Raw genomic sequence first — 72,089 nt, 5'->3', positions numbered from 1 at the left:
AATAAAAAAATAATGATAATTTAAAAACTAAAAACAAAACAAAGCCAAATAGATTCAAAGTGACTTAAACCTTCAATATATATATACTAGAGGCCCAGTGCACAAAAATTTGGGCACTCGGTGGGGGGGTCCCTCAGCCCGGCCTGTGCCCTCTCGCAGTCTGGAACCCCTCAGGGGATGACCACTTGCTAGCTTAGGCCTGCTCCCCAGGGGATTGGGCCTAAGATGGCAATCAGACATCCCTCTGGCAGCTCGGCAGCCCTCAGGGGATGTCCCTTTGCCAGCAGGGAGCAGACCTAAGCTGCAGTCAGACATCCTTAGCACTGCTGAGGAGGCAGGAGAGGCTCCCACCACCACTGCTGCACTGGCAGCCATCAGTCTGGCTTGTGGCTTAGCAGAGCTCCCCCCATGTGGGAGCCCACTGACCACCAGAGGGAATCTCCTGCATTGAGCGTCTGCCCCGTGGTGGTCAGTGTGTGTCATAGTGACCATTCATTCCCAGTCTTTCTGCTGTTAGGGTCAGTTTTCATATTACCCTTTTACTATATAGGACAGAGGCCTGGTGCACTTGTGGGGGCTGGCTGGTTTGCTCTGAAGGGTGTCCCGGATCAGAGTAGGGGTCCCGCTTGGGCCTTTGGCCAGTCTGGGTGAAGGGATGATGGCTGTTTGCAGCTGTTTGTACCCCCTTTAGGGTGGGGGTCCCCACTGGGGTGCCTGGCCAGTCTGGGTGAGGGGCTGAGGGCCGTTTTCAGGCTGGTGGGTGACTGAAGCTCCCAACCTCTCCTTTTTTTCTTTTCTTTTCTTTTTTTTTTATTCTGGGATTTATTTACCTTTTATGGCTGTCACTGGAGCTGAGAGCTGGCTCCAGCTCTGAGGCCTCTGCTGCTGAAAGCAGGTATCTGAGGTTTGTTTAGCTTCTATAATTAAAACGCTGTTGCAGCTCCAGCTCTGAGGCCTCGCTGGCTGAAAGCAGGTATCTGGGGTTTATTTAGCTTCTATAATTGCAACATTGTTTTTTAGAGTGCAGCTCAGAGCCGGGCAGCAAGCGGGGAACCTTGGCTTCCTCCATCACCAGGGCAACCAAACCTCCTGTTCACTTTAGCTGCATGGCTGCTGGCCACCATCTTGGTTGGCAATTAATTTGCATATCACCCCGATTAGCCAATGGGAAGCATGTCAGAGGTACGGTTAATTACCCTATTTGTCTTTTATTAGATTATATATATATATATATATATATATATATATATATATATATGTATATATATACACACATACACATGTATATATTTCTTCATCTATGTGTGTTAAGTAAAGTGCAGTAATCATAATAATATGTCTTGGATCTTTAATAGATTTGAAACTAAAATCTCTGACACTAATAAAAGGCTTCTATTTAAAACTCTTGGCTCATTTTTTTCTCCCAAGTCATTTCTTGCTGAATCTAGTTTGTTTCCTTGCCCAGTGAGTTCTTGATTCAGTGCCATCTCTTCTTAATGGACCAGGTTTCTTTGTTAGGTTTATTGGAAGCCCTTATGACTCACCCAAGCTGAGCACTGATAAGTAATAGACTTTAACCTGCTAAAGCTAAGGACAGGAGTCCCGATTATGATGGCAAATTGTTAGAACAAATGACAAAACAATAAGCTATTCCTGTTTAATTAGTTTTTACTTCATGCCCTTAAAGATAAAAGTGTTAAAATTCAAGAGAGTGGAAGACAAAGTCATCTGTTGCCATTTACTATCCTGTTACTTACTGTGACTAATATTAATGAATTTTGGATGCTGCCAAGATTATAGAATGCCAAAGAGAGTTTCTAGGTATAAGCATATTTGTGTGTCTTTTATAGATGTGATCTCTCTTTTTTCTTAAATCAGACCCTTAACTACTTTATTAGCTAATATAAGTTTCAATTCTTTACATCTTGCCCCTAGTTATTTCCTTTTAAATTAATTTTCCTGTTAAAGCACTATTCATAATAATGACCATACTATTATTGAATGATATTTATCTTATTGTAATGCATAACAATATTTTAAATCCCACGAATAACTGAAAATATTTATGATACCTGATAAAAGAATAAGTTTTGTTTTTTAGATCAAAAACTGTAACTAAGTTAATTTGATTAAACACCTAAGTGACACCTCTAAAGTATGAAAATAAACTAGCTGCCTTCAGAATATTCTCCTAGGCTCTAACGCCATCCTCCTAGTGGAACTGGGCTCATGGCATTTTTAAGCTTTATTCCAATATCATATTACTATCACCCTAGGTTGATGCCACAGTTAGATTGATGTCCATGAGAAAAGAACCAAGGCAGTGGAAAGAAGGTAGAGCAGGAATGGGGACTTGATTTACTTAGATAAGTAGTTATATCAGTTTTTGAAAGTTAGAACACATATTTCTGGATTACCTCACTGATTATGCATCTTTTATTTTATTTTTAATATGTTTTATTGATTTTAGGGAGAGAGAGAAAGGAAGAGGGAGAGAGGGAGAGAGAGAAACTTCATGAGAGAAACATTGATTGGCTGACTCCTACATGCCCCATTAAGTCTGCAACCTGGGCATGTGCCCAGACTAGGAATTGAACCAGTGATTTTCCAGTCAACAAACTGCCAGGGTATGATTCTGCATTTTTTAGAAGAGACAAGGCAACCTATGCCTGACATGATCATATTGAAACAGGAATTTTTGGAGGTGAAAAAGACAGGTTTTAGGAAATTTTAGAAATGTTGGAAATTAAGGGGACCATGGAGGAAGCACAGGGCTGCAGAGCAGCAGAAGGTATTTTTCCATAGAATAGGGAAGTTGAAAAGCTGCAAAACGTACATTTCCATAGAATGAGGGAGTTGGGAACAGCAAAAGGTCTATGTTTACAAAATAAAGGGAAGGAAGCCCTTCATCCAGAAGGAGAAGAAGAATGTCCAGAGGGAATAGGAAAGCAATAAGGAAGGAGGTGAGAACCCCTTGTGAGGTTCAACCTTTGAGCCCAGGAGTTACTATAGTAACCAGTCTAAGGGGATAGTGACCAATCAGAGGGGATATCAGGGCACCAGGATCTGCAGCCTTTCTAAGCCATAGGGAAAAGGAACTCAGTGGGACCCTTTCCCCTCCACAAGTGGGAGTCCATTCTGTGGGACTCTTTCCCCTTCCCCATGTGGGAGTCTGTACTTGTTCTTCAATAAATCTCCACCTTTGCTATACTACCCTCTGTCTGTCAATTCATTCTTCGACTCCAACGGACAAAGAATCAGGATTCCAGTCCAAAAATTCCGTTTCAAAATTTATGATTTTAAATTTCTCTGTCCAATGAAGTAAGAGCCATGCTATGACATCTTGTCCTTGCTTTTCTGAGAACAGCTTGATGTATTTTATTATGAGTATCACCAGTGTACTTAACTAACAATACTTTATGAGATGGTTCTAAAACAAAGAGAACTTTTGAAAGCTTGACAGAGCTATATTTTTTTAAAAAAAATTCTAATCTACCATATTTAATATTCAGGGGAAATTGTTTACTCATAAATTGCCTTTATTACCTATCACTACTGGGATATTATTTAGATACCATTTACATGTTTTGGAAATTATTGTCATTTTTGTCTCAAAAGCAATTATTATTTGATATGCTTGAAAAACCAGGAATTTTCTTTCTTTTTCTTTTTCTCTGCATCTTTATCTAATGCAGGGGTGGGGGACATCATTTGGTCTGGCCCCACCAAGGCTTTAGGGGTGAGTTAATTAAATGTTGGACCTAATATAGCAGGTTAATTTTTAAGTTGATAGTATTGTATGACCCCTGAGCGATGTTATAAATATCCTAATGATCCTTGGCAGAAAAAAAAAGGTCCCCATCCCTGATAATGTGACTAAGCTGGATTTCAAGTGGATCTTTTAAGCTATTTATTTTTCTATAAATGCAATGAAACTCGTCTTGATTGAAGAAAAATAAAACTGTGCAGACTAATCATATGTACAGGCCTAATTTATTTTATCCCACTCATTTTGGGGACATTTGTATTGCTTGGAATTTCTTTCTTAGGATCATATGGTTCCCTTATTTATCATGGATTATTCCTATATTTATTATTGGACTCGCACAGAAAAATGTATCATCCTTAGAATCTATATCTTTCAATTATATTTTGATAGCTTTTATTTTTCACCAAGTCCTCTAACCTCCCATTTAGATAGTTACAACAATAGGCAAGTCAAGTGGGCCATGAGCAATTGGGCACAATTGTCAGGATTGTCTCTTGCCATTCCTCCTCAAGGGAACTGATTATCAGTTTATTTTGTGTATTAGATTTCACATATGAGTGCAATCATGTGAGACTTGTCTTTCTCTGGCTGGCTTATTTCACTTAGTATAATACTCTCTGGGTCTCTCCACGCTATCTCAAAGGGTAAGAGTTTTTTTGTTTGTTTGTTTTTACTGCTGCATAGTATTCCATGGTATAAATGTATCACAGCTTTGAATCCATGCATCTACTCTACTGATGGGCACTTGGGCTGTTTCCAGATTTTAGCTATTGTAAATTGCGCTGCTATGAACCTAGGGGTGCATACATTCTTTCTGATTGGTGTGTTGGGTTTCTTAGGATATATTCCTAGAAGTGGGACCACTGGGTCAAATAGAAGTTCCATATTTAATTTTTTTGAGGAAACTCCATACTGTTTTCCATAATGACTGCACCAGTCTGCTTTCCCACCAGCAGTGCAGGAGGGTTCCCTTTTCTCCACATTCTGGCCAGCACTGTCATTTGTTGATGGTAGCCATTCTGTCAGGTGTGAGGTGATACTTCATTGTCATTTTAATTTGCATCTATCGGATGATCAGTGACTTTGAACATTTTTTCATATGTTTCTTGGCCATCTGTTGGGTAGAGTCTATTTAAGTTCTTTGCCCATTTTTTAAGTTGGATTGTTTATCTTCCTTTTGTTAAGTTGTATGAGTTCCTTATATATTTTCTATATTAACCCTTTATCAGATGTGTCATTGTCAAATATGTTCTCCGATACAGTAGGCTTCCTCTTCATTTTGTTGATGGTTTCTTTGCTGTGCAGAAGCTTTTTATTTTGATGTAGTCCCATTTGTTTATTTTCTCCTTAGTTTCCTTTGCCCTAGGAGATGTATCTACAAACATATTGCTACGAGAGATGTTGAGATTTTGCTGCCTATGGTTTATTTTAGAGTGTTTATAGTTTCATGAGTTACACTGTGTCCTTTATCCATCTTGAGTTTATTTCCATTTATGGTGTAAGTTGGTGGTCTGGTTTCATTTTTTTTTTTTTTTTGCATATATCTGTCCAATTTCCCAACATCATTTATTTATTTTTAATTTTTTAATATAAAAATAAATGAATGATTTCAGAGAGGAAGGGAAAGGGAGACAGAATTAGCAACATCAATGCTGAAAGAGAATTATTGATTGGCTGCCTCCTGCATGCCTCCCTCTAGGAATCAAGCCTGAAACCTGGGCATGTGCCCTGACTGGGAATTGAACTATGACCTCCTGGTTCCTAGGTTGATGCTCAACCTGGGCCACGATGGCCGAGCACCAACACCATTTATTGAAGAGACTGTCTTGACTCCATTGTATGCTCTTACCTCCTTTGTCAATTATTAATTGAGTATAATGGCTTGGGTTGATTTCTGGGTTCTCTGTTCTGTGACATTGGTCTATATGCCTGTTCTTGTGTCAGTACCATGCAGTTTTGATTACAGTAGCTTTGTAGTATAACATGATATCTGGTACTGTGATCCCTCCTACTTTGTTTTTCTCAAGATTGTTGTGGCTGTTCATTGTCTTTTTTGGTTTCATGAATAAATGAATAAATGTTTTATATAATATTTTAGTTAACATTGTATAATTAATCAGTTAATAGGTTTTGTTGGGAGTTCTACAGATTTTCTTTAAATATATTTCCTTATGATTAGATTTTTACATCACTTTCCTGGCATAAATCACACTTCAACTGTGTATCATCAGTGATCTTCAGTTTAAATGTATTTAAAAGGAACAAAAACTTAAAAAAAAAAAACACTTGAAAGCCATATTTATGCAGAGGCATCTGGATTTTTATTATTTTCTACATCCAATTCCATATAACTTTTTTGACTCAATTCCACTCTTTCTCCAGTGCTCAACTTAATTTTCATAGAAACAGTAGCACTTTATTTTTATTATATATCATCTGTTTACACATATTTAAATTATATCATATATTTATACTGACAAGTACAACAGGACTTGCAAGCAAACTTCAGGCTCTTGGTGAATTTACACTCAACTGTGGAAGCAGAAGTGGTAATGTTATGTATATGTATGTATATACAAGGTGAAGCAAAATAGGTTTACAGTTATTCATATGGAACATAAAACCGTAATTAATAAATAATAATACAAGAATAAATGCTGTGTTTTGTGTACTCACAACTGTAAAAACTACTTTTGCCAACCCTGAATGTATATCTACATAGATATATATGTGTGTATATCATCTATATCTATATCTATGTCCATATTCATATCGATATCTATATCTATACCTAATCTATATCTATATATGATTCTCCCAAATCTTTAATCACAGGAAAAACTGAAAATATCCTAAGCACCCATCAATAAGAAACATTTAAATAATTGTTTACTTTTTATTATTTGATAATATAATAAGAAGCCAATGAAAATAATTGGAAGGTAAATACATTTACTTATTTATGAAAATTTTGTAAGTAGCTAATGTTATCTATTGTATAAGCTGCAAAAATCTATTTATGTACATGTACAAATATATGAAAACACTGAAAGCATATATAAGTTATTGAATTTTTGCATTTCATTTTATATATTTTCTTGCTTGTGGAGAACTTTTGTGTATACAAAACATTTATGCCAACACTTTTTTGTAAATAAGTAAAAAGAACTACTTTGGTAACTAGTTACGTAGTGTCTATGGTAACTGGAGTTATCATCATCAGACCTACTACTTATTGAACATATACAATGTTGCAATTCAAGTAAGTCTCCAATTTTTTTATTTTGTATATGAGAAAATTGTGAGCTACGAAAAATCTTCAAAGTACAGAGATGCTAAGATAATCACTATTAATAGTTTATTTTTCTTCCAAAAGAAATATTTAAAATTTATTTTATTTAGATAAATTTTAATGTAAATAGGGAGTATAATACCATGATTGATAAACTAAAAAAATATTAGAGAGATTAAATACACTCCATTTCTTCACATGAAGGTTTTAAAATTTTTGTTGACCTGAATATTTAGAATTGTCCATTATGAAAATGGGGGAAATTGTCATAGCAAACATAGCATGATATAAACTATGCACGTGAAGCCTGGCCAGTGTGGCTCAGTGGTTGGGCATCGACCTATGAACCAGTATGTTCCAGTTGGATTCCCTGTCAGGGCACATGCCTGGGTTGTGGACTTGATCCCCAGTATGGGTTGTGCAGGAGGCAGCTGATCAATGATTCCCTCTCACCATTGATGTTTTCATCTCTCACCCTATCCCTTCCTTTCTGAAATCTGTAAAAATATACTTAAAAAATAAAAAATAAATAAACTATACATGTGTCGATTATACTTTATTCTGGGCTATTTGAGTTAGGGTTGAATATACATATATATAAAATCATGTTTCACTGTAATAAGTTGAATAAAACTGCTATATGTGCTAAGGAAATAGGTACTATGATGGGCTTTGAAGTATAAGATATTCATTGGGGATATTACTTGTGAAAGATGAGGGAAGGGAGTGAAGATCAGTAGTAAGCAGGGAAAACTGTTAGGTAATGATACTGATCTGCTACCTGTGGAAGGGGGGTGAGAAGGAAGAGGGTTGAGGAGCAAAAGCCTCAGACTGTTGTGCATCTTGGATAAAGTCAGAGAGTGTGGCCTCGGATTGATTGCTAGAGTGTATCCTGAAGGTGCTGCAGTTGGAGGCTCTCAGCTAACTCTTCTTGTTGAGGGTCCATTTTTTTTTTTAATATTTTATTGTTTTTTTACAGAAAGGAAGGGAGAGGGATAGAGAGTTAGAAACATCGATCAGCTGCCTCCTGCACACCCCCTATTGGGGATATGCCCGCAACCAAGGTACATGCCCTTGACTGGAATTGAACCTGGGACCCTTCAGTCCACAGGCCGATGCTCTATCCACTGAGCCAAACTGGTTAAGGCAGAGGGTCCATTTTTGAAGGGAGATCTGAGTAGCACACTTCCCTGGCTGCAGCATGAAATGACACATTACTGTCTGAGAACCTTAAAATGTAGCTTAGTATTGCTCTGTAACTAGCTAATCCTCTCGTGCTATTGTCTCTATACAGTGTGCTACAGCTGAGATATGGTCTTATTTTATTTAAAGTTCATATTTAATATTATTATGAAGCAGAAATGAATTAGTAAGTATATTAAGAATTCATAAAAGCGGTTCATTCTAGTGAGTCCCTTTTCCTTTAAAGACCACAAAGGAGTCGGAAGTGGTGTCCTGAAGTTAAATCCCATTTCACATGTCTAGTAATGTCACTTGTTATTAAGATGCTCAAAGTGTCTAAATCAATGAGCCATGCAGTGTTGGAGCAAGTTGGGAGAAATTCATGATATAAATTTAATTATTTTCTTAATTAATGTTTTAGAAAAATGTGTTAGATTGCTGCTGTAATGCTATTCCATAGCCAATAAGCATATTTCTTCCTCTGCGTGGAAATGTGCTTTAGTCATCAAATTATATGCTTATTGGCTTTAGAGATGATTAATATTTTAGTGCCACCAAATATATATTTTTAAAAAATAATTTCAATAACTATGTAAATGAAGCTAAAATCTATAATTCACTAATTTTAGTCAACACTTATTCCCAAACACACTAAGTACTAGTCTAAATGTAAAAGCCAAATTTTTGCTAAATTTTGCTGATAGATTTTAGAATCTAATCTAATAAAAGAGAAACATGCAAATTGACTATACTTTTGCTATGCCCCCAAGCCACGCCCACCAGCCAATCAGAGAGACTATATGCAAATTAACACAACCAAGATGGCACCTGGCAGCCAACGGAGCTGGAGCAAGCAGGAGGCTTGGTTGCCCCAGTGATGGAGGAAGCCAAGCTTCCTGCCTGTCCTGGCCAGCTGTGGCCTCCACAAAAGGCAACAAAGTTTCAATTATAGAAGATAAATAAATCCCAGATACCTGCTTCTAGCCAGCCTCCACTGGGAGCTTGGGTGGCTGGGGGCTGTGGCCAGCCTGTAAACAGCCATCAGCCCCTCACCCAGGCTGGCCAGGCACCCCAGCAGGGACCTCCACCCTGATCTGAGACACACTTCAGGGCAAACCAGCCAGCACCCACCTATGCACCAGGCTTCTATCCTATATAGTAAAAAGGTAATATGCAAACTGACCCTAACAGCAGAAGGACTGGGAATGAGTGGTCACTATGACACACACTGACCACAAGGGGGCAGATGCTTAATGCCTGGGCGAGGGGCGGAGCTGGCAATCGGAGGGGTCTGGGGGTCCCCTGCCCAGGCCTGATGCCTGGGCCAGAGGTATCAGGCCTGGGTGGGAGGCGGAGCCGGTGATGTGGGTATATGGGCGTTCCCTGCCCAGGCCTGACACCTCTGGCCAAGGCGTCAGGCCTGGGCAAGGGGCCGATCCTGCAATCTGAGGGTGATGGGGGTCCCCTGCTCAGGCCTGACGCCTGGGCCAGAGGCATCAGGCCTGGGTGGGGGGCGGAGTCGGTGATTGGGGGGATATGGGGGTCCCCTGCCCAGGCCTGAAGCCTAGGCCAGAGGCATCAGGCCTGGATGGGGGTGGGGGGGTGGGGGTGGTGCCAAGCCAGCTACTGGTGTGAACTACAGAGGAAACACCTTTTCTGACTGCTCATTGGTTAAGCTCCCTGTATGCCACTGGTAATATTCTTAGTAACTTGGGTAATAAGAATCCAAAAAGGTGATCTAGGGTTTTTCACCACACTCCTGACGAAAAAAACGAAGGTCCGCTGCTGGAGGGCTAAGAAATGTCATATCCTGCCCTAGCCGGTTTGGCTCAGTGGATAATGCCTTGGCCTGCCGATGGCAGCGTCTGAGTTCAATTCTGACCAAGGGCATGTACATAGGTTGCAGGCTCCTCCCTGGCCGTGGCCCAGGTCAGGGCTCATGCAGGAGGCAACCAATCAAAGTGTTCCTCTCACTTTGCTGTTTCTCTCTGTCTTTCCCTTTCTTGTCCACATTCTCTAAAAATCAATGGAAACATATCCTCAGGTGAGGATAAAAAAAAATATCAAGAAATTATTATTATATGAAAGACACATCTTGAAAATGCCTAAAGAAAGTTGTCATTTTTTCATGGTGAAGAGATGGGAGTACGTATTGATGAAAACACCTTGGTGGCTGCGGTGACTGGCAGTGGCTGCAGCAGCGGGGTGATGCGGCTGGTGTCTTTCCCTGATCAGCCCGGTCACCTCCCACAAAGGGAGGCCAGACTGCGGCTTAGGCCCTATCACCAAAGGGAGCAGGGAGCGGGCCTAAGCCGTCACTAGGACATCCCCTGAGGGCTCTCAGTATGTGAGAGGGGCCAGGCTGGGCTGAGGGACACCCCCCACCAGTGCCCCTAGTCCTTTTATAAAGAGAAACGTCTTTATAAGAAGGAGTCTAAGGTAGGTCTCTCTTACATTGATAATAACTGAGATGGCATGAAAATATACATCTCTGGACTCAATACCTTTAGGCCTTTTCCATTGAAATATGTTTTCTCAAGATAAAACAAGTTTCATATTATTCTTGAACTGTGAGGTTCCACAGTCTAACTTCACTGTGATTTTTACCCCTTGTCATTGCTTTTGGACGTTGTATCCCTGGTTACAGACTCTGATAAGCCACTCTGGTTATCTGTAGGGAGGTACATGTTTTGTATTTCTAAATTTGAGTGACTGATTCAAATACTTGAAGTATATTAAAAGATGATTAAGTCCCTCTATTTTATATTAAGCAGAACTAAGCTCTGCAGAGATGTTCTGCCAAAGATTTATTTTGGTTTCTTTCCTAAAAGCCTTCTGGGAAAGCTTATCATGTTAGCAAGCAAGCCCTGGGCTGGGAGAGTTGATGTCAACTTCTGCTCTGCCATTATCCAGTTGTTTTACTTTAAGCAAATCCCATCACTTTTCCATTCCATTGGTAAAATTGGTTGATGGTATTAATTTTCTTGATCCTGGATTATAGGTTTAGGCAGAAGGGGTTTGATGTGGAGTACAAGAGCTTATTTGTATCTCTGTGCCCTTTGAAACCCAGATCTCTCCTTTATCCTTCTTAAAGGCACCATTATCTCTGGTACCTGGTACCACATTGAGATCTCCCAGAGTGCACATGGAAGCAATAAATCAAATCAGTGCTTAGTATGTCACAGAAAATGCCTGTCAACCGAAAACAATACAAGATTTCAGACATGTGGCCTACCTGCTGGTAAACTATGGGAGAAAGGAAAGCAGTTCAGAATTTACTACAGGCATGTGGCAGCCTTTAAGATCAGATCCATATTCAAAATCTGCCTTTGCCACTGTAGCTGAAGCTGTTATCAGTCAACTATCGTCATCTTTGCTATATCCCACCCAAAATAAGACAGACAAAGGCCAATGTCATATGATCTCACTTACATGTGGAATCTAATGAACAAAATAAACTGATGAATAAAATAGAATGAGAGGCATGGATGAATGGAATAGACTGACAGGGGTCAGAGGGGAGGGAGAGGTGGGGGCTGGATGAGAGAAGGTGAAGATATTAGCTAAAGAATGGATATATATAGCCCATGGACACAGACAATAGTGTGGTGACAGCCAGAGGGTGGGGTGGCTGGGTGGAAGTAGAAAACGGGGCGGGGGGGGGGGGTTGGGGAGGGGTGGAGGACATTATTATTATATGTAAAGTGCTCTGATTCTTACAATAAGTTAATCTTGGGTGTGTCTGTATTTAAAAGGAAAATGACACGTCACAGGATGGTTGAGTAATGAGGGATTTTCTGGTACAGTAGAATAATGATATTTTAGAAATAATCAACTCTCAGCTTTACCAGTTTATTTTCTGCTAAAGAGCATTTGCTAATCCCTTGTGTATCTTCATATTTAATTCATTTCTCTTACTTTTGCTTCCACAGAGGAAGGTTTGTTTTTAACACAGGAATTTTGATGATATTCTGTTGCTTTTGGAATGATCATGTCTTCAAGGTTTAGTATTCTGGTAAACTTAAAAATCATTTGAAGTCAAAGTTTGAAATGTCCACTAAGCATTTATTTATGAATTTCCATTAAAGAACAAACAAACAAACAAACAAAAAACAGCAACAAACCTTAATGCTCAGATACTAGGATAATCTTCTACTTAAGCCAAGAGAACAAGATCTTTAAAAACTTTCAGCACATTTTTCCTACTTTATTGATAAGCTAATGATGGTGCCTTAACTGTCAATAACTGTATAAGCTTATGTTTTTTAAAATGCTGCAAGTTTTCTTTTCCTGAATCTTTTTTTTCTTCTATTCATACTGGCAGAAGCCCTTGCAGCTCCTACCAAAGGAGTCATTTTATTGGAGAATGCAAATCTGAGTAAAGAGGAATCAGTGTGTTATGACAACAGGGTGCCAGTAAACTCTATATAAAAAGCTCTTGTGAGAACTCTGTCTTTTTGGTTGTCACCATGATCATTTGCTTACCTTCAAAGCCACTGTTGGCCAGTGAAATGGAGAGAGAAAGGTGACTAATCTCAAAAACCAGTATCTTCTGTTAGTTTGTAATGCTATCCTGACATTTCTCCACAATAGTCTGCTCATATCCTAATCAATTCATAGATCCCACCATTGTTTTCTCTTAATTATTTTTAATTTTCCCTCTACTCTCATTATAATTGTAGTTTCCCTTTTCCTATGCTGAGCCATCTATTAGCCAGGAGGCATAATCAGGGTTAAGAGATACATTTATTCTGATCTTAAGCTTCTAATCCATAGCATTCTTGAGTCAGGTGACACAAGGATCTGGACAAACATTCCCTGAGATCCCTATGAAATAGACACCATGCCAATTTCATAAAAAAAATTGAGCCTCAGCAGTTAAATAAGCTGCTCAAGCTCACAGTGAGGTTAGAGGGTTTTTGACTCTGAAGCCTGTGATCTTCACAATTATAATGTTCATTTGTGTGTGGTGGTGCTGCAGGTGTGGAGGAGGGAGAGGTGATGACTTAATCCTCTTTACCTGGATGGAGAAAACTGCAGATCTTTGGGACTGAAGGCCAGGCTTTACTCCTCAGCATTTGTAAAGCTGCTTTACCTTTTTAAAAAATATATATTTTATTGATTTTTTAAAGAGAGGAAGGGAGAAAGATAGAGAGAAACATCGACGAGAGAGAAACATGGATCAGCTGCCTCCTGCGCACCTCCTACTGGGGATGTGCCTGCAACCAAGGCACATGCCCTTGAGCAGAATTGAATCTGGGTCTCTTCAGTCCACAGGCCGACGCTCTAGCCACTGAGCCAAACTGGTCAGGGCTGCTTTACCTTTTAAAACCTCCATTCACTCTCCTGTGAAGGATGAGTCTCCGATCTCGAAGTGACTGAGGAGAAGGAGTTGAGAAGAGCATGGTGTGTTTGGGAAACTGAGTCCTTTAGATGAGGCTGGAGTAGATTCCAGAGGGTAGGCACAAGACCTTCTTTTCCCCTGCTGAGTCACAATTATAGGGCATATAGTAGACACTCGGTGGGTATTAATTAAGGAAAAAGGGACAAGTTATAGGAGATAATTAGAAAGGCTAGCATAAGAGGATTCAGGAATTTGAAATTCAGGCAACAAAAATGACTTATGGGTGCATTATTAAATTCTGAATATTTTTCTGAGCTTCACTTGGATGCTGATAAAAACACAAACACAGAGCTTATGGAGCATAATCATTCAAAGGGAATACTAATTACTTGAGTGGCTGTTGGAAGATTCAGAATAATGAAAGCAATGGTCTTGTAGACAGTGATAAGCTGCTACATAAATTTATGATGAACTTATACCCTACAGCAAAGACAGTGTAGTTGAGATTTTCGACATACTACAAAACTAATTATAGAGGATTGTAGCTTCAATAGTCAGGTTTTACCAAATAAAAAGCAATCTGGAAAACATAAAAGATTAATTTTAAATGTTTTTCTTTCTCCAGTTCCTTACAACCTCTGATATGTGGCTTCTATACTCTCCTAAAAGTTTGGATAAAGCTCTTTCTTGACCACACTTTTTTTTTTTTTTTTCATTTTTCAAAATGACTAGCCATTTGAGAATTTCAGCTGAGAAGTAATTATCTCCATAACTCCTAGGAGCACACACCATTAATGATGCTGAAACCAGATAATCAATGGGTCCGGGCTGCCTGTCACTGCTTGAGCCAATTCAGCAGAGACAGGGTTGAATCATATATGAGCATTTATTCCAATAATGCAAGCAGAATGGGAGAGCAGCAGGTCATCCACAAAAATCAGCTCTGCAACCCACCATAACTCAGCTGCTTACATTGTGTGGGGAGCCGGCACGGCCATGGCATTCTCAGCATTGGGCCTCTAGTAGAGAGATAAAAACATACATAGAGACATGTGAAAAAGGAATGTTTAGGGGTGAAAAAGACAGGTTTTAAACTTTCAGATAGTTGAGTTTGTTCTGCATTAAAAAATATTCTGTTATCCCGTGTTAGCAAGCAAATTTTATCTTTATGATGAGAAAATCCTTCCATGATTTTCCATGACCACGAGGTGAAGTGTGGATTCTTAAGCTGTCACAAGGACCACCCCAACTTCTTTCCAGACATGTCACCTCATCTCCACTGTGCTACATCACAATTTTCTGTGTACCTTCATTGTGACACTTACCCTGTTTTATTACACTGTATTTATGTTTGTGATGGTGACTACTACCAGATTTTAAATTACTAGGGAAGCCCACATCTTCATTTTTATCTTTCCATTAGTATGATGGCTGGCACATAAAAAATTATCAAATGAGGCTCATAAACTGAATTAAAATGCTTTTATACAATCCCTCTGTTGAATAAAACACAAATGTTAAGAAATGGCATAAGAGTTTTCAAGCTTTCTCCTCGGTGCTCATAATGAGAAAGGGAGATAAGTGCTTTATAGACTGACAGCAACAACAATCAGTCAAGCCTGCCATCCAGGATGCTCTCCCTGGCCCTGGGAGGGGAGGCTGCTGCACAGTGGACTGACCCCATTTGAAATAGCAGCTCTCGTTCTGGAGCAAGACCTTGCTCTCGTCATTTCAGAAGGACTTCTAAGCAAGCACCTTGACAGAATAGCCTACCTCCAGAACAAAACCAACAAGTGTGCGTAGCAGGGAGAAGAGATGGTAAGAATAGAGGAGAGGATAGAAGGAAGCAGCAGAGATGTTAGCAGCCAATTTGTGGTGAAATTTGAAATCGTGTATTTCATTTTGATTTAAAATGTGCCATGATCTTAGCCAGCATCGGATGCCCGCAGGACGCTTCCACAGACTGGCTCTCAGGATTTGGCCCCATGAGAACATGCTATGGAGTGAGCTCCTTGGGGTTTCTTCCTTATAATTTGTGCACCGAGGTTTCCCCAGCAAGCAATTCAGGTCAGATCTAAGCTGATGTGCATTCTGACTGCAACTCAACCAAAAGAGAGGAGGCCATGTTCCATAGCTGGTAGGCAAGAAAGCGTTTAAATCAGGCTTTTCCAACCAGCCATGGCTTTGTCATGTGCTTGTTTGTTTTCATCATGCTCCTCATCCAGATGGCTAATTTTCTGCTGCAACTGCTTCCAGCTGTATCCCTCTGCAAGTGGAGACAGAGTGCCCGCGATCATTGCTCTTAAATGTTCAGGGTCTTATTTAGTGTCCAGAGTCCCAGAGTGATGCAGTATTTTGGAAAGACAGTTCCTTTGAGTAGTAATGACTGGTCATCACCAAGCATTTGCTTTGTTCTGGGAAGAGTTATGTACACTCTGCACATAATTTTGGTTTAATCGCATGACAGTACTATGATGAAAGTACTATTTTTATCTGCATTTCACAGAGGGGAAACCTGAGGCACAGAGAAGTCAGATAAATCTTCTAATGAGAGAATTAAGTTTTAAGGATTCAAAGCTAGAAAAGTCTAAAATCGGAAGCTGAGCACTTTTTCTTAACATTTATTTATTTATGTTTAGAGGGACAAGGAAGAGAGAGAGAGAGAGAGAGAGAGAGAGAGAGAGAGAGATTTTGTTCCACTTATTGATGCATTCATTGGTTGATTTTTTTAAGTGCCCTGACTGGGGAGCCAACCTGCAGTTCTAGTGTATAGGATGACACTTACACCAACTGAGCTACCCAGCCAGGGCAGAAACTCTTACACTATTGTAGAATATATAGCTGAAAGGGTGGAATTTTCAGACAGTTCTTCCTCCCTCCTTTTCTCCCCTCCTCTCTCTCTCCCTCCCATATTGCTTGCCTGGCTTCCCTTCCTTCCTTCCTTCCTTCCTTCCTTCCTTCCTTCCTTCCTTCCTTCCTTCCTTCCTCTCTCCCTCCTTCCCTCCCTCCTTTCCTCCCTTCCTTCCTTCCTTCCTTCCTTCCTTCCTTCCTTCCTTCCTTCCTTCCTTCCTTCCTTCCTTCCTTCCTTCTTCTCTCCTTCCTTCCTTCCTTCCTTCCTTCTTCTCTCCTTCCTTTCTCCTCTTTCTCTTCATCTCTCCCTTCCTGACTTCCTTTCTTTCATTATCTCTTCATTTTTATATCTCATACAGCCTTTTTCTTTTAAATAAAAGAACACATTTTAGAAAATGTGAAACATGAAAAAGAAACTAATATATTTTAGTGTGCCAGACACCATGTCAGATACTTTATATATTTTACCTTGTGTATCTTCCTCCACATTATTAGTAACTGCTTTAAAGTCCAGTTTACAGGCAATGGCTTGAGACACTACCTGCCTGCTTGTTTTATGTCAGAGAGCAGATTCTATTGGTTGTGTTACATATTCTTCTTATGCAAGGAAGTGCCACCATGGGTGGGCACGTGGCACAAATAATCACGAGCTTTAGATTTATTGTTGTAATTAACAGCTGAGGCTATAACTCTTGAGCACTGGAGACAGATTGGCAGGAAAATAGCCACAGGCAGAGAAGTATGAAAGAGAGAGACAAATGACCAAGTTTCCCAAACTTACAACATTTTATAGTCATTTTTTCCCCATCATTTATCTTCTAGCTCCTAGAAGTCCTCAGGCACCAAGAGTGAGCATTTCTTGATCCATTAAAATAGCTCTGTGGTTAGCTTATTATATGATAGGCAAAGGCATTTTAAATGAATCCATCTCTTTAATTTACAATTGATGCAAATTCCACTGTTTTCATATAAGAAAATAAATTCTAGCTTGTAACAGAAGAGGGAATGATTATCAGTGGGTTATGTGGTCCTGTCTACATAAGATGCTGTGAAATATAACACAAAAGTCAGGAGCAAGAAGGGGTTCAATAGTGAAAAGCTCTTATTATTAAAGTGTATTGGGACCCCACTTGCATGCCAACAGATCTGTTGGGTCTACTCTCAAGATGTTACATATGCTATGTTTCAGCCTCATAGCTTAGAATTAATAGAGAGAGTAAACTGTTATCACAAATTCCATTTACATGTGGTTCCGTTATCATTATTCTGTTCTATCCTTGTAAAACTGAACTGTACAGTTTGATAGCTACTAGCCATATGTGACTACTGAGAACCTGACATTTCTAAATTGACATGCTCTATAAAATACACACTAGATTTTGAAGATTATTATGAAATAAAAATATAAAATTTCTCATTAGCAATTTTTATACTGATTGCAGGTTAAAATGATATATTTTTGTATATTAAATAAAATATTACAATTATTTTTATGTGTCTTTTTTATTTATTAAATATGGCAACTAGATAATTTAAAATCACATGTGTGGCACACATATGTGGCTCATATTGTGGGCAACATTGGTCTACATTTCTCTCTTCTCCTGTCCAGCTATTTGTAAATATTTGGGGTAATAATTAAAATGGCATGAGGTGGTGTGAGTCAGTGGCTCAGTACAGCATCATTTGACTCATAGAAAAAAACTACTCAAAAATTGCCCTATTAATAGATGGGGTATTTTCTGTTTTGTTTGTTTGTTTGTTTGTTTGTTTTTTGTTTTTTGTTTTTAAATCCAGACATTTCAGCAAGAGTCTTTAATTTGACCTTTAATGTGACTGAATCCATATTTATACAGAAGTTGTAATTGCCATATTTACACATATTAAATAGTATTTGCCATAATAGTTATAAGAAAATTCTATAAAATTATTTCAGATTTAAAAAAAATGGACATTAAAATTAAAAGCAAAACGTTTATTGAAGTGTCTTATCCAGGAACATCCTGGAGGAACCGGGCTTTTGCATGTCTTGTGTCGCCATCCCTGAAGTGTCCGCTTCACCCTCAGAATAGTCCCCCTGGTTCTGCAGGGTGGCTGCAGAGTTCCAGGAGACAGCTGCTCCCAGGAAGGGAAAGAAGCCAATGGAAGAAAAGGAGCCATCTCTTGTTGGGGATTCCTTTTAAGAGTAAGTAAACATTTAGCAGAAGCCACATGGTGGTCTTTTACGTTCCATTAGCTGGAATTGAATCAAGTGCTCATGACCAAGCCAGTCACTGCCAAGGGGATGGGCTAACTACAGACAACTGAGCTATGTCAGGACCACTGTCAGAGGAAGCACTCCACCTCCTCCAAAGCGTTCGGCCGTGTGCAGGAGGGGACGTCACTGAACAAATCAGTTTTGAAAATAAGAAAAAAGGAAAAAGGCGTTGGTGAAGAGGGATGTTGGGTAGATAGCCATGAGTGACTGGTAAGGCTACAACTGAAACATTTTCTGGTAAAAAAACATTTCCAGTTTCAAATTAAGAATGCCATCCCTCAAAGAAAGTTAATTTTATATGTGGTGCCAAAATTAGGACTTTTTATTTTACTTTTAAAATTATTTAATTACAGTTAATATTCAATATTATATTAGTTTAAAATGTGCAACATAGTGGATAGACATTTACATAACTTATGAAGTGATACTCCCAATAAGTTTAGAACCCACCTGTCACCATGCATAGTTATTATAATGCGTGGTGCCAAGTGGGTACAATTATTACAATATTATTGATTTCATTTCCTGTGCTGTAAGTTTACATCCCTGTGAATATTAGACATTTCTCTTTTTTAAAAAGTGAAGCATAATTTTTCAAAGACCCTGAAATCCTTGGTTTTCATCAAAATTAAATAGTTGTATACTGACATATTCATTAATTTTTAAAAGGTAATATCTTGACAATATAAGAAGACTGATGCAATTCAAATAAAATAAAACCTGTGGCCTTGATTCCCTGCTTTTCTTCCTGATTTTTTTCATGGTCATGAATATATTTTTTAGAAAAAGTGCCTCAGAAAATCAGTTTTAATCTTGTTTTCTTAAAGATTTCGATTTTGGGTTAAAGTCTAACCATTTTTCTAAGTGTTATGTACACTATATCATACAAATAAACATTTGATCAATAACAATATATCAGAAATTAAAATAATTTTAAAAGTAGAAAGTAATTCATGCATGATCAAGTCCAAGTCCTTTCACTTTCAGATGACAAAACTGAGGTACAAGGATCACACACATACTTAGTAATATTCATTTATATAATCAGTCAAAAAACAGTCAATGAGTGCCTATAATGTATGTACTGAATTGTTTTCATAATGATCACAAATATGATTACTGTTTCCAAGTGGATGGTGATGAAAAATAGATAACAAGCAAGAAGTAAAAATTAGATAATTACCAAGCAAACAAGATAAGGAGAGCAAAAATGAAGTAGAGAGTGTCATGTCAGATAGATTCTTAGTCCTCGAGACTGAGAAATGCCGGGCCATGTGAAGGAAATGAAGAGAACTTTCCTGGCAGAGGAAACAGCAAGATCAAGAGGCCAGAAAAAAAAAACTTGGTCTGTTCAAGAAAAATCGCAGAAGTCACTGTAACTAAAATAGAATGGTCAAGGTGTAGCATCATCTAACCTCGTGTCTTGAGTATGGGCTAGTGGTAAACCAGGAAATACCTTTTTAAAACTTTATAATTTAAAGATAATCTAAACATTTTTATAGGGTTGAAGTAGGAAAAGAAATCATCTGCTTTAATTTCTTAAAAAGATTACTCCAGCTTAGCTGTTATTGAAAGGAGATTAAGGAGTAGCATCAACAGAAATGAGGAGTTCAGTTAGGAGTCTATTGTAGTAGTCCAGGTGAAATAATATGGTGATTTAGACCAGGTTGGTAGTTATGAAACTTGTAAAAAAATTATTATTGCATTCAAGATATTTTTAAAACATAGAACCTACAGGACTTACTGATATATTACATAAGTGTTTTGAAAAAAAATTGAAGAGGAAAAGGATGGATTCTAGTTTTATGGAATTACTGAATTGGATAAGAGTGTGTAGGAATCAGGTGCATGGAAGACTTCTTAATTTACCAGGTGGAGATGTCAACTGGGATTTGGACATCTGAGTGTCTGTATTGATAGACGTAAAGGGGCTTAGGCCAAACCATATTATTTGCCACATTAAACTTTGGGAAGAGAGGAGGCCAAGAAAGGAGACTAATGGGAAGAAATAAATTATGTAAAGATAATAGAAAACTGTGGTACCTATGAAGCCAAAGAAAGTATATATTTCTTTCAGTAAGTGGGGATGTTGATCAAGATTCATTCTGATACGTTTCAAGTCAAATTCAGTGTATTAGAGAGATAGAAGCCAGATTACAGCAGATGGAAGAATACATTGGAGGTGAGGATTAGGAGACAATACACAAAGACAATTTCTAAAAGAAGTATAACTATTAACAAGGAACAGATAATCTTGGACATAATTGGAATGAATTCTGAATCAAAAGAATGAGATCGCTTCACAGGTGTTTTACCAAACATTCAAAGAAGAACTAACACCTTTTTTCCTCAAATGATTCAAAAAAATCTAAGAGGAAGAAAAATTTTCAAGCTCTTTTTATGAGGCCAGCATTATCTTAATTCCAAAACCAGAGAAAGACAATACAAAGAAAGAAAATTATAGACCAATATCTCTAATGAACATAAATGCCCAAATCCTCAACAAAACATTAGCAAATCAGACCCAGAAAAATATTAATAAGATTATTCACCATGACCAATTGGGATTTATTCCAGGCATGCCAGTCTGGTACATTATTTATAAATCAATAAATGTGATACATCAGATAAACAAAAGAAAGATAAGATAAAAATACTATTATTATATCAATAGATGCAGAAAAAGTATTCAACAAAATCCAGCACACATTTTTTATAAAAACCCTCAGCAAAGAGGGACCAGAGGGATTATACCTCGATATAATAAAGGCCATATACGATGTAAAACCAACATGATACTTAATGGCCAAAAAATAAAAGCCTTTCCCTTAAGAACAGGAACAAGACAGGGATGCCTGCTTTAACCACTCCTATTCAACGTAGTACTGGAAGTCTTAGCCATAGCAATCAGAAAGAAGAAAAAAATAAAAGGCATCCCAATTGGAAAGGAGGAAGTGAAACTCATTGTTCATAAATAGCATGATATTATACATAGAAAACCCTAAAAACTCTACCAAAAACCTACAAGATTTAAATAGTGAGTATGGCAAAGTGGAAGGATATAAAATCAACATCCAGAAATAGATGGCTGGATGAACACCAGTAATGAACTCACAGAAAGAGAAACTAAAAAATAAAAAAATCCCATTTACCATTGCAACAAAACAATTAAGATACTTACGAATAAACATAACAAAGGAAGTAAAGACCTGTACTTGGAAAGCTACAAGACATTGACCAAAGAAATAAAAGGAGGTTTAAACAAGTGCAAGTGTGTATCATGTTCCCGGATTGGAAGAATTAACATCATTAAAAGGCTTATACTACCCAAAGCAATCTATAGATTCAATGCCAATGGCATATTTCAGAGATCTGGAACAAATACTCCAAAAATGTATATAGAACAACAACAACAACAAAAAATTAAAAAACCCAAATAACTGCAGCAATCTTGAGAAAGAAGAACAAAATAGGAGGGATCATAATACTAAACATCAAATTATATTACAAGGCTGTTATAATCAAACCAGCCTGGCATTGGCACAAGAACAAAATTAACTGAGGGGAAAAAAAGATCCAGAGTCATGGAAGCATGGAAGAGACTGAAAAATCTCAGAAGGAAGGGAGTAGGATGGCGGGGGCAGGAAAAGATTGACCAAAGAACTTATATGCATACTAGAGCCCCAGGTCTCTTGGCCTGGCCTGCAAAGATCGTCCTGAAACTGGCTCTCTGACATCCCCCGACGGGTCATGGATTGCGAGAGGGCAGTTCTCGGGTGACGCACCCCGGGATTGTGCTTCCTCCTCTGTGGTTTCGGGTGTGTCACCTGAGAACCACAGCTGCCAAGTTACCACAGCTCGGCAGGTCCTGCATTGAGAATCTGTCCCCTGGTGGTCAGTGCATGTCATAGCTACCAGTCGGAGAGTCAAAAGGTCGGATGTTCGCTTAGGCTTTTATATATATAGATATGCAAAACCTATGGACACAGAGATAGTGTGGTGAAGGCCTAGGGTGGGTGGGAGCAGGGTGGAGGGGGTCAACTGGGAAAAAAGGGAGGACATCTGTATTATTTTCAACAATAAAGATAATTTTTTTAAAAGAGGAAGAATAAAGTAAATGTGTTTATACCCAGTGCAGTCCTGATTCCATTATACCACAAAGCTCTATAATAATCCTTATTTTGAAGTTCTTGAATAAAGCTAATAGTTTGTTATTCTCAACTTCTTAATATATAAATAAAGGAATCACTTATTTGTTGATACAATATTTGTTACTAAACAATTTTATACTAAACAATATACTAAACAATAAGATTGGTATGCAACAATGAAGAAGACAGTTCAAATTCTCAAAGAACTAAAGAGAGAAAAATTATCAAGGAATGAGATTATGTCGATAGTGTGCTTACAGGATGATACTGTAATCTATGAGAAGTGACCATTTTACTTTTTCTTGTCGGGGTAACTCCCTAATCCTACCAGATATGAGTGGGCTAAAAGCCTGAAGAATTAGATGTTAACCAGGGAACTGTATATGTGGGAGAAGATATCATGGTGGGGAAGTTAAATACTCAAAGAGGCAGAAATAATGATTTGGAGTGAGCAGTGGGACTGAATTAATTCTTGACCTACTAGTATGGCCAGAATAGAGACAAGGATATGAAAAGTGGTGAAGAATAAGATAATAGAAGGAAACTGCATGTATTCATGTATGTTTCTGTCTTGGGGGCATTCAATTATCCATGATGGTTGGCTGGGATTGTGGGATGGAGAAAGGAAGAAAATGCAGAGATAAGACCATTATTAAAGGGATTGGAATTTACACAAAAGAGCCTTAAAATATTGTTAAAATAACACCAGATATAGCTTCCTTCATTTGAAATAACTTAGCATGTATAAAACACTACATTAATACTGATGATGGCAAAAATTGGGAAGAGACTGATGTTAAATGTTGAAATCAGAGATCCCTCAGAACACTCTTTTCTAACTGGCTAAACATTTTGGTAAGTGAAGTAATATTTGCAAGAAATATAGTTTTACTATTTTAAAAAAACATAGTATATTTTCATCATTGTTTATAATTATATTATCCCATATAGCAATATATTTCACCAAAAATATATACTACACCAGGGGTGAGCAAACTTTTTGACTCGAGGGCCACAATGGGTTCTTAAACTGGACCGGAGGGCCGGAACAAAAGCATGGATGGAGTGTTTGTGTGAACTAATATAAATTCAAAGTAAACATCATTACATAAAAGGGTACGGTCTTTTTTTTCAATAGTTTTATTCATTTCAAATGGGCCGGATCCGGCCCGCAGGCCGTAGTTTGCCCATGGCTGTCCTACACCTATGAAACACTAATTTGAATATTATATACTTTTCTTTGGGAGAAAACAAAAACAAAAAGCATATATTTTATGGATTTGATATGCTATTAAGAGTTCTACTAATGGGGGATCCCAACATGGCAGCCAGAAGGATGGTAGTGAGGGAGAGAGTGTGAGTGAGCAAAGGAGTGAGAGGGGAGTGTATGGATGTGTGGTGTGTGTGTGTGTGTGTGTGTGTGTGTGTGTGTGTGTGTATGAATGAGGGACAGTTAGATCTCTCAGGAGTCCTGAGTACTGGAGGATCAGACTCTCCTGGACAGAAAGCCCCTGTTACTGCCACTGGCACTCCCAGGTCGGGCATGGCTCTGGCATGGAGCCCACACCATCTTGAAGGGGGGAACAGCAGAGTCCAGGAGCACAACCACTCCAACACCTGGTGGCCTCGGACACTGCTAACCAGCCATAATTCACAAGGGACCACCACCACCACCATACACCTGCAGTATTGGTGTGCTACCTCACTGAAGGCTCCCAGACATCCCCAGTGAGTGCAGGACAGAGATACCTCCTGTGCTTCCCCAACCAGGCTCTAGGATCCCATGCTCCAGAACCCTGTGCTACAGAGCCATGCACTGTGAGTGCACACCAGGAGATCCCATCCCCTTCCCTTGCAGGCCCCACAACTGTGCTGACCTTGTGAGCCAGAGGCACCCAGTGCCTCACCCAGGCCCCAGGAGCACACTGCAAGTGTGCACCAGAAGGACAAAGGGTGCTACCCTGCCACAGGACCTGGGTCAAGCAGTGAAGTGCATGCCAGAGGGCTCTGGGAACTCACATGGAGTTACACACTAGAGGAACTGTGCACACACCCCCTCTGACCCCAAGCATCTGAAGCAGACAACTGAGGGACCAGATCCATGGGAGTATGACTCAGAACAGAGACAATAAAGATGTGAGACTCAAGGCAGACTCAGTCTCTGGGCTAAGGAGTCCCAGACTTTTAGACTAATAGGGTCTTCAACCTCTCAGACCTCAATCAGGTTTCCCAGGGCCAGAAAAAGACAGCAACTCACATTACATCAAAACAAATACAATGGGGCAACCAAAAATAGAGAGACAAAGAAACAATCCCCAAAGGAAAGAAAAGAAGGAATCACCAGGAAAGGAACTAAATGAAATGGAGGCTGGCAATTAGTTAGAGAAATAATTCAGAGTAATATGTTCTAAGAAGGCTCAAATGCCTGGATGAGAAATTCACCATGTGTAAGAATCAAGAGGAAGTTAAGAATGACATAGTTGCAATAATAAACAAAATGGAAGGTTTCAACAGTAGTCTAGAAGAAGCTGAGGAACAAATCAGTGAGTTAGAAGACATACTAGAAAAAACACCTAATCTGAACAGCAATTAAAAAACAAAATTTAAAAAGCAGGGAGACAGTTTAAGGGAGTTTTGAGACAACATGAAATGAGGCAACATCCACATAATAGAGATGCCAGAAGGAGAAGAAGCTGAGCAAGAAATAGAAAATTTATTTGAAGAAATAATGACAGAAAACTTCCCTGACTTTGAAAAGAAAAAAAAAAAATCACACAAACACAGAGAATGACAAACAAGATGAATCCAAAAAGACCCACACAAAGCCATTGTAATTACAATGGCAAATGTTAATGACAAAGAAAGAGTCTTAAAGGCTACAAGAGAGAGACAGAATGTTATCTACAAGGGATCTCCCATTAGACTATCAAATGATTTCTCAACAGAAACACAACAGGCCAGAAGGGAATGGAATGAAGTATACAAAGTAATGAAAAGCAAGGTGTTGAACTCAGGAATATTCTATCGGTAAGGCTATCATTCAAAATTGAAGGTGAAATTAGGAGCTTTGCAGACAAAAACAGGCTAAGGGAATTTATTAACCACCAAACCAGCAATGCAAGAAATCCTAAAGGAAATGGTCTAAGAAGGAATAGAAAGAGAAGGAGAAACACAGAAATAAAGAATAAAATGGGCAATAAACAGGTATCTACCAATAATAACCTTAAACTTAAATGGATTATATGCTCCAATAAAAATACACCAAGTGGCTAAATGGTTAAGAAAACATGACCCATATATATGCTGTCTACAAGAGACCCACCTCAGAACAAAGGGCTCACACAGACTGAAAGTGAAGGGATGGAAAAAAATTTTCAGGCAAACTGAAATTTAAAAAAAGCTGGAGTATAAATATTTATAACTAAAAAAATAGACCTCAAAGTGAAAGCCATAACAAGATATAAGGAAGGCCACTTCATGTTACTAAAGGGATTGATACAACAAGAGGATATAACTGGTAAATATATATGCACCCAATACAGGAGCTACCAAATACATTAAAAAAAACTTCTGGAAGATATCAAGGGAGAAATTGACATCAATATAATCATAGTTGGGAACTTTAATACCCCATTGACATCACTGGATAAATCTTCTAGACAAAAATCGACAAGGAAACAGAAATCCTAATTGACACACTAGATCAAATGAAACTAATTGACATCTTCAGAACATCTCACCCTAAAACTACAGAATATACATTCTTTTCAAGTGCACATGGGATATTTTCAAAGATAGACCACATATTAGGACACAGGCTAAGTCTACAAATTCAAGAAAATTGAAATCATATCGAGCATACGGTATTCTCAGACCACATGGCATAAATTTAGAAATCAAGTATAATGAAAACAATAAAAAAAATCAAACACATAAAGGCTAGATAGCATGCTATTATATAATAAATGAGTTTCCAAAGAGATCAAAGAAGAAATGAAAAAAAAAAATGACAATGAAAACACAACAATCCAAAATATATGGGACATAGTGAAATCAATCATACAATTTATTTTTCTGAATTCTGTAATGTCTAGGATATTTGCTGCAAATAATGCCATATATCGTCTGATGAGAGATGACTGTGCAATGGCTACTTTCTAGAAGCCACACTAGTAAGTTCTGATTTTTCAAATGATTCAATTACTTCTCTGCTTAAAAAAAAATGAAATATGACTTAATTAGTTGGTAGTTTGAACTGAAATCTCTATTGGCCTGTTAAATTTTCATCAATCTCACTAATCAAAGGGAATGTCAAATGTTACCTTCTAAGGCTAGGCCTAGATCTTTTGAAACTTCCAAATGAAAAAAAGGAGTTGATCAATGTATTATATGCATTTTGGGGTCAATATCTTAGGCATTGACTATTGCATGAACTAAAATTTATTTCATCTTATATTTGAAATTGCCAATTATTTGAAAGTTTAAAATATGAGCCCTGCCCTGACTGGTTCGGCTCAGTGGAGAGAGCGTCGGCCTGTGGACTGAAGGGTCCCAGGTTCAATTCCAGTCAAGGGCATCTACCTTGGTTGCAGGCACATCCCCAGTAGCGGGTGTGCAAGAGGCAGCTGGTCGATGTTTCTCTCTCATCAATGTTTCTAACTCTCTTTCCCTCTCCCTTCCTCTCTGTAAAAAATCAATAAAATATATATATTAAGAAAAAATGAGCCCTGAATAGAGAAATAGATATGTTTCCTAAACTTGCAATCAAACAAACAAAAAATCAACCAAATAACCCACAATAGTAGTTATAAGCCCAGGTTCTTCTTGACTATTGAATAACTCTATGTTTGGACAAATTGTTCATTGTACAATTACAGTGCTATGCTCTTCCTTCATTCCACTTAGTTTACTCTTTCTTGGTACTATGTTTGTTGATAAAACCTTGAAGTTTGTGCACATGCTATAATGTTTAATCCAGTCCCTTACTCATAGTAAGTCCTTTGAAGTATCTTTAAAACTTGCTTGAAGAATGTAAGAGAATTACTAGGCACTTCAGATTTATATCTATGGTTGCATTGTCTGAACATAAACCTATGACTTTTTATTATTTGAATCAGTAGGGTTGAACCAGAAAAACAGAATCAGCAGGAGATAAATATTAACATATTTATAACTTGGACTTGGGTTACATGGTTGTTGGGGCCCAGCAGTCATGTCCCAAGTCCACAAGGCAGGCTCTCAGAAAGAGCAGCCAGAACTCGGGGCCATGACCTCAGACTGCAGTCCAGGAACTGACTTTCTTCTTCATGGAAGCCTCAGCTTTACTAGCTCACTGAATCTGGCCCATCCCTTTATCCAGGATAAATTCCCTTACTTAAAGTGAATTTATTATTAAATTAATACTATCTACAAAACACTTCATAGAAATGCCTAGTTTAGTGTTTGAATTACTGGGGACTACAGCCTAGCCAAGTAGATACATAAAACTATCACACTAGTATTTTTATGAGAACTAAAATACGTGTGTCTTGCATGATACTAAAGCAATGTGAGGTAATTGGAAAATATAAAATTTATACCTCAACTATGAAAGTGAGGCTGGAAAAGATACTATCCAAATTCCCTCTCAGCTCAACATAATAAACAGCAAGAATTACCCAAACAGAAAACTCAAGACTTATTTCCCATATTACAGGGTGACTGGCTAGAAAGAAAGTTGTGATTCCTAATGGTGTTAACAGTTTCAAGGACGCTTTGAATGAAACATTCTTGTAGACATATTAACAGTTCCTGAAATTTTATTGATAAAATATCAAAACCTTAAGAAATAGGAAAACAAAGCATTTATGTGGAGTGGATATTTTCAACCATAGCCTTATGAAAAATGTCTGATTTTGCTCTAACTCTTTCAACACTAAACACTCAATAGTCTGTGAAGTCATCAATATTTTCATGAGTGTACTTTTGACCAACTGGAAAACTTGAAAAAAAAGAGTGGAAGAGGAAGAGGGTGAAGAAGGGGAAGGGGAGAGGATAAAGAAGAAGCAGACAGAGAAGGAGAAAGAGAAAATTTCTTGTAGAAAATTAGCAAATTTCCTTAAAGATTCTATCTTTCTGCTTCACAGTTTTACTCTTTTATTTCTGTTAGTTTAATATTTAGGAGATGTTTAGTTTGTTCCAAGCACAATTCACTGGGCCAGATTATCATGGATTCTATCTACACAAAGCCAAAGTTAAAAGGGAGAGTTGAAAGCAAAATAGACAATTGCTTATAATGAGAATTTCCGAACTACTTCCCCACCCCCTATTTTGCCTCAACTTGAGGCCTATGTAATAGAACATAGATACATACGTCAATGTATTGACTATTAGTATCTGACTTATTTATTCTGCCTTACTCAAGACTTTATGGGCATGTCTGATGTTTTAACGGTGACATTTTCTTTAGTCTAAACAATAAGTAAAATTTTAAAAATATTATTTCATGTTATAAAAATGTGATGATATGACTACTCAGGTATGGTAGTTTATAATATACTTCTAATGATAGAAAATTAGAGAAAAATAGATTTTTACTAATGACATAGGAACTTATTTTCTTCTTGATATCTCTACTGTTAACACCCAGGTTTAACCTGAGTCCTAATGGGTCTTTTTCAACTGGATTTTTTGCCTTCTTCCAACCAGCCAACAGAGTGTTCTTTATTACATTAATGGTGCTTGGTCTCCATTTAAAACTCTCCTATGCTTTCCTTTATAATCAGAGGCCACTACTAATAACAAAATAAAAAACAACGTGACTGCACATAATCTGGTTGGTGCCATTCTTACCAGTCCCAATTTCAGGCCCTTTGTCTCTATCCATAATAGTGTGTTTTTTCCTCCCTGGGTTTTGTACATATTATTAATTTACCTAAATAGGCCTGTTCTGCTGCATACATTCTGATTTCCTTGCAAACACCTAACACCTAGTTAATTATTTTTACTCATCTTTCTGAGCGCAACTCAAAAAGCATTTCTTTAGGGAAGCCTTTTTTTTTTTTTTTTTTTTTTTACTTTAACTCGTATTAGGGCAGGCCAGTCTTTCTTTTTATAATCTTTCATAACACCTTTAACTTTCTTTTACAGGATTTAACATATTATAAAACAAATTGAGGAGTTATTTGCTTTAATTTGTCTTCCCTGCTAAAACATGAGCTCCGTGAGTTCAGACCTTTTGTCCGGTATCTGCTCTATCTCCACAATATTTGTCTTGCACATGTGAGTATTCCATTCATATATGTTTAATGAATAAATTAATGAAAAGGTTTTGAACCAGACAACTCTAATTTCAGACTCCAGTTCTACCCATTTGTGACATTTTATCTTATTTGCATGTATTTTTTTTCCTTGTGAGCTTCATTTTAATTATCTATAAAATGAGGGCAATGATATCTTCCTCAGGCAGGTTCTGTGTGTTGAACAGAATATGGGCTAAGTGCTTGACATGTAGTGGGTACTTGGTAAACATCAGTTCTCATAAAAAACAGAGTTTCATCGTTCTCTTAGACCATAGCCACCGTAAGCCCTGCTACTCATCGTGTGGTCAGCAGCTGCCCAGTCGGTGTGGCTCAGTGGTTGAGAATCAACCTATGAACCAAGAGGACAACAGTTTGATTCCCGGTTTGATGCCCTGGTTGTAGGCTCAATCCCCAGTAGGGAGTATGCAGGAGGCAGCCTATCAATGTTTTTCTCTCTCTCTTCCTAAAAAAATCAATACAAACATATTAAAAAAAATTTATTTTTCAAGTGTGGTCAACAGTCCCCAGGAAATTTTTGGAAATGCAGGTTCTCCAGGCCCAGCCCAGACCAACCAAATCAGAATCTGATTTTGAACAAGAATATTAGGTGGCTCTCTCATTTACATTTGAGAACCACCATATCTAGATTTCACTGGTTTCAATTATTTTACACTAGAGACCTGGTGCGTGAAATTCATGCACAGGTGTAGTCCCTAGGCCTGGCCAGCGATCAAAGCGTGAGCATGTGGCGTGGAAGGGCAGGTCCCAGCTGACCTCTGGGCCCTGGGCATCACCTGGGCCCCCAGGCCCCCGTGCACTCTCCTCCGCCTGAGTCATGGTGCCTGAGTCCCCTTGCAGAGATGTGGTGAGCACAGCCAGACGCCATGGGCTGGGGTGCAGTGTGGGCTTGTGGGCCACCAGGTGGCACCACACAGAAGCTGGGCGGGCAGTTCGCTCTCTTCCAGCCGGCTTCCCAGACCGGCTCCTGCACTAACCTACAGGGAGCCCGACCAGCCCCTTCAGTCCCAGCGGCTGTGGCCCGGCTCACCCGGAAGAAGTAGCATGGTGCATCCCGGGGAGTGAGAGCAAGCTTGGCAGACACCCAACATTCTCACTGCACCTCTGTCCCCATCACTCCTGCCCCCAGGTAGACAGCAAGAGGTTGCAGCCCCCTGCCCGGACACTGCAGGAGGTTGGTCGCTGCCACCCACCTCCAGTTCCCCATCCCTGCCCAGGGCCCAGCCCCAATCGGGTGATCAGGGCCTGCCAGCCGCTGGTCACCATCTGCAGGGCGATTGGGACCCTGCTTGCACCATCCCACTATGATCCCCCTCTTGTCAGGGCCCATCAGGGCTGGCAGTGCCTGCACTGCCAACGCTGTGTTGCCGACTCTGCCATGTTCCACACCGCCCCCTGGTGGTCAGTGCACATCATAGCGAGCATTTGACTTTCTGGTTAAGGGGACAATTTGCATATTAGGCTTTTATTATATAGGAGTAGAGACCTGGGCCTCCCTCTGCGAGGCGATCATGGGGTGATGGTGGAGCCCCCAGACCAATTGTATTGCACCTGCCTTGGTTGGCCTGGTGCCAGTGCATGTCAGAGTGCTGTCCTCCGGAAGGTCGTCCGGATGGCCGTTCTGCTGTTCAGTCATTTGGTCAATTTGCATATTATGCTTTATTATTATAGGTAATTTTGAGAAACACCTACAATGTTTTGTCATCTGACTTATTTTGATTAAATGGAAGGTGGCTGAGAGTTCTTCCATTATCAAGTCTTACTTTGCCTTTGACCTGTCATTCTTTATTTTAAAAGTACCTGTGCTTGAAACTGATCTGTTGTGCAATGGCCAAGTAACTTGGCATCCTGTAGCTAGCTTCCTGGTTGAGGAACATTAATTTTCTAAGAAATATTTGCACTTATCTTTCTTTGAAAGAAGTGGAAGCCTTTTACTTCAATGTGTCTGTAAAAGTGCTGTCAAGCAACACAGCCCAAGCAAATTTCATCACTAACTAAGCTCCTTGTGGGATGAGTGCCTAAATCAATAGTGTAGGTAACACAATTACTGCTTAACAAATTGTATCCAAGTTTCCCCGAGAAGATATTAGAGAGATTTCATTGTTGTGATAGAAACAGTATTGTGAAAGAATGATACCTAAGTCTCTGGAGATTAAAGAAGATTGGCAGAGAAATGTATTAGTGTGCAGGGATGGGCCCATTTTTCTTATTATTTAACTGTGTCATATAGTAATTTGTTTCCTGTTTTTATCTCAAAGGTGTTGGCTTGTGTCTCCTCTTGCTTAACATCTTTGCTGAGCTGAACCAAGAACTAAAGTCCCTTTGAAGCTCATGGAAGCTCTGTGCTCTATTTAGCCCTACAGGATTTGTTCAGTAAAGCAAGAAGCAGGACCTGTGTTTATTCTGGTGTTTGTGTAATCATAGGGGGAAACGCTGTTAGTCACAAAGATGGCTTTTATAGCAGTGGAGATATTTGCAGTTTCGTTGGCCTAATTTCTTATTTCTTTATTAGTCATTTACTCAGTGCTAGCAATCTATTCTTAGAATTTTAATGTCTACCTTAATTGAAAGAGCATTGGATAAATAGCCAGGAGACATTCATTGTAATCCCAAACCTGGTACTTTCTAGTTGTGCATCCTTGAGGAATCTGCCTTACCTCTTAGAGCAGTTTGGGGATCGAACATCCCTTTCACAGGGGTCACCTACCTAAGACCATTGGAAAACACATATATAATTACATATTGTTTACAGTAGCAAAATTACTGTTATGAAGTAGCAACAAAAGTAATTTTATGGTTGGGGGTCACCACAACATGAGGAACTGTATTAAAGGGTCGCGGCATTAGAAAGGTTGAAAACTACTGTCTTAGAGTTTTAGGGAAACCATATTAGATAATCTCTAAAGTTCTTTCCAGATGAAAGTTTTATGAGTCAATGTATGAATTAAAAAGGAACTCTTTTTTAAAAGTAGGAAAATTTATCAAAAGAATGCCAAAAAAAATATCAAGAGAAGGCATTTAGGAAGTCCATAAAATAACTAGTTATGTATAAAATTGTGTGTGCTCACATGCATTCATGGAGAGAGTCTATGGCTTTCACTGGATTCATTTTTTTTTATTGTTAAAAATATTACATATGTCTCCTTTCCCTCCCATCGACCCCTCCCTAGCCACCCCTACCCCCTAGGACAAGGCACCACTGCCCCAGTGTCTGTGTCCATTGGTTATGTTAATATGTATGCATATAAGTCCTTTGGTTGATCTATTACACACACCCCTTCTGCCCCACTCCCCCACCACCCCTGCCCCCAGCCTTCCCACTGAGGTTTGATAGTCCGTTTGGGGTTTCTCTGTCTCTGGATCTATTTTTGTCCATCAGTTTATGTTGTTTCTTATATTCCACAAATGAGTGAGATCATGTGATACTTATCTTTCTCTCACTGGCTTATTTCGTTTAGCATAATGCTCTCCAGGTCCATCCATGCTGTTGCAAATGGTAAAACTTCCTTTTGTTTTATAGCAGCATAGTATTCCATTGTGTAGATGGATTCGTATTTTTTTGTTCTATTAACCCTCACCTGAGGATATTTTTCCATTGATTTTTAGAGAGAGTAGAAGATAGAAAGAAAGATAGAAACATCAATGCGAGAGAAACATATCGATTGGTTGCCTCCTGCATGAGCCAGGACTAGGGCCGGGGCCAGGGAGGAGCCTGCAACTGAGGTACCGTGCCCTTGACCGGAATCGACCTGGGGACCCTTTGACCTTTGATCCTCAGGCCAACGCTCCATTCACTAAGCCAAACTGTCTAGGGCCCACTGGATTCTTGAATGGGTCTGTGACCCAAAACTGTAGGAAGAATGTCATAGGAGCACAAATTAAGAGTTGAGTGCATATTTGAAAGGAAATTTATTTATTTATTTATTTATTTATTTATTTATTTATTTAATAAATATATTTTATTGCTTTTTTACAGAGAGGAAGGGACATAAATAGAGAGTTAGAAACATCGATGAGAGAGAAACATCGATCAGCTGCCTCCTGCACACTCCCTACTGGGGATGTGCCTGCAACCAAGGTACATGCCCTTGACCGGAATCGAACCTGGGACCCCTCAGTCCTCAGTCCGACGCTCAATCCACTGAGCCAAACCAGTTAGGGCTGAAAGGAAATTTAACATAAGTGCCATAAATAAAAATTATTTCTTAAATAGAATTTTTAACAAATATTTCTAAAATTTTAATAATGATTAAGTTCTGATAACAGCACAAACATGCATGCAACACACACACACACACACACACACACACAAACCTCTGAAAAGTTATTCTGTGCTCGGCTAATCCTCTCAATTGCAAAAATGCAACCAATTATAAACCAATTTAAACTGGTAAAAATACTACTTCAAAAGCAACTCAGCAGTCATTAAAAATTAGAGAAATATTTTTAAAAACACACAAAACAATCAGCTTGTACAAGAGAACCCATGTAAGTTTTAAAGGATAGTACTGCCTTTCTGGAAAAGAGTAATTTCAAAGGTGTAATTTTATATAACTGAAGGATCTTGACACGGCTTTAGATTTATTTCTTTTATATTCTTCCAAAATTGAATTCTATCAAATCCCATACATATTCTTGAAGAAAATGTGATTTACCACAGCAAAATCTCTTTCGCTTACCCTATCATTTGAGAGCAAATATCTGACTGCAAACATGCCTATGCAAGTTAATTTACTTTTCATATGCCTTTCCAGAGGCTATTATCTGAGATCAGATTTAGCTCTGTGAATAATTTTTGAGCCACATAATTATTTTAAAGGTGTTAGGCATATTTGACTCTTTTTTTTTTTTTTTCAAATAAAGTGACACTAGCATTGTATAAAATTCTGTCATTCTTGGCTTGTTGTTTTAACCCATATTTTACTTGGGTGATAAGTAGAGAGATTTTGTGCTTTCAGTAAACACTGCCTTGTGGTTTTATTTTTAAAACTGCATCTTAAATCAAGATGGACCAGATGGAAGCTTTGTCGTTTAAAAGAGCAGCTATACTTCAGGGCAGAAACTAAAACCATCGTCCCCACAAAGAATTTAAGAATCTTCCCTGAAATCTAGATTATCTTCTTAGTAGTTTTCTGATTACATTTGTAGATTTTCTTTATAAAATAAAACAGTAGTTTTAGCATATCTGCCTTCCTTCCTTCTTTATTTCCTGTGATATAAAAGCAAACCATCACTGTCTCTTCACCTAATGATTATTCTAATCCAGGGGTGGGCAAACTTTTTGACTCGAGGGCCACAATGGGTTCTTAAACTGGACCGGAGGCCGGAACAAAAGCATGGAAGGAGTGTTTGTGTGAACTAATATAAATTCAAAGTAAACATCATTACATAAAAGGGTACGGTCTTTTTTTTTTTTAGTTTTATTCATTTCAAATGGGCCGGATCCGGCCCGCGGGCCGTAGTTTGCCCACGGCTGTTCTAATCTCTCTGCTGTGGGATAGATTTTAATGGTGACTGAAGATTATAATTTTTGTCCCAGTTTCCTGCAGGGAAGATGGTTTGCTAACTCCCAGAAAACCATGAACATGACTATTCTCTCTGGAACAAACATCACTGCTTAGGGGTGGGACTCCACAGCCAAATGTTTTGGAACCAGGAAATGGACACTGCTGCATGACCACAGCCCCTCCCCCAACCTCCTTGTTCTGTTTTCCTTCTTCCTCCTCGTAAAAACCTTCATCTGCACTAAGATCTTAGGATGGGTTTTTGAGGACTTAAAGTCCCCCATTTTCTCAATATGCCAGCACTCGAATAAACCTCTTTCCTTTTCCCAGCACCTGTCTCCTGAGTTTGGCATTCTTGCGGCAGGCAGCGGAATTCTTATTTTGGTTACAAGGTGAGATGAACCCTGTAGAGAAGTGGAATTTAGCCCAAGAGACATGGGGTAGGGAGCTGAGCAAGGAGGGTGGAGGGACAGGAAGGTATGTTCCAGGTAAAACAAACCTAATAGATGAAATTTTAGAGAAGGGGGGTTACAGATATTTCTATAAACAAGCACAGACACTTAGAAAGTGTGGACATGCATTTGATTCGGCATGCGTGCCAGGTGTGAACGATGACTTGCTGAGATGCGAGGCTGTTGACCCAAACAGGGACTAAAGACTGGAAGACTTTATAAATAGTTTAAAGGTGACTTTATAGAACTTGACTGAATGGTTTTGAAGAGAGGAGTAATCCAATCCGCAGTGCATTTTGAGAAAATTGCTGTCTATAGAAAAAGTATTTGAAGAGAACAAAATCAAAAGTGGAATGGGGAAGCTGTTGTCATACCTGAGATGAAAGATTTGGTGGTTTGAACTGTCATTGTGGAGAGAATTGTTTGGATATTAATTATAGTTAGAACCTAGATACAAGAAGATTTGGTGATGGGATATGGGCGCTGAAGGAAGAAAGTTAAATGTTCCCAGTTATTCAAATAGGAAGCTGGAGTAGGATGTGGGAATGTAAAGATCAGTGCAAAGTTTGAAACCCAATGTGGTATTCCAGGGACTATGATCATTAACAGTGGAGTTTGTTTTTCTTGAGCTTAAAAGAGAGGTCTTTGCTAAAATAAAAATTTGGGATGGTTTAATTAGCAACTGAAACTATTGGAGCCAAAGGCAAGAGCAAAGGATGGCTAGAACAGATGGTCCAGAACTTGTGTAAGTGAACTACAGATTTGTTAGTATTTCTTAGTCTCAGGTTCCTCTGCTGTAAAATGTCAATAAATATAGTCCAAGGTGTTGAAGCTAGGCTGTTAAGAGACAACTATGTAAACCTCTGGCATGTGGGGAATACTTAATAAAATTTATTTTTTTTAAATTTTAAATTTTGCTTCGATATATTTAATGATTCTCTTTTTTCATGTAATCTAAGAATGAAAAATAACATCTAAGAGGAGATTTTAAAGTCTAAGATAATAAATAAAGGATTAGTTGTATCTAGCCAACTATTTAATGTATTTATTGGATTTTTTAAAAAAATGTTTTTATTTATTTCAGAGAGAGGGAGAGAAAGATAGAAACATCAATGATGAGAGAGAAACATTGATCTGCTGCCTCCTGCATGCCCCCTGCTGGGGATCACTTTGGCAACCCGGGAGTCACCCCGATCAGGAATGGAACTACAACCTCCTGGGTTCATGGATCAAAGCTCAACCATTAAGCCACACCAGCCAGGCTTTATCAGATTTTTAATTTAACTGATTATATATATGTTATTTCTAAAATTCTACTTAATTATTTTTCAAATTAACTCTTATTTATTTTTATGTGTTTTTTTTCTTTTCCTCTAATCATTATAATCATATTTATTGTTGACTACCCATCAGAGACTGGATACTAAACTTCCAATTATTATGATTGTAGTTGGTAGGAAAAATACAGGATTTTACTTCCTAATTAAAAATAGATTTTTTTTCAAACCTCCAAAATGAGAGACTAAAATTTAAAACAAAAAAGCACTATAAATTTAAGGCTAAATATCCTTTCCACTTGCTTTGTTTTACAGACCTAAAATGTATTCCTTTTCCTTGTTTGGCAATGATATAAGAATTTAAATCTACATATTCTATGATTAAAGAGGAAAAGTTCATGTAGTAAAAGAAAGAAAGTTATATTTCCTGATCATAAGCATTAAGATTAAGAGATGCAAGAAAGGACTTTAGAAGAAGTATTTCTTAGATTAAAAAAATACATAAGAGCCGAAACCGGTTTGGCTCAGTGGATAGAGCGTCGGCCTGCGGACTGAAAGGTCCCAGGTTCGATTCCGGTCAAGGTCATGTACCTTGGTTGCGGGCACATCCCCAGTAGGAGATGTGCAGGAGGCGGCTGATGGATGTTTCTCTCTCATCAATGTTTCTAACTCTCTATCTCTCTCCCTTCCTCTCTGTAAAAAATCAATAAAATATATATTTTTAAAAAATACATAAGATATCTGTTGACTAGATTCTTTATAATAATATCTTCAAGTAAGCTATTGAATATAGGGCCTCAAATGAAATTTAGATAACTAAAAATATACAATTAGGGGCTGGTTATTTAGCATGATCTACGCTTTTATAAGAATCCAATGAGCAATTTGGTTGATATATATATTAACTTCTCTCCCCACAAAATTTGTGGGGAAAAGGCAGCATCATTACTACATTGATAATTTTTCTACACACACACACACACACACACACACCCCAAACTACTGCTTCCTAATTCATTCTAAAGATTTGCTTTATACTAACTCACACCCAAGAGTTTTATCAGTAGCTAAAGTTAAAATTTTACAGATATTTTGGTTGTAATTCATATACTTCTGGTTTAGTAAAAGTGCTCATCGTTTTAAAGTGTCTGAGCAAAATGGAAAATTATTACATAATTTTTCTTTAAGAGCCTCTCTTCAGTTCATTGGACACATATATAGCTTCATCCTTCTAAGTCCATTTTAGAGCAGTCCTGAAAAAGTCCCACATAAATTCACACCAAGTAGGCAAATGTCAAGTGCATTTAATTTTATGTTTGACAATTGATAGACAGTTTCCTTCATTCGATTTCTTCATTTCATTTCATTAGATGGGAAGGCCTGTCATAGATTAATATGAAAAGATCTATTGAGTAGAGCAGCTTTGAGATTTTGTAATAAAGATACATTTGTGGTTCTAAATTCTCTGTTCCCTTTGAGTCACCAGATGATTATTTCATAGCCCATCACAGTACTCCTCTAGCTCTCAGTGCTTCAGGGATTCTACTGGCATGCCTCAAATGATTCTGAATCTGTCTTGTTACCCACCCCCTAGGCGATTTATCTTGTCCACTGGATTGTTCCGGAGATCAGCACTTTTCTGTCTTTAAGCAGCTCACAATTTTGCCAAGTAAGACTTATATGCAATTAATTTTCATAGAATATAGCTATGCTGGTGACATAAAAATATGCTTTGGTTTCATGGAGGATAAATTGTTGACTTTACCAAGGACATGGGATGTCTGTATTTTATGGATATCATTTGAACTGGGCATTGAGAAAGAATAGAAGGATGTGCAAGATAATCAAAGAAGCAGTTCAAATTGAATTTGTGAAATAAGCAAAGGCACACATTGTGGGGTGGGAGGTAAGAGGCGTGGTGTTTTAGACTTTAGAACACAGAACATAGAATGAGAAGAGCAGCAGCAAGTAATTAAAGTGAGGCAGAGGCCAGCCTTGAGCAATTGAATGAAATGCTAAGGAGTTTAAGAGAAACAAAGAATGTTTTTCAGAAGTAATGAAAGGAGGGTTTCCTTGTTCAAGTGCATATTATAGAAAATTAGAGTTGGTAGCAGAAATTGTACTACAACTTTTATAAGTTAGATGGTCTTAAGCTTTAGGGCATCCAAGAGTCATTTGGTAAACATATTAAAATGAAGTTGCTAGATCTTACTCTGTGGAGTGCGCTCAGAAATCTGTATTTTCAATACACACCCAGGTGATGCAGAAAGTGCCTCAGGAGATGCTGTTGGAGGCAGCTTACAGACCACACATTGACAAAAAGTAGGGAAAGGCATTGTGTACAAAGTAAGTAGACGCAGTGAGAGCAGAAAAAAATTATCCAAGAAGTTGGGGATCCAGGAAAGAAGAGAGAACAGTTAAGCATATGAACTCAGATTCATACTTTGGAGGTTTGTATCCTGGTTCTGCCACTCGCTTCTCTAGGGTTTCGGGGAAATCATTCTGCACTTCAGCGTCTCCACATGGAGGCCAGGAGCAATCATAGCATCTAGCTTGAAGATTGGATGAGGCTTATGAAATAGTCAGATGTAAAGTGCGTTGACTGATTTTCCTAGGTCAAAGCAAGCGTTCAGTACATTTTAGAAATTATTATTGTTGCTGGCATTATTATTTGACGAAGCAGTGGGATAAAGAAAACATTACTTTTAGATATGAAGAGGCTCTGCCTGGAGGATAAAGGAAAGATGCATAGTGCAAAAATCCACTTTTGACTGTGGATCTCAGAGTTTGAGGGATAGATGGAATAAAACACACAGGTGGTGTCTACCTTGCTGAGAAAGGGACATGGATGCATTGAAGAAGCAGCAGCAAAGAGAGAGAGATTTAGAATCCCAAGTGTATTCTTATTGTCCAAATCTTCATGCCACATACTAAGGTCCTAGAAACAAATGAGAACATTTTCTGTAGAATTACCCTCCACTTTCTTTGTGATAACAAAAGAGATAATAATGTTCCCTTGCAGGTGCTCTAAGTTTCTCCTCTTTCATTATTGTAAGACTCTCAACGTCAACAGACATTTTCTCATATTTCATTGTGATCAAGAGGTATCTGAATTCTATGTACAAGTGCTCAAATTTTAGGCATTCTCTTGCAGTACCTCTGGATTTTTATGGATTCTCTCTACTCGTACTCTGTCATGATGGGATTTGTCTCTCTCCTCAACTAAGTTCAATCCCTTTGTGTTAGCCTTGATCCCCCCCTTTCCATCTCCTTGGACAGACACCTTGCTCCATAAATTTCTCATACTTTCTGCTATCTTTAATTTACCTATTTTATCTTTCTTCTTATACATTTTATTCCATATCTACAAATACTTTAACTCAAAAACAGTATGTTTTTCTCAATGATCTTTACAAGTTTCTATACCATTTTGCCCTTCTTTTGGCTATGGATATTTTGACGACAACTCTACTGTTGATAACCAATGAGTTCTCAGCTATTTAATCCAAATGCTTTTATTGAATGTTCTCCCTTCCGGATCTTTCTATATAGTTTGACATGATTGGCCCCATTTGTCTTTTTGAAACCCATTTTTTAAATTTCTATTTTGTTCTACCTAACCCTTTGATATACTTTTTGTCCTCATAGTTTATTTAAAGATTGGTAGAGGCATTCACTAATTTTTGCACTTGCTGTTTTACTACTTTTCTTTTTTTCTGTAATCTCACCCTATTTTGGGGGGGCTGCAAGTATGATCTCAACTCAGGTCCTTTCAAATCTGCAATATCTATTGTGCATATTTACTTAGATGTCACCTAGGCAAGTCAGATTAATCCTACATAAATTTCAACATCACCCTAAACTACATATTCTATTCCCATTCCTGACTAAGCTGTTTCTTACTTCTGTTATCCAAGTTACTTGGATTTAAAATTTAGATGTAGGTTTGTTCCCTCTCAGTTTGCCAATAACTATTTCTGAATGTTTTCATTACCTTTACATTTTATCTTAGTAAAATATTTCATTTTTTTTTAATAGGAAAAGGTGGAAATTTATTGGGGAACAAGCACAGACTCCCATGTGGGGAGGGGGAGAGACCCACTAAGTCCCTCTATTCTAAGGTTGATGAAGGCTGCAGTTCTTCCTGTCCTGCTATCCCCTTTGATTGGTCTCTACAGAAGCTTCAGAGCTCAAACCCACATGGGGTGCCCCTCATTTTCTCCCTTTTGCTTTTCTATTCCCTGTGGTCTTCCTCTTTACTCTGTGAATGAGTGGCTTCCTCTCCCTTTATTCTGTAAATGTATGCCTTTTGGCAGCTCCCAGCCCCTTATTCTGTAAATGTATGCCTTGTGGCAGCTCCCAGCTTTGCAGCCCCACAGATTTCCCCCATGGACGCCCTAATTCCTATATCTGCCTAAACCTGTCCATTTTACCCCTGAAAATTCCTTCAGTCCCCCCCTTTGATTAGGAAACCCCAACTGCCTTTGGGGACAGGGGATGCCGGTCTTCCTGACTGCTTCTTGCTGACAAATGGGTTGTCGATTGGGGCAGCAGTCAGGGTCCCATTGGAGGTGGGCGATCTAGGGGTCCACAGAAGAAGGATGTAGCAGCCTCCATCTGCGGTTCCATCTGGAGGACCATTTGTAGCTTTAGGGCTTCTAAACTGGAAGATATGAAACATACCAAAAGGTTAAACAGGCAAGGGCCAAAGATAAATATCAAGTCTATTTAATATTCTATGAGATGTAAGATGAAGTTGAAGACATTATGGATTGCATAATTGTAAGGTGCCGTTCACAGAGAATATGATGTGAATGGTGTCCCTTAGTGTTTTGCACTAGAAAATCTGCAGAAAGGAATGTAACTTCCCTGTAAACCCTCCTACACGAACCATTGACTGAAACATAGTAATCTCCTTCTTTGCTGTTTGAATTTTAACCCTGCTATTCTGGCTTCTGTAATCATTTGCTTGCTTAAATAATAGGGAAGTTATTTTGATCTCCTGGAGACTCATGTAAATCAACCCATTCTGTTGTAGACCCCATTGTGTTCTTTACAAAAGACATTCTTCTGTACCTGAGAACCAGAACCACTAAGATTGTTTTAATTGCTTTAATCGCTTTTCTGTTGACTCAGTAGCCCCAGGAATGTTTTCCGTTGACTCAGTGGCTCCAAGAACTAAAACTATAATTAATCTCTAGAGATAACTAACTTCGCTCAATTTAGCTTTTATAAAATTGCTTTTGCAAAATAGTTCCTTATTCCAACCATGGGGATGTAATTGCTTCCTTTGTGAGTTTTGCCTTTATAAGCCTAATGCTACTGACATTCGGGGGGGCTGCAAGATTTGGAGAGCTAAAGCCCCCTTGTAGCCGCCGGCTTTTGAATAAATGACTCCTTAATTCATTTCTTAACTTGGGGAGTCCTTTTGTGTGATTCGCGGAGTACACTACAACATGACAAACTCATACCCAGCCTTCTAACTTTACTCTTTGATTTGAAATAAAACCCACTACACCTTCCCTTCCCTAAAGTTTAGTTCTAGTCATACCATTCTCCTACTTTAAAGTTTTAAAGTTTTCAATGGCTCTCACATATCTTACTGAAGGAAGCACCAACTCTTTAATTTGTAATAAAGGTCTATGTCAAAATGTCCCCAACTTCTATTTGAGCCACAAAAATGTATCTTGTGCTCTTTTGAACCAGAATTATTTAAAAAATATTGCTATGAATTAGTATTTTTTGCTATGTCTGATATAAATTGATTGCTTTTTCAAATAAAAATTGGAATGGAGTACAAAAATACTATATCATTTATCTAAAGAAGTATAAAAATAACATAACCCAAAATAAAAATAAAAAAAAATATGATAAATATCATAAAGTTTTGGAACCAATGCATTTCTTCAGACTCTCTATCCAGGAATTCATGATGCTTCCCTTTCTTGAACAAGAAAATATTCATGTTAAAATTATTCATGACCCTTGTTAAAAATAAGAGGACAGGTTTTATTTTACAGTTACTACTATGATGCTGGAAGCCGATCCACCCTGGCTGCTTGAGGCAGTCCCTGTAGGGATGTTTCAAGGGACCTGGCGTACATGGCATATTGTTCTTAATATGTTTGCTCCCCTCTTAACAGCTATGTGTTTTAAACAAGACCACCTCCCTAAGGAAGGTTGTTTCCCCAGAGGGGTGGTTGGTCGCTTTGATCTTTGCTTGGAGTGACCTCCTTCAGTTACTTCCTTGTAGCTTAGTGGAACAATAGAGTAACCTTTGAATGGAGATGGGAAGCCCCCTGGCCTTTTGTATAGAATGGATAGGATTGGGACCAAATAGTATAAATACAGATGTTAGATGAAAATAAAAGGAAGAACCTGGCTATGATGATCACCTGAACACTGCCTCCGTGTCCTTCCTTCTTCGCCGACTCCGTCCACACCTTTGGGAACCAGTGGACCCACTGGGGCTGGTCCCCAGCACTATGATGGGGTTTTGCAATCAGGGAGATCTATTAGGCTCAACTCAGAATACAAGGACAAGTGGACACTGATAGTCAAGGAACAGGGTAGGAGTCCCATGGATAAAAAGTTACTAAAAGGAAACATTTAAGCTAGGGGGATTCTAGTTAGACCAACTAAACAGATTTCTTATTGAAGGCAGACCAGGTGAGAAGATATCCAGGGTGATAGATGAGGAATTTGGTCAGTTATCAAGACTGGGAGATTTTTGTAAAGTAATCCACCAGAATTCTTGTTAAAAATAGACTAAAATGGTCAAGGACAGAGCCCAGAGTCAGGGCCTTGATGATTTAGAGAGTGCTGACTAGAGTCAGGCTAAGCAGAGAGTATTTGCCACTCTCTAGTCTAGTCACATGCGGCTCTTTGGCCCCTTGAGTGTGGCTCTTCCTAAACCTTAGGAGTATCCTAATTAAGTTGATAACAATGTACTCACCTATATAGTTTAAGTTTAAAAAATGTGGCTCTCAAAAGAAATTTCAATCGTTGTACTGTTGATATTTGGCTCTGTTGACTAATGAGTTTGTCGACCACTGGTAGACTATTGATTTTGGACTGGGCTGGCAATGACTCCAATAATCTGTGCAACTCAGTTAAAATTACCATAGTCTAAGAAGAAAGGATGCTATAAAATCTCTAATATTTTAGGGCCAAACCGGTTTGGCTCAGTGGATAGAGCGTCGGCCTGCAGACTCAAGGGTCCCAGGTTCGATTCCGGTCAAGGGCATGTACGTTGGTTGCGGGCACATCCCCAGTAGGGGGTGTGCAGGAGGCAGCTGATCGATCTCTCTCATCGATGTTTCTGACTTTCTATCCCTCTCCCTTCTTCTCTGTAAAAAATCAATAAAATATATAAAAAAATAAAATAAAATAAAATCTTTAATATTATAGGGCCACTTCACAGTCATCTCCTATATTGAAACTTTCCTTAATCCCTATAAGAGATTGTAGCCATTTTTTTCAATGAATCCCCTGGAATAAGAATTTACTTTGTGAAACATTATATTTACTTATTTCTATTTATTTATCTATATCAACAATACACATTCTAACTAAATCATGAACTCTTTCAGAGAATTTTCTATTGCCTTATTTTTCTTTGTCTTATACCTTTCAGATAACAGGTAGAGCAATATCTGCTTTAGAATCAGTCCCAGTAAATAAATTAAAAGTATTATAATTGTATTATATAAGTCCCTTTGAATTACAGAAGAAGAAATTCATCCTGGTATTAAAATCATTCTCTCCTACTCCATAGTGCCATTCTTCTTTCTTCTCTTATCCATCTCCCACTCAGACACCTTTTATAATTTTCGGATGTTGTATCTGAAAATATTCTAGAGGCAAAAGTCAGCTTTGTCCGGCATCCTTTAACTTGTCAGTCTGGAATTTCTCCTTAAATATATCCATCCACATCCTCAATTCAATGTGGTTTTAAGAGTGAACTCTATATACATTTGATGTCTAGAATCTGAGGTATAACATTTTGAGTTAAAACCAGACACATTATTGTACTGCTTGATGCCTGATTATCCATGACAGTGATTTTTATTTCTATTGGGTTGATCATTTTTGGAAGCCTAACATGCAATATTTCTACCTGCTGTTTCTGTCTTATGGGCAAATTTACATATTTGAGTAAATGCTGTTCACATTTTGATGAAATTTAAATTAATTATACCATTAAAGGCTTATTTTAATATATCCAGTTGCCTGGCTCTCTAAAAGAATTTCCACTAAGTTTTCTAGGTTAAATTTAGGTGGAAAAAAAAAAGTCCTTACAAACTTACTATTGTAACCCAATAAAATTTGCTAGAGTCAGGCAGACACAGGTAATAAAATGCATTACTAAGATTGTGCTGCATGGTAATTGTTTGAAAGAGATAAGGAGTTCTTGGTAGTTATAAGTAATGTAATTTTCCTATACCAAAATAAATGTGTCCAAGGTAGGCTTAAGGAAAATAAATAAGTTTAAGTCAATGCCAAGATTGGTTGTTGTTACGATCCCATTGTTGTGCTTCCAATTTAAACATAGGAGAAAATTCAAAGGAAAGTAACGGCTGCTGTGTCCCACAGATCAAACTTGTAATGTGTCCGTTGTATGTCCTCACATTAAAGAGCTTTGGGAACTGATCTCGCATCAGCATTGAAGTGCTAAAACATCACTTTTCTCTGTTTCATTCTGTGGGAAGAAATGGCCAATAAATTATTGCTTTGCATCAGTGCTTATGTGTTTTTAAAATGCACAAGTAAATGCTGAGTGAGTATAAAATACTCTGGTGAGTAGTTCAATCTATTTACATCGTGCATTTTTTTTTCACTAAGTGTTTTGACATTCAGTGAATGCCATCTGTAAAGCTCAAGGAAACCTGTTGTTACTATGGAAACAGATGATGGGGGAGACATCAGGGGAGACTCCCCGTAAGTACAAGCTGTGAGATTGTTTTCCTTAATTCTCTCTTGCTTACCTAGTTTTTTGGTTTAGTCAGTCATTAAGGCCCTAGGAGTGAAATTTTCAAAGTGCTTTGCAGGGCTTATTTTTCAATCACTACCCCAGCAATTTAAAATTGAGTAAACACCATCAGGCCCCATTCACTTATTCAAGGACTCATGATTCTAATTGCTGTTCCCTACGTATTATATAGTGTTTGCACAAAATAGCAATGCTTTGCCTTCAGATAATCAGCTCAATGACAGCTGCAAAGTCTTCTTCCTACTATTCAATGTCAGGTGCGTCCTCACAGCTTTCCTGTCTCCCTTGTGTGAGTGCTAATTATCATAGTCCTCTGAGCTTAATATTTATGCTGAAGCGTCTGTATTCTGTAAGATGATGTTGCAGAAGGAACCTGAAATTCTTCTGTTAGGATTTTACCCCTGTTTTTCTCCTGTGTTGTCACCTTTTCCTCTCCAATATCATGCCTAAAGGAAGTAAGGCGTGATACTTTTATGTACATTTAGGTACATTTCAGAACAATGTTAGTGAGGTGACAGGCAAACTTCGGAATTTCAGTGGCTTAACACAACAAGCCATTCATTTCTCACCCACAAATTCATGTACTCATGTATTCATCCATTTATTCTCCATTCACTTAACCATTTTGCATGACTACTATGTCAGCCCCGGGGCGGGGGGGGGTGGGTGGGGGGGGTGGGGGGGGCGGGGCAGGGGCGGTGGTCAGTCAAGTGTGCTTCTTTTGTGCCAAAAGAAACAGGCACAAACAGTACTTAACAAAGCTCTTCACAAATCTAGCAGAAACATTTATTATATGCTAAATACAGTGCTATGTCATTCCATACATTATCTCAGGAAGTTCAACTAGAAACAATGACTTTATTAATATTTTCTTTATTTAAGAAATAAAATCAGATATAGTAATTATGAGTTCTGAGGAGTAGTTCCTTGATTTCCCACTCTCAGGCCAAAGTAGTTCTTTCATGCAGCTAAAAGACCTACATATCCCCACACGACTAATGCTCCAAAAGGAAGAGACCCTGTCCTCGAAGGTCATCTTTACGCTTCAAAGCAAGTGTCTGCAGGTGTTTTTCTGAAGGATCATTACTGAAAGTCATTGTCCACCAGGGCAGTGTGCCCAGTCCTGCAAATTAACCTCTTTTAACCTTGCGGATGCATTTTAGCATTTTGGCTTCTGAAGCCACTGCAGTTTATTTGACACCACATCCATTTTCCAGATATTGGATTGTGTCCTTTTTCCCCTGCTTATGCAATTAGTTCAATACATATTATTTTGTTATTGCTCCTTCTGTATTCTGTAAGAAGAAATCATATACTTAGTATATGAAAGCTTAAATCTACAGGTATTCTATTTAAACCAATGGCAGGTCAATATTCTAGAGTCTAGACATTAATATAAGTTTAACTATGTATTCAACTGGACTTTGTACTTTTTGGAATAATCGATATATTTTGTAATATCTGGAGATTACCAGCTCAGAACCATTTCAATATACAGCTGACTAGATTCATTCACTATCTTGAGAGAGACGAATTGCTGAGGTAAAGTCAGTTAATTAATTGTAAAATGGGATATATGCTTCCCATACAGAGTACAGAGGCATTGCCTAAACTCAGTTGATTTAGAAACAAACTTATCTAAAATTAGTTATTGAAAAACAATTTACTAAAATGTTCACATGGAAATTAATGTTTTGTTTCTAATGACTAGTTCATTCATTTAAATTGTAACCTAATATCAGGGGGCTCACATTTTGTAACATTTTATACATTAGTGATTATATGAGTTCAGTAATTGAAAACATTAATTTTTTTTCAAGAGCTGCCAACTATGTATTTCAAATTGTATTTCATATAATTGAAGTGCTGTATGAGCATCAGGGCTTACTGGTATCCTTGTCAGTGTCTTTATAAAATGGACTCCCTATCAATGTTTTGAGAACTTTTGATAGGAATGTGAGTTTTTATACCTAAAACTGATATAATGCATGTCAACTGTAACTGAAAAATAAAATAAAATAAATGTGTTCACAGCATTACAATTTAAAAAATAATAAAAAAGATCTTAAAAATAATAAAAAATAAGAAGAATCTGTAACAGGCTAGACTAGTTAATGCTGTGGTGATGATCCAATATCTCAGTGTCTTAAAATAATAGAGGTGTATTTTTAATTACACTTCATACATGCCATATTCTTGGGGAACTCTGTTCCACACTGTCCACATCTGGGGACTTCACCTGAGGAAAGCCCTATCATCTGGATTTGTTGGTTTTCACTGCTACACGGGAAGATGGGGAATTGTGCACCAGCTCTTAAAGGTTTGTGCCTCAAAGATGCACTTACATTTTGCTCATGTTTTACTGGGCATACAAGTCACATGGCTATGCTTAACTTCCAGGGACAAGAGAATTAACTGTAGTTCAACCATATACTCAGAATGTAGAGGACCAGAAACATTAATGAGAAGATTAGCATCTGTTTCAAGGTTATTAAAGGTTTCATTTGCAAAGAATGATAAGGAATGAAAACATAATACAATACGATGTACTAGTAAATAAAACTCTTCAAATACTACTTACAAGCTTGTCTCCATGTCTGAATCTATTTGGTCACCAAGTTGAGACAGTAGTAATCAGAAATAAGGGAACATGTATGAGAGTGTGAGGGTATGTGTGCATATGAGTGTAAACATATATGGAGGTGTGTGTGTGTGCGCACACACATGTGGGTGTGTGTAAACATGTGTGCGTTTAAGTGTGTGGCGTTTGAGATTAATTTGGCATTTGTTTTATTGTATTTATTTACTTAATGTTGACAGTATAATAAATGTCTCCCATTTTCCCCCTTTTATATATTTTCCTTCTCTACCTCCTTCACTTCCTTCTATTTATTTCTCCTCCATCATCATCATCATCATCATCTACTTATGGATAACCTTGGGTTTCAAACTTGAGTACCTAAGCAGGACAGGCTGGGAATGTAATTGCATAAAGTCAATTTATATGTGGTATAAAGTTATAGGTGCTAAATTTCTTGGTAAAATAGTAAACATAATGGCCATGGAGTCACATTGTATTATAACTCAATTTTTAAAAAATGACAAAAAATAGCAATCACACACATCAAGGTGTGTCCTGCCTCTGGTTTCCAGTTTGCTTTTCCTGCTTTACAGTCTACCATGGGCTCCAGGTATAGGTTAAATAAACTACATTTCAGAAAGTTGAAGCCATGACTACCAATCCTCTCTTGACTGCTTTCTCACCAGAACCAGTGTCTCATAGTGGTTGAAAGCGTGCATTACCACTGAGGGGGAGATCAGCAATGCTCCCACCTGTGTGACTCTGATCAAGTCACATGACCCGTTTGAGTTTATTTTCTTAAAGGGTCACAATAAGAATTACATGAAACAATAAACATAAATTGCTAGAACTGTGTCTGGTATACAGTAATATATACAGAAGCCCATATCAGGCTTCAATTCTTTAGTTGTACAATAAAAAAAAAAATGAGCCAAGATCATTGCTAACATACATTTTAGCACTGACCCTTCATGCCCCAAATAATTTTCACTCATATTTTCTCCTAACAGAATTACTATAAGAAAGCCTGACAGGTATTAATAGTCTCAGTTTCAAAGAAGGGACTTGAATCTCATAACAGTTAAAATTATTAACCTGAAAAAATGTGGCCAATATGTATGAAATTGAATTCATATGGTACTCTAGAGGATGCTGTTGTTTTTAAGCATGATGTCTCACCTTCAAGACTGAGGCATTCATTCCTCTAGTTTCTGGAAATGTTGGCAGATGACCAGTCTCCAGAACTGAGCCCTTCTCCAGAACTGCCATCAGTGAAAGAGAGTCATTTCACCCCCAGATTCTGCCCTCTTCCCCAGAAGCACCTACCCAATACCTGACAAGGTAGAGGTAAGAGCCCAGCCCTTTTCCAGAGTTTGCAGTGACTCTGCAGGCCTTCCTGGCTCCAGAGCTCTCCACAGAGTCAACTAAGGCTACTGTGACTGTGTCTCAGCTCAGCTCCTGCCCCTGCTTCACACACCTTTCTTTACTGCCCCACGAATGGTAATCTAATAAACTTCCAGATACAAATGTCCATATTGAAAATTTTTCTCAGGGAATCCATCCTATAACACTTTGTGATCCTTCTATATATTTGGAGAATAAAAAAGAAAAGGCAGATACATAAACAGAGCAAAGCAGTGATAAGCTCACATTGAATATTTTTATATTCTCATCAAAGCTAAGTCCCATTTTAGGACTATACGTTTAAACCTGTACTTATAAGCATTAAATAAATAAACTTTAGAATTTTAAAAATTAAAAACTTTTATAAAAAGTAGGATGAACCGTATTCATGGGTTTTAGATATAAAATGATTATTCCAGGTGTTGCTTATAGTAAGAAATGGTCAACAGAGATGTCAACACCAATAACAGGGATATTTGCTTCTGTTTAAATTAGTCTTGACATTTTGAGTGTTTATACAAATCCTCAGAGCAGTAGTTGTAGCCTTGGGAAGAAAAAAATATCTCTGCATATTTCTAATCTATGCAATGGCTCTTTATTTCAGGAAGAAATTGGACCATCAGTCAAACAGTTTCTACACTGTCTAGTCTAGATTTTGAATAAGCCCAGGAAAGGAGCATTGAGTTTTTTCTAAGTATTTGTGGCAGTTCAGAGGCATTTAAATTCAAAGGAATACAAAAGACTAACGTAACTTAATTGTTGCTTCTAAAGGAAAAGAAAATTAAATATAAAGCTAAAGCAACATTTAATGATGGGGATTTAAAGTACTGACTATATTTTTATTTCACTTTTTTTAAAGATTTATTTTTATTGATTTCAGAGAGTAAGAGAGAGGGTGGGAGAGACAGAAACATCAATGATGAGAGAGAATCATTGATCAGCTGCCTCTTGCACACCCTATCCTGGGGACCGGGCCCACAACCCAGGCATAAGCCCTTGAGTGGAATCAAACCCAGGACCCTTCAGTCCTCAGGCCGGTGCTCTATCCATTGAGCCAAACCAGCTAGGGCTTATTTCACTTTAGATGCTGAATTTTCAGTCACTTTTGGATGCAAGGTTTAGCAGTTTAGGATAATGTAGATATCTTTTAAAAAGTCTAATGCTTGCCCACTAAAGCAGATGTCAAGGTATGATTGGCAAGGATATGCTGTCATGTTGTTACTTACATTATTTATGTTAACATTTGGGTTTCATAGAACCTCATAATTAAATATTGTATATAAATACTTATAAAAATATGCTAGTGTTCTAGCGCTGCCATAACAAATAACAGCCCAGGTTACCTTAAGAGCAGGAATTTATATCTTCAGAGTTCTGGAAGCTAGAAGTATAAGGTTAAGGTGTAGACAGTGTTGGTTTTGTTCTCAAGCCTCTTGCAGCTGGTCACCTTCCCATTGTGTTCTCGTGTTCTCATATGGCCACCTCTCAGTCTGTGTGTTGTCTGTGTCCTAATCTCTCTTATAAAGATGCCAGTCAGATTTGATTTGGGCCCAATCATCTGACTTTTTTTTTTTTTTTTTTTTTACCTTAATTACTTTTTCAAAAGCCCTATCTCCAAACACAGTCACATTCTGAGGTCCTGGGAGTTAACATTTTATCATATGAACTTTGGGGAGACACAGTTTAGTCCCTAATACAAGGTAAGACATACTTCAGTACCAAAGTAATTCATTGGCTATATTAAATAAATTGGTCTATGGCAGCGGTTCTCAACCTGTGGGTCGCAACCCCTTTGTCGGTCGAACAACCCTTTCACAGGGGTCGCCTAAGACCATCCTGCATATCAGATATTTACATTACGATTTATAACAGTAGCAACATTACAGTTATGAAGTAGCAACGAAAATAATTTTATGGTTGGGTCACAACATGAGGAACTGTATTTAAAGGGCCAGAAGGTTGAGAACCACTGGCTCTATGGGAAAATGAAAAGAAAATGTCCTTGGTTTGAATCACAGCTCTGACATTTAGTAATAGATGCTCAACAGAAGTGAGAGCCCCTCAACCTGTCTGCTCCAATGCATATAAAGCACATGTAACATTTACAGGGTTACAGCCTGAATACAGTACTTAAAGAAGAGAACCTTTAGTGAAATTTGACAGGAAAGCTTTCTGGAAGAAATGGACCTCAGCTAAGGAACAAAAGATAAGTAAAGTGCAAATAGATTAAGCAAAAAGGAAAGGGCATTTGAGGAGAATGGGATGATGTAAACCTTAATATACATATGGACAAAGTACATGGTATGATGAAGATACAGTCTGGTTAGAGGAGAAGGTCACTGGAGATTTCTGCAGTGGAAAACTTTATTAAGAAGATTAAGCTCACAACAGAATGCCAAATACATTGCAGAGGAAGAGAACAGAGACCAATAAGAATGCTAATGAAATAAGTCAGACAAAGCGGTGTTGAACTCAGATGACGGCATTATAGCTTAGCAAGAGTAAAGATAGATGCAATAGTTATGATGAATGAAGTAGTGAACCAGTGATTGTTTTTGAGTCTGAAAACTGTGCAACAAAACTAAGATGTCTAGTGCAGAGGTAAAACACTTGAATAGATAATTTTAAAATAAAGCCTCTTTAGCTATATGAAAGGACTACAGGTTAGCTAAGTGGAAATATTCAATATGTGGTTAGAAAATAGAAATAAATCATAGGAGGGACTGTACAATGGAGATATGCATGTATAAGTGAAGTAGTGCATATTTTAAGGGTTAAGCGAATAAGAGGTTGTGGAAGAGGTGGATACTGAGGGAATGTGGTATGAGACATTGACAACAAATTTAAGACCCAGAAGTAGCATAATATAATTGGATGAGAAGGCCCTGTGTGTAATATTACTGATATAGGGGTTGAGAGATATGGATGGTCAGGGGGATCATGGAAGTCAACAATTGCAAAGGATCATTGACAAAATATTAGTTATCAAAACAATAGTTAAAAGTAAGAATTAGAGCCAAACCCTAAATTTAATTTAGAAAATGAAGGTGGGTCCTGATAACAAGTGAGGTGATACCAACAATGTTTGAAAAATGAAATTTTAATTAATATAGATTTCTATTGAACAGATACAAATGTGTCATGAATCGATGGCCACTTGTGCTCTGTATATCAACATGACTCTAAGAGTCATGATTCTAGTGATATTATGACAACATCTTTACATTTTTAAATGTTAACCATAGAAGTACATGTGTTTTGTCTTCTATCTAGATAGTGATCCTTTGAGAAAGCCCCTCATTATATGTCTTTATAGAGAGTAGTACAATTTTTTACACATCATATTTCTAAGTATAAATTTTCTTAAATTTTAAATATTTGACAACTGTAACTAAACCAATAATTAATTTAACCTGATATGCAAGCATGAATGCATGCATACATATAAGCATATAAGTAGGCAGATAAATAGAAATATTTTTGAAACAACAGAATATTAGATCTAGAAGGCAAAGAGGTTATCTAAGCAGGATGCTTATTTTGCAAATAATTTAACAAACTCATAGACATTTTAAATCAAATATATTTAAATGGATTAATACAATAAAAAGAACCAATAGAATAGTGCATAGCACAAAAAGATTGTTCAAAACATATGGGCTAGCATTACCATTCATATTTCCTTATACACAAAGATATGTGGGGAAATGTGTGGCAAAATCCCTTAATGACCAAATACCCATACAACTATTTCTATAGAATTCTGTATCTCCAAGAGCAGTCTTTGAGTAGTGATAAAAATGGAAACTTTCAAAAACTCCGATTTAGAAAAATAAGTATACTTTCTAAGCTGGCTGTTGCTTAGAATAAAGAATATGAGTGTATTATATGATATAAAGTTTAGTAACTATCAAGAAATACTATCACCATTATTCTTATAGTATTCTTGAGTAGTAGTATTTCGATGAAAGCTTGGGATTAATGCCCTTTTGCATACCTTCTGTTTTACTTAGGATTGAAAGTTCTCAATGTCTTGCTCATGCTCAAAAACAATGCCTTCCTTCATGTCCTTCAGCAGATAAGTACAGGAGGGTGAGGGCTCATGAGGAAGTGAACATCACCTAAGAGGTTCTTCAGAAATAACTGATGATAATATGATTGGGAATGAGGCCTGGAATATTCTGCTCAGCCGTGGCCGTGAAGGGTAGCTGACTAGGCAGCTGCCTGTGTTTCTCACCAGCTGGACAAGCAGCTGCCTGTGTTTCTCACCAACCGGACATGCACCTGCACCTGTGAGGTGACTGTTCAGCTTTCCCCAGTGCGCCTGGTGTCATGCAAATTTTGTGGAAAGCTATTAAGAATGTTTCTTCACATGGTAGTTATTGTCTCCCCATAGGGTGGGCATGCCACTTTACATATGGCCTTAGCTTTGATAGCCCCAAATCAGTAACTACATCAAGTAACATGGAAAATTACTAAGTGATTACAGGAATGCTTTTATAAGCCAAATTGGCTTACACAAGTTGAACTACTTGGGAACTTGCCAGCTGCCCTGCCTGACCTGTTGCCAGGCTCTATGTAATGAGGCAGGTTATATAAGAAATCTTGTTCTCTTCGGCCTATGTGATGCCACCCTGCTTATGGACAGAACACTTAATGAAGGGTAGCTTGGCTTTGCTTTCCAAAATCAATCAATAAACATTAGCACATTTAAGAGGCCATCTCTTGTATGCTGCTGACCTTGATCCTCATGCATATAGATAAGAGGGCACATTTGGCATAGAGCCAGGTTGGGTACCAGCTGGCATCAGGGAGACCTTGCACAGTCAGACACAATTTGCCAGTGGCTTTGGCATTTGGCTTTTCTGTTTAATGCATCATAGAAAAGAAACAGGAAGTAAACAAAAGGCATGAGCGGGTTTTTTTAATAGCACCTTAAAACATTGTGGATGTCTACTTCAAAGTCGTGTGTGCATGGAGATGGAACGGATGCCACTTGGTTCCTACAGCTCAGCGTGTACCATGAAAAATATGACCATTAGAGTTTAAGATCCTTGAATCAGAGGGAAATGTGTTCTTGTGTGAATGTGTGTGTACAGCTATTACTCCACAATGAAAAATGTCTTTTCCTTCTTTGGTCCCAGTACCTCAGAAGGTGACTGTACTGGGTGCGGGGGGGGGGGGGGGGGGAGAATTTGAAGAGGTGATAGAATCAGGCCATTAGATTCAACACTAATCCATTCTGACTGGTGTCTTTATGAGAAGAGGAAGTTTGGTCACACAAAGACACACTTGGGGTATGAATACACAGAGGGACAACCACAGAAAGAGGTAGCAAGCAAGCAGTAAGTGCAGGGGAGAGACCGGAAATAGGTCCTTCCATTAGGGCTCTCAGAGCAAACAAACCTTGTCAGCATCTGCATCGGGAGGTTCTGGCCTCCAGAACTGTGAGCAAATTAATTTCTGTTGCTCATGCCACCCAGTTGTGGGCCTTTATTGTGGAAGCCCTAATATATTCATACAATTCCTGAGCACCCAGCAGAGGGCCTGGCACATTGTTCATTTTCCATGGCTTAAAGAATAAAGGGTTGTTTTTGGAGGAAATTGCCTCCTCTTCACCCAATCCAGACAGCCTCCCTCTTCTCTCTCTTGCCCAGAACATCATGATTGAGTTTGAGGAGTAGTTGGGAGTAAGAGATAGACCCCTGGAGACTGGTATGAACATGCACAATTCTTTTACAGTTACTTGCCCTCTACATGAAAGAATTCTCTGAAAAGTCCCATTTTATTTATTTTATTTTTTAGAAATTTTTTATTGATTAAGTTATTACATATATGTCCTTATCCCCACATTACCCCCATCTCCCCCACTCATGTCCTCACCCCCTTGTTGTCTGTGTCCATTGGTTAGGCCTATATGCTAGCATATAAGTCCTTTGGTTGATTTCTCTCCCTTCCCCCCACCCTCCCCTACTTTCCCTCTGAGGTTTGACAGCCTGATTGATGCTTCTCTGTCTCTGGATCTGTTTTTGTTCATCAGTTTATGTTGTTCATTATATTCCACAAATGAGTGAGATCATGTGATATTTATCTTTCTCTGACTGGCTTATTTCACTTAGCATAATGCTCTCCAGTTCCATCCATGTTGTTGCAAATGGTAAGAACTCCTTTTTTACTGCCACGTAGTATTCCATTATGTAGATGTAAGAAATGCTAAAGGGACCGGTGTAAAAAGCTAAGAAATAAAACAGGCACAAAAAATAAAAAATGGCTACAAACAAGTGCCTTTCAATAATAACTTTAAACTTAAATGGACTAAATGCTCCAATCAAAAGACATCGAGTGGCTGAATGGATAAAAAAAACATGACCCATATATATGCTGTCTAAGAGACCCACCTCAGAATAAGGAACTCACACAGACTAAAATGGGAAAAGTCCCATTTTAGATATTTCCCTCTTGAATTTTTTTATGGGGGGGGTGTGATGTCCACTCCAGAAAAACACAGAGATTGTACAGACCAATGGAAACATGAACATAATAATTTCTTTTTCCTGTGGTTTTGTTTTTCTCTTTTGAGTCTCAGAAGTTGGAAAGGACTTGGGGGAAAAAGAGCTTTGGCTCTCAAACACATCCCTCAGGAAAAATAGCGTCAGCCTTCACTGTTAGGCTCTGTGATGTGCTCCCAGGAGAGAGTACCCTTGCGTCCTACAAAGTAAACTCTTACAGCGGTTTCTGGAGAATAAACGCTTTTCTCTGTCATCCAGTATAACTCACCATTCAAGTCACTGGAGAAAATGAACAGATTGGTATTTTTAAAAATGCCTTGAAATCTATATTACGCAGACCATATTGATTTTTAAGACACACTAGTGAGAGTTTCTATAAATCTGCAAAACATAATTATCCAATTATATTTTATTGGGAGTATGGCTATTTCTGGCAATTGTAAGAGAAAGAACAAAAAGGCAAGGCATGAACAAGCCATTGCACTCTTTTATTTTCACAAATTTGGCTATAAATGCTCATTAAAACCTTAAATTCTTCCAGCAATGTGTCCCCTAGAGAAAAAGAAAAAGGACGACTCCATTTTATATTCAGTGACGACAAAGCTCACGTTCAGATAAAAAGGAAGGCAGCACATAGAGCATAGTCATAAAATGCACACATGTATCATTTTTCTCTTATATTAAAAAAGAGTGGTCCTGTTCAACATTGTCTAACACAAGCTCGGATTATTAGGAGTGGATAAAGTCATCTGGAGTGCTAGGGATCTATGTAATTTTAATATATTATACTTATTATGATGATTACATTCCTAATTATTTCCATTTTTCTTAATAGAAAGAATCGAATCTAAAGAGATTAAGTTTTACTTAATGCACTCAATGCAGATTTTGGCAGAATATAAAAATGAACTCATAAGCCAGAGTCAAGAAACGTTTCTGTTCCTGTTTATAAAAACCTCCTCCACTTCAAGAGAAATAACTACTGTTGAAAGTTGCTGGGGTCCAACCCCAGCAGGTCCGGGGGTCCCCAAAGGTGTAGACGGAGTCGACGAAGAAGGAATGACACGGAGACAGTGTTCAGTTGATCAGCAGCCTAGCCAGGATCTCTAGCCAAGTTCTGGTCAGGATCTCCAGCGAAGTTCTGGTTAGGATCTCCAGCCAGGTTCTGTGTCCATGTTCTCTTGCTAGGTTCTCCAGCCAGGTTCTCCAGGTTCTCCAGTCAGGTTCTGTAGCCATGTTCCCTAGCTAGGTTCTCCAGCCAGGTTCTGCCCAGATTCTCCAGCCAGGTTCAGTCACCAGGTTCTAGTCAGGTTCTCTTGCCATGTTCTATCCAGGTTCTGTAGCCAGGTTCTGTCTCTAGGATCTTCAGCCAGGTTCTCTCGCTAGGTTCTCTCTCCAGGTTCTGTGGCCAGTTTCTGTCCAGGATCTTTTGCCATGTTCTCTCGCTAGGTTCTGTCTCTAGGTTCTGTCTCCAGTTTCTGTCCAGGATCTTTCGCCATGTTCTCTCCAGCAAAGTTCTTCTGTCTCTAGGTTCTGTGTAGGTTCTGTGTCTAGGTTCTGTGTTTAGGTTCTGAGTCCTGTTGTCTTGTTACATCTGTATTTATACCAGTTGATTCCAATCCTATCAATCTCTATTCCAAAGGTTAGGGCGTTTCTTATCTCCATTCCAAGGAGTAAAGATTATGTAGCTTAAGCATGATTCTTCGTAGTTAAAGTGATTAATTACCCGCCTGGCACTTAGTTAAGGGGTTTTATTCCCTCCCTAATTTCAGGGGAAAATCCCTACCTGGGGAAACAACCTTTCTCAGAGAGGTGACCTTGGTTAAAACACATAGTACCAAGAAGGTGAGCAAACATTTTAAGAACAGTATGCCATATATGCCAGGTCCCTTGAAACAGCAAGGATGGACCGGCTCCCAGCAAATTCCCCCTTTTTTATTTTTTAAAAGCAGGCATTAAAAAGAAAAACCCCAAATGCTCTCTTGTATCCAATTTAAGAGTAGGATTGGCGTTTTCCGTTATTACCTGAGTCCTGATCTATCACCCCAGGGAGAGCTTGCCAATCCTGCACTTTCCCGGGGTGGAAAGGCTGCAGTGGGGTTAAGGATAAGGCTCCTTGGGCCTACCTCCTCCCATGCCTTTACATTTACCTTTCCTTCCTCAGAAAAGCATGGACATACTTCTTGTATAAAACGTTCTGTTTGACTGGGAGTAACCTTAATTCCTCTGCTAGCAAGCATATGTGTTAAAAGATCAATACAGAGTCTTATTTCTTTAGACTTAGTATAGCACATCTTCTTAATCTAAAGATCAATACAGAGTCTTCTTTCTTTGGACTCAGTATGGCACATCTTCTCAATCTAAGTTCTGTACTATCCACCTTCTTACCCTACTTATCCTCTATAGGGGGGTCTGCAGTACCCTGGTGGAGTCCTATCCATTCCGAGTGTGGGGTTCTCAAATGGGGGGGGGGACTTACCTAGGGGAATTCTGTTCCAGGGGTTCCCAAAGGTGTGGACGGAGTCGGTGAAGACTATCCACCCTCTTCCTACGGTGGAGTCCTATCCATCCCGAGAGTGGGGCTTACCTAGGGGTCCCTGTTTGGGCGCCAGATGCCGGGGTCCAACCCCAGCAGGTCCAGGGGTTCCCAAAGGCGTAGACGGAGTCGGCAAAGAAGGAAGGACACGGAGACAGTGTTCAGTTGATCAGCAGCCTAGCCAGAATCTCCAGCCAGGATCTCCAGCCAAGTTCTGGTCTGGATCTCCAGAGAGGTTCTGCTGTTTATTGTCTTGTTACATCCGTATTTATACCAGTTGATTTTAATCCTGTCAATCTCTATTGCAAAGGTTAGGGCGTTTCTTATCTCCATTCCAGGGAGTAAAGATTATGTAGCTTAAGCATGATTGTTTGTAGTTAAAGTGATTAACTACCGGCCTGGCACTTAGTTAAGGAGTTTTATCCCCTCCCTGACTTCAGGGAAAAATCCCTACCTGGGGAAACAACCTTTCTCGGAGAGGTGACCTTGGTTAAAACACACAGTGCTAAGGGGAGCAAACATATTAAGAACAGTATGCTATATACGCCAGGTCCCTTGAAACATATGCTGTGCAGATGTTTCTATCCTGCAGCGACTGTGTCAAGCAGCAAGGATGGACCGGCTTCCAGCAGAAAGTCCTTGAACTCTTCCAATAATTGTGCATTGCAGTTTGCAGATTAAGCTTGGAGTGTGAATTAGCACCATGACTATAGTTAATTCTGCTTTAGCAGTGACTCCCACACCTGTTTTTCTTTCCTGTTTAAATACAACCACGTTGGTTGAGATATTTGTCTTCTTCTCACACTGATACCAAAACGTCATCATCCTGACTCTGTTCTATTTAAGTGATAGGTCATTCCTGAAGTTGCTATATTGATTTTACAAAAATATTGCCATCAAAACATAAGAACACTCCCCAGTGGTGAAAATGTAACTAAACTGCCTTGCAAATGGAACCGTATCTTCATCACAGTCTACTCACTAATCTTTTTCATGAAAAAATACTCTCATAAATGCTTTTGATGGATACAAATTATGAAAATGTTTAGTTATCTTTAATATAACTTGATGGTAATTGAGAGGAAAAGCACTCCTACCGGCAAACAAATTGCATTCAAACCCTCCCTCAAGTTACTCCTAACTACGCAATTCTGCTAGGTTTCCCCAGATTGCTAGTTGAGTATATGCTGCCACCATCACACTTAATCACACCATGTACATTACATGGGAACAAATATGTTCTCCTGAAATTAATCAGAGATTTTAACAAAACACACACCCACTTCCGCAGTTTTTTAAACCATAAATTACATATGGGAATGAGACTATCAAAATTAAAATTAAGGAAGGGGCTTTCTAGGCTCCAAGACTCTTTTGGTTAATAATATCTCATCTGTTTTGAGTTCTAGACCCAGGACCTCAAATAATATGGGGCTGCTATAGGCTGTCACTCTGTGTGAGGTCCCCATATTCCACTTTCAGCTCCATGGCAACCTGACTGGGCTATCCTACTAAAGGACAAGAGGCACAAGGAGCAGGTCCATTTGTTATCCGATTTGTCCTGGCCAACCCTCAGATATTTGGATGAGCTCATCCAACATGAATAGAGCTGCCTCTATGACCAGCCTAGACATGTGGTATGCATGCTAATGTTGCATGATACTAAAGTTTTGTGATCATTACGGAGTGTTACTGTGGCAAGAGATTAGTTCATATGGTTCCACTCAAATTTCTCTAAGTTTCAAATAAGCCAGATACTATATAGCTCCAACCATGTTGTTGCAAATGGCATACACATCTTCTTTATTCATTCATCTCTTGACCACCTAGATTGTTTTTATATCTTGGCTATTATAAATAACTAGAGGCCTGGTGCAGAGATTTGTGCACCTGGGGGCGTCACTCGGCCTGGCCTGTGGGGATGGGGCCGAAACCAGCTCTCCAACATCCCCTGAGGAGTCCCGGATTGTGAGAGGGTGTAGGCCAGGATGAAGGACCCCCACCGGTGCACAATTGGGGTTGGGGAAGGACCACGGGAGGGCTCCAGGGCATGTCTGGCCCATCTATCCCAGTCCCAATTGGCTGGACCCCAGCAGCAAGCTAACTTACTGGTTAGAGCATCATAGCAACTGGTTAAATGGTTGAATGAATGATAGTGCACTTAGCATATTAGGCTTTTATTATATAGGAATAGAGGCCCAGTGCATAAAATTCATGCACGGGTACAGTCCCTAGGCCTGGCCTGTGATCAGGGCCATGTTCTCCGGCTGCCCACAGCCAGCCCCATCCCCCACCACCACCCACCCCTAGTTCCCCATTTGCCATCAGGGGATCAGAGCCTGTCAGCTTGGGGGAGGGACCAGGAGGTGGTCAGTGTGCCTCATAGCAACTGGTTGAGTGGTTGTTCTGATTGTTCCACTGTTTGGTCAATTTGCATATTACTCTTTTATATATATAGATTATATATATAAATGCTGCAATGAACATAGAGTACATATATCTTTTTAAATTAATATTTTTTTCATTCATATAAATTACCCAGAAATTGAATTGCTGGGTGGTATGACAGCTCTATTTTTAATTTTGGGGGGAAATCTCCATACTCTTTCCATAGTGGCTGCACCAACTTACAATACACTAACAGTGTATGAGGGTTCCCTTTTCTCCACATCCTCACCAGTACTTGTCATTTGTTGATTTTTTTTTAATGGTAGTAATTCTGGAAGGTGTGAGGTGACAGCTCATTGTGGTTTTGAATCACATTTCTCTAATGCTTACTGATGTTCAGCATCTTTTCATAGATCTGTTGGTCATCTGAATATCTTATATCTGGAAAATATGGGAAACAAAGTAAAAACTGCTTTGTACAGAAGCTAACATTTTAATGGCTGATTTTGCTCCAAGAATTTGGATAAACTAAAATGAGATTCCACCTAAAGTAGGAAGTTTTGTAGTTGTTGTTATGCACTAGCACCTGGTATTATAGGTGGAATAAGGCTGTAAGGTAAACTAGTCAGCCCTCACTCTCTAAGAACTAATAATCAGATAGGTGGTATCAAAGGTACACAGAATTCTTCATTCTCAAGAGCTGTATGCTTCTTTAACCCTCACTGCCACTACCTTGGTTCAAGACACCATTACCTCATATGTTGAAAATGCGAATGTGTCCTCCAATCCATTTTTCACCTTGACAGAGTGATCTTTGTAAACCATAAATCTGACTAGGCAGGTCCTGGGCATGAACTGCGAGTGGACAGCTGTGGCACTGCAGCCCCAATCAAGAGTTTTCCTACATAACAGCAGTGAAGTGAAACCCTCCCAGGGGAAGAATGTCTGACATTGTATGTGGTCGTCTCTGTCTGGACTGAGAGATGTGCAGGGACTAATAGGTGGTCAGATGGTCAGGAACTTGTTAAGGACAAAATTAGATGATTGGTAACTAAAGTGGCCTAGGAAAGAGGTATGCACATAACCTCTTGGAATGCATACAATGCATGAAAGTGTTTTTGACTCATGTGAAGTCTCTTCAAATCGAAATAGCTGTAGGCATTGGAGATTCTCAACAATTAGGTGGACAAGAATATGGGTATGCAGATATCAGTCTCTTTTATAGGCATCCTGGTAACAGAATATGAGAATTGCACATGTTTCAATAACATGGAATTTTCCTCACTAAGGCTGATTAGGCAAGCGCTACTGCCTAATGCTGGATCAAAAACAGAGAGATGAGCCCCTGGATGGTACTGGTCCCGCGTCAGGCAAACATCTAGTAACAGGTGGAGACTATCAGACCTGTTCCTTTGTGGGGGAGGTAGCCATTTACCCTCAGGGGAACAAATCCGTATTCTGCACTTGGTTTATTCTTCCTGCCTGAAGTGCTTCTGCCAGCCCTGACATATGTGCACTTACACAGTGCCTTGTCTGTTGTCATGCTAGCCCTGAATGTAGCTTCTGGCTAAGGAACACATGTTCAATAGTAGAAATAAATGGGAAAACCACAACAATCAAAACGAAGGGCCACAAAGGACTTCAACTTCTCAGAAACACCCATTTGAGTCACCAAACTCGGGAAAGAACACTGACCAGCTGAGAAGCTGGCCGAGGCCAAATAGTGCATGAGATGGTAAAGGAAGGAGTTTATATACTGTCATATTGTGGTCTGTGAGTATTCCACAGAAACCAGGACTATAACAATTGAGTAGAGTTTTACTGCTTGTTAGGAAACTATATTTATTCACATTAGTCCTATAAAGATTGCTGGTAGTAACTATTTAACGCAGTGGTTCTCAACCTTCTGGCCCTTTAAATACAGTTCCTCGTGTTGTGACCCAACCATAAAATTGTTTTCATTGCTACTTCATAACTGTAATGTTGCTACTGTTATGAATCATAATGTAAATATCAGGTATGCAGGATGGTCTTAGGCAACCCCTGTGAAAGGCTTGTTCGACCGCCAAAGGGGTCACAACCCACAGGTTAAGAACTGCTGATTTAACGTAAATTAACATTTAGGTTAAATTAACCTTGTGATACTAATGGAGAAATTAACATCACCCAGATATGGATACCACAACTCTTTGGATTTGGGATCATACCAAATAGCGTAATATTAGGAGACTGAACTGTGCCAATTATTATTGTCTTTCAGTACCAAGTCCACCCTTCTATACTCAACTTTATGATAGAGAGGCTTCGATTCCTCAAACTGTGTATCTCCTTTGCTAGCTACTAATTCCCTGTTATTAAGTTCTGCCAATAGGGGGTAGTAGAGGAAGATGGGAATATAAGCATTTGCTGCAGGTCTTGACAGGATTGCCCCAGCAATAGTACTTTGCCCTATTAGTAGCATGTCTGCTTCTTCCAGCCTCCAGCTTCTATCCACGTTGTAGTATCTGGCTCCTAATACCCACATAAAGAAACAGCAGCAGCTAGACCCTTCCCCCTCCCAGAGTTCTGGGCCCCAAGGTCAAATGCCCCACCCCACTTTGAATTTCTGCCATTTAACTTCTATTTATTCTGAAAGCCATAGAGATAGTAGCTGCTTTTCATAGTTATTATTCCTGGAATGCATTTGTTTTTATCTTTGAACTAGAGGCTCGATGCATGAATTCGTGCACAGGTGGGGTCCCTCTGGGTAGCCTGCGGAAATTGGGCCCCAGCTCGCACCCACAGCCTCACAGCTCCACAGCCCTGCCTGGCACCCTGCCGTGGCCTGGCTGCCCCCTCACCTGCTCCATCATCTGCCTGCAGGACAATCAATCAGGGCTGGGTCAACCCCACTTGGCTCCCTCAGCGCCTGGGAGCCCGGCAGTGGCACCCACCCTGCTGCCGCCACTGGTCACCATTGACAGGGTGATTCATAGGGGCAGGGCCCCCCTGCCCAGCTCCTTCAGCGCATGGGAGTCAGGTGGCAGCTTCATCTCCCTCCTCTGCCACTGGTTGCCGCCTGCAGAGTGATTGGCAGGGATGATCAGACCCTTGCTTGTACCTGCCTTGGCCTGGTGCCGCCCACTCACCTGCTCCATCATCCCGCCAAGGTCCTGCTCTCGTCAGGGACCATCGGAGCTGACAGCACCTTCACTGCCACCCGCTGCCAGCATTACATCGCTGATGCACATCATGTTCCGTGACGCCCCTGGTGATCAGCGCAGGTCATAGCGAGTGGTCGAACTCCTGGTCTCATGGTTAAACTCCCAGTCGAACACCCGAGGGGACAATTTGCATATTAGGCCTTTATTCTATAGGATTACTTTAGTGTTCCCACTTACTCATTCAACTCTCCTATGAAACCAGTTTCCTAAATTCTCCATGCTGAAATGCCTAGTGTAGCTCATGTCTTTCTACTGAACCCTGGCCAATGCAGTGTCCAGATTTAAAGCTACATTAATTCCTTATTTCCCTGAGGGTAAAGTCCAGAAGCCTCTCGCTTGGCCTATAAGGCTCTTTGCATCCTGGCTCTCTCAACTCAACTCCTGCTGCTTCCTCCCATGACCCATGTCATTCTAGTCAAACTGAACTACTTGCAATTCACACATTGCCTTTTCTGGATCCTTTGCACATGGCATTTTTCCCACTTCATTCATATATATATATATCCACTAGAATAATCTTTCCCATGTATCACTGTTTTTTACTTTATACACCCCTTTGTCCTTTCAGGACTCATATCTCATTCTTCAATGACTCATCCAGCATCACATTTTGGGCTCACAGATTTACACCCCAAGTATATAGACACATCCCACATATCACTATCCACAAGTCTACACTAGATAGATGCCTGGTGCTTGTTGCTAATTTAGTACTTAACAAAGAAATGAATTTACAGTTTCTCTCTCCAAATATCATAGTAGGAATCCAATAAATAGCTGTTAAATAACTTAAATAAATAAATACATTATATGAGGTAGGTGAGAAAAATAACAAAGATAAAAGGGGAAGATGTTCCCTTGAGTGGAAAAAAACTCTATTTTTAATATAAGTCTGTTGTGAATACATTGGGTCCACTTGGATAATCGAGGGGGATCTCCTATTTTAAATTACTGGTTAGCAGCCCTAATCCAACTGCATTCTTAATTCCCTTTGCCAGGTAATGTAACTTATTCACAAGTTCTTGGAATAAGCACATGAACACCTTTGAGGGACCACTAATAAACCTACCTCAATCACTGCTGGAACACTAGGAAAAGATTGTGTGAATTAGGTTAGTACAGGGGTGGGCAAACTTATTGACTCGAGGGCCACAATGGGTTCTTAAACTGGACCGGAGGGCCGGAACAAAAGCATGGATGTAGTGTTTGTGTGAACTAGTATAAATTCAAAGTAAACATCATTACATAAAAGGGTACGGTCTTTTATTTCAATAGTTTTATTCATTTCAAACGGGCCGGATCCGGCCCGCGGGCCGTAGTTTGCCCACGGCTGGGTTAGTATAAAATGCCACCCAGGTTCTATGCCAAGCAATTTTTTTTCCTCCCCACAATTTTCATCAGTGTCTGATTTATTAAAGGGAAATTTCTTTATTTACCACTAGCATACCCTAATGTGAATGGCTGTGCTAGCTGATTCTTTCTTATGTTATAGCTTATGTTCATTTCTTGTTTTATAACTTATCCTATATAATAAAGAGCTAATATGGTAATTAGACTGGATGTTGGAACGATCTTCCGAAATGACCTTTCAGAACGACCAGTGGGCTGGGGTTGCGGCTGACAGACAGCTGGGGCTGCCAGGCAGCCGTGGCTGAAAGGCTGAGGCAGTGGGGGCTGTGAGGGATGAGCCCCCTTGCACAAATTTCATGCATCGAGCCTCTAGTGTTTAATAATTACTGAGGATAGAGTTTAGAAGCAATTAGAGATCAGATGAGTGTACAATATGATTGTAAGATAAAGTTGGCTGCCCCCAGTTACCTCCCCCTGTGTTCCCTCTTCCTGAACTCCAAGACTGAAAAAGAAGAATGTTTAATGAAACCTGGAGGCTGCAGTAATCAAATTTAGCTGCACACAGTTATGTCCTCTGGTATTTCAGAAAATGAAGAGAAGACTGGGCAATAAGGGGTATTGATCTTATAGTGCATTCAATGTTTGTCTTCACTTTTGTAAATAGCTATCTTAAGTATAGGAAAATATTTCAGATTGAACATATCAAGCTTAATATAAACTCTCAATTTTTAAATAGCATAAATAAAAGCAAAGAGGTTTTTAATCTAGAGTACCATTAATAATTAGCTGTTTCTCAGAGTTATTTTCATTTGTGTTTGATTAACTTCAATAGATATATGGCTGTAATTTTGGCAACAGATCAAGAGGGTAATTAGTTAATGGAACTCTTCTGTTGCTATGGAATTTAATTCTATGTCACCTAGAAAAGAGCAAGATGTCTATTTTACATTCAGAAATCAGTCAAGAAGCCATATGGCAACTGTTATGTAGGATGCATTTCACAAAATGGGATGATTTTTTCTTTCATAATTCAGAGTGTTTCTCTTTGAAAGTAATTAATTTGTTGCTATCCCACAGATTTTATTCATTTTCATGGGAATAAAATATAAAGGGTTCATTAGTAAAGACTGAGGTTAAATTTTCTGAATATAATAAAACTTCTGGACATTCAGTAGCAGACATACATTTGAAAGAGCAACTTTTCCCTGCTCTTTGTCCCTCTATCAACATCCTTATCCCCATCAGTGCAGGCTGAATCAGTGTGGCTGAATCATGGCATCTTTAAGCAGCCCTTCCCACCCCTTCACAGGCCACACCTTGATTGACCTCCAATCACTCACATCTAGATTACCTAAAGTGCTACATTTTCTCCATAAATCACAAACACAGATGTACTTAGCCCAAATGTACTAAAAGCTCAAAGTTATTAGTTGGACTCCCTGGTGTGATTCTGCTCACTTTACTATTTAGCTGGCTATTTTTTAACCAGCTACCATTAGTTTCTTTGTATTTGTTAGTAAAAAATAAAACACGAAGGCAAAAAGGAAGATCATTATTATTTTTGTGAACATCAAGGAGGCTGCTTTGTAAGAGCTCAATAAATACATGATGCTAGCCCAGCCGGTGTTGCTCAGTAGTTGAACATTGATTTATGAACCAGGAGTTCATTGTTCGATTCCCAATCAGGGCACATGCCCATTGCTGGCTTGACCCCCAGTGTGAGGTGTGCAGGAGGCAGCCAGTCAATGATTCTTTCTCATCACTGATGTTTTTATCTCTCTCTCCCTCTCCCTTCCTTTCTGAAATCAATAAAAAATGTATTTTTAAAAAGACAAGATGCTAAAATAATTGCTGTTAAATTATATGGATGTGACAATTAAAATTTGATTAAAAATAAGTAAAACTATTTTGGTACTCTCTAACCTTATGTAGGTGTGGGCACTATAGAATATGTATTATAATTGTGATTAATATAAGACAATGTTAATATCTAATCAAATAATATATACCTTATGAAAAGGCCACACATATCTCTACCTAAATGATTAGTAAATTTATTTTTTATCTTACTCAATTTATTTAAACTAAAAAAGCACAGTTACCCATTATCCTATATAATAGACACAATTATCTTCTCTTCAACAAGTTCTTAGATCAGCAGGCTAATCCTGTAATCCTGGTTGCAATTGTTCCCAATAAACAGATTTTGCTGTATTAAGGCTTCAGTTATCCTGAAGATTATGCTTATTCTTGAGCCTGGGTTTGTGCCAATCACTGACTCTCCTTTGCAAATGAATCAAGAGGTAGATTGTCCTTCATGCTTGCAATGGGCATTCTAAAACTGTACTTTCTAGAGTTAAAATAGACCTTTTGAATCTTCATTACCAGCTAAGATGCTGTTTATTGAGGTTGCATAGTGTAGTTATTAAAGGCATGGATTTGATGTCTGGCTGCCTCCCTTTGAGTTCTGACATAAACTGGCTATGTGAACTGGGACAAGTTACTTAACTTATGTGGCCTCAGCTCCCATTTTGAGACAATGAAACTTTTTATAAAATAGAACTTACTATGATTGTCATGAAGCTTAATAAATAAGTATGCTTGGACAAAATAGAATGGTGACTTACATGCACATATGTATGCTACTTTTCATTAACAGTAAGATGATTTTTCTAAGGTCTTTCACATTATTATTAGTTAAGTAAAAAAGAGAAAACACATCTTAGTTCTACAATATTAATATTAATAAAATAAGATACTACATATAACATCAGCTCATAATTGATATTAAATAAATATAACTATTTTATGAACTGTCTTAGATTTCTAAGTTTGTTATAGAATATTGTTATAGAATTCTATAATAAATACAGATTAATACTTCAGAAATATAAATTAATCAAATAATACTTAAGAAATACAGATTGGGGAGTGATGATAGAAGTGGGGAGTGGTGAGAAGCATATGAAATATTCAAAGGTCCCTTTGAAGAGAGACCCTACACCTGAAGGTTTTCTACTTTTGTGCAGTAGTTCAGGAAGCCTTGTTTTACAAATGCATAGTGCCAAGCTCAGTAACCTTAAAAATCAGAGGCAGGTTGTATCTTCAAGGAGCTTACAAGTAGTAAAAATGAAAATAAATAAATATAAATACACACATATGAATACACATACACAAATAGGGATGTTATAACAGAATTCCAAAGGGGATTGTAACTTTTTTAGATATAATGTTTGTGAAAGATCTTTCTGTTTATGATTTTTTTTCAATAGATAGATTTAAAATTAAGATGAGAAGTTTCAAAGATGTGAAGTTTCAACATGATCTGCAACTGGTCAAGTGTGGTAGTGAATATTGTTACATAAAGGGCCATAAAAATTCTTTTCTCTCTCAGCAATCCATACATGAATGAAAATAGGTTATGACTGTATAAGCAAATAATGTATCAGGCATTTTGGTACTCATTCATGCTTTAAAATCTGTGCTGTATTATTGTTTCCCAACTTAGTTTAAAGCTGTAAAGTAGTTGTAACAAGAGACTTTTCTCCTGTTAGGAATGCTTTGTGGCTATTCCAGGGTAAATTTTACGTAGTGTTTTCCACTGAATAAGTAAAGTGTGATTGATTGAGAGCTGTGGTCAATCCCTAGTTCTCCTAACAAAATAAAATGTATGCTTTTATTCAATTAGAACATGTAAGAAAATTCTACTTTGGAGAGTAGTTTAGCGTTATTTTCAGGATCTTGTGTCATTAGGAACCAGTCATTCGTATTTTATTTAATGCGAGGAGGCCATCTAACAAATTTTCCCATTCAGTGATGAAAACAATGCAAACATAAGCCACATAGAGTGAATTCCTGAATATTCTGTGTCATGTTTGCTGGGGCAGGTGCAATAACTGGATCCTTAGTTAGCTTTGTGGGAATCGGGAATCATAGGAATATGGGCTATTCTGGATTACCTCACTTTGATTTGGACTTTGTTTGAACTCTTTTCTTTAGGCCCAAAGTGATAAATTCAATCATTGAAATTATCAAAATAACTTCCCTTATCTAACATTGTGAATGCTGCATCCATTTGTGGCTAGGGTTCAAGGTCTGGAGAAGGGCCTGACACACAAATGTATATACTAGACAAGAAATAAAATTTAGGAGGCATGGGGAGCCAGACGAGGCCTTCCCTCTAGCAGAGAAGCTCCCTGAATCTCTGGAACCATCAACTTTTTATTTACTAGAATATACATTTGCCCTTTAGCAAAGCAAACAGACATATCAATAGTAAGATTTGGCAAACAATAAAGGATGATCAGGTTAGGGGATTGCCTTCAGCCATTCATCCAGAAGCAGAGTAATACAATGCTGATTTTCAGCCCTGCTGAATATCAAAGTCTATTAGTCTTCTAAGGGACTTCTCACATTTATATGTTAACTACTGCTGGTCTTTGCCTCCAGCATAACATCCTAAAATTTCTTATTTTTCCACAATTTTCCCATCAAAGAATAAACTTTTTTTCTTATAATTTTTTTTTTATCGATTTCAGAGAGAAAGGGAGAGGGAAAGAGGTAGATACATCAATAATGAGAGAGAATTATTGATTGGCTGCTTCCCACATGCCCCCTACTGGGGATCGAGCCCACAACCCGAGCATGTGCCCTGACCAGGAATTGAGCCTGGGACCTTTTGGGCCACAGGCAGATGCTCTATCCACTGAGCCAAACTGGCTAGGGTATAAAATATTTTTATTAAATAATATGAAGCAATCAAACATCCTAGTCAAATATTTCATTCTGAGTGACAAAAGTAGCAAATTTAAAAAAATTTACAACTGATCAAAATGTGCAGTGTTATTGGAGCTGTTGTTGATTGCACGGTAATGTTGTCTGCCAGCACACAGACTGACAAATGTTGTGTTATCTCTGGGTGAGCTATTGTAATAAAGTTATGTCAAATGTTAGTAAATGGAAGAGAATAATAATAAAACATCACTGCAATTTGTGAGCATCGATTTCTATTCCAGGCAATTAATAATCATATTTAATCTTCAGGACAATCCTCAATGTTGGCATTTTTAAAATTTATTTATTTTTGTTTTGTTTTTCACAAATTACAAATTGCATTTCAGGAAAAGAACATGCTAAGTTACATACCTCAGTCCAACTAATAGATATTAGTGGTATATTTTATGATGTTCACCATATTCAGTGTTTCTCTTTGAGGTGCTCCTCCACTTGTAAAACTCAGGCACAACCATATAAGTTTGCTTTGTCCAATGAAATGTAAGTGGCAGTGATGTACGTCACTTCTGAGCAGAGCTTTCAGCCAGCGTGTGGTTCACTGTTTTGCCCTGTCTACTGGTTCAAAACAAGCCTACCCCAACAGTTAGGGCTGAATGGTATCATGATATAGAACAGAGTTGCAGCCCACTCCATATAGGTATGTAAAACATGCTAGAAATAAACCTTCATTGTCAGCCACTGACATATTCAGGTCATTTGTTACTATAACATAACATTTCTTGATTGACAAAGAGCCAAGACTGAACATACACCAGTTAATCTCAAGGCCAAAGATTGTACTATTTTTTTCTTAAAAGAAATAAACCTCAGCATTAAACTTATTCATTAATGTTTTCATCTTGATTGTGTACCCTATAGTTGTACATTAAATTTCTCCTAACTTATTTACTTAGTAATCTGCCTTCCACTCTTGAATTTTTATGATTCTTGTCTTTGTGCCTTTATTTAATTCTCAT

The sequence above is a fragment of the Myotis nattereri genome, assembly GCF_964212035.1.
Source record: "Myotis nattereri genome assembly, chromosome: 9".
Taxonomy (NCBI): domain Eukaryota; kingdom Metazoa; phylum Chordata; class Mammalia; order Chiroptera; family Vespertilionidae; genus Myotis; species Myotis nattereri.
This window is presented reverse-complemented; position numbering follows the sequence as displayed.